This window comes from Pristiophorus japonicus, unplaced genomic scaffold (genome assembly GCF_044704955.1).
Source record: "Pristiophorus japonicus isolate sPriJap1 unplaced genomic scaffold, sPriJap1.hap1 HAP1_SCAFFOLD_35, whole genome shotgun sequence".
NCBI classification, from domain to species: Eukaryota; Metazoa; Chordata; class Chondrichthyes; family Pristiophoridae; genus Pristiophorus; species Pristiophorus japonicus.
In genome coordinates, this window is record NW_027253324.1 from 9,063,026 (window position 1) to 9,135,114 (window position 72,089).

Sequence of the window (72,089 nt, forward strand, 5' to 3'; positions counted from 1 at the left end):
AAGTACTCTGGGATGCAGTCGCATCAAGCCCTGTGGATTTATCGGCCTTCAATCCCATCAATTTCCCCAACACAATATCCCGACTAATAAGGATTTCCCTCAATTCCTCCCCCTTACTAGACCCTCCGACCCTTTTTATATCCGGAAGGTTGTTTGTGTCCTACTCAGTGAATACAGAACCAAAGTACTTGTTCAAATGGTCCGCCATTTCTTTGTTCCCCGTTATGACTTCCCCTGATTCTGACTGCAGGGGACCTACGTTTGTCTTTGAGACCTTTTTCTCTTTACATATCTATAGAAACTTTTGCAATCCGTCTTAATGTTCCCTGCAAGCTTCTTCTCATACTCCATTTTCCCTGCCCTAATCAAACCCTTTGTCCTCTCTGCTGAGTTCTACATTTCTCCCAGTCCCCGGGTTCGCTGCTATTTCTGGCCAATTTGTATGCCACTTCCTTGGCTTTAATACTATCCCTGATTTCCCTTGATAGCCACGGTTGAGCCACCTTCCTTTTTTTATTTTTACGCCAGACAGGAATGTACAATGGTTGTAGTTCATCCATGCGGTCTCTAAATGTCTGACATTGCCCATCCACAGTCAACCCCTTCAGTATCATTCGCCAATCAATCCTAGCCAATTCACACCTCATACCTTCAAAGTTACCCTTCTTTCAGTTCTGGACCATGGTCTCTGAATTAACTGTTTCATTCTCCATCCTAATGCAGAATTCCACCATATATTATGCTCACTCTTCCCCAAGGGGCCTCGCACAACGAGATTGCTAATTAAACCTCTCTCATTACACAACACCCAGTCTAAGATGGCCTCCCCCTGGTTGGCTCCTCGACATATTGGTCCAGAAAACCATCCCTTATGCCCTCCAGGAAATCCTCCTCCACCGTATTGCTTCCAGTTTGGTTAACCCAATCTATGTGCATATTAAAGTCACCCATTATATCGGCTGCACCTTTCATGCATGCACCCCTAATTTCATGTTTGATGCCCTCCCCAACATCACTTCTACTGTATGGAGGTCTGTACACAACTCCCACTAACGTTTTTTGCCCTTTGGTATTCTGCAGCTCTACCCATATAGATTCCACATCATCCAAGCTAATGTCCTTCCGAACTATTGCCTTAATTTCCTCCTTCACCAGCAATGCTACCCCACATCCTTTTACTTTTATTCTATCTTTCCTAAATGTTGAATACCCCTGGATGTTGAGTTCCCAGCCCTGATCATCCTGGAGCCACGTCTCCGTAATCCCAATCACATCATATTTGTTAACATCTATTTGCACAGTTAATTCATCCAACTTATTGCGGATACTCCTTGCATTAAGACACAAAGCCTTCAGGCTTGTTTTTTTAACACTCTTATGAGTAATTTTGACCTTAGCTCCTTTATTCAAACTCCAGAGTGATGGTACAGCATGGGAGGCTTGCTTATATATAGTGCTCCCAAGGGATGCTACGACCCCACCAGTAAGTGCCTGCCAACCCGAAAATGGCCTGTTTATTCCTACTCTCTGTTTTCTGTCCGTTAAGCAATCCTTAATCCTTGCTAGTATATAACGCCCAATCCCATGAGCCCTAAATGTATTCAATAATCTCTTGAGTCGCACCTCATCGAATTCCTTCTGTATATATAAATACACCACATCCAGTGGTTCCCCCTTATCTATCCTGCTAGTTACCTGCAAAAACACTGACAGATTTGTCAAGAACAATTTATCTTTCATAAATCCGTGTTAATTCTGCCCAATCCTGTTATTCGTTCTGAAGTGCCCTGTTACTACGTGCTAAATAATAGATTTTAGCATTTTCCCTACTATTGCTGTCCAGACTACCGGTACTGCACGGGTTCGAGACAGAGTAAATCTCACTCCATCCTGTCCCAAACACTACCATGGTTGATACAGAGTAAATCTCAGTCTACAATATCCCAAACACTCCCGGGGCAATTGCACATGGGTTAGTTACAGAGTAAAGCTCCCTCTACACTGTCGCATCAAACACTCCCAGGCCAGTTACAACACAGGTTAGATACAGAGTAAAACTCCCTCTACACCGTCCCATCAAATAGTCCCAGGGTAGGTAAAGCACGGGTCAGATACAGAGTAAAGCTCCCTCGAGACTGTCCCGTCAAACTCTCCCAGGGCAGGTACGGAACAGGTTAGGTCCAGCATAAATCTCCCTCTGAACAGTCCCCAACAAAATTCACAGGGCAGCTCCAGTACAGGTTAAATACAGAGTAATTTCTCCCACAACACTGTCCCATCAAGCACTCAAAGGGCAGGTACAACACAGATTAGATACACATTTTCCCACTGGACATTCCCATTGCAGGAACTGAACAGGTTAGAGACAGAGTAAAGTTCCTCTACATTGTCCCATAAAACTCTCCCAGGGCAGGAACAGCATGCGTTAGATACACAGTAAAGCTCCCTCCACAGTGTCCCATCAAGCACTCCCAGAGCAGGTACTGCTGTGGTTAGATGCCGAGTAAAGCTTCCTCCACACTTTCCAAACAAACACTCCAAGGGCAAGTACAGCATAATTTAGTGAAAGGGTTACCCTCTTAAACCTCACTAAATAATTGTACAGGGCCTTGGTGAGACCACACCTGGAGTGTTGTGCACATCTTTGGTCGCCTTATCGAAGGAAGGATACTTGCCTTGCTTAGATATAGAGCAAAGCTCCCTCAACATTGTCCCACCAGACATTCCATGGGCAGGTACAACACAGGCTAGATATGGAGTATATCTCCCTCTACACTGTCTCAAGCATTCTAGAGTAGATAATTCATTGGTTAGATACAGAATAAAGTTCCCTCTACACTGACCCATAAAACACTCCCAGGGCAGATACAGAATAAATCTCCCTCTACATTGTCGCATCAAACACTCCCAAGGCAACTGCAGCACGGGATAGATACAGAGTAAAGCTCCCTCTACTCTGCCGCATCAAACACTCCCAGAACAGGTACAACATTGTTTAAATATTGAGTAAATCTCCCTCTATACTGTTCCATCGGACATTGCCAGGGCAGGTACCGCATGCATTAGATACAGCATAAAACTCCCCCAACACTGTCCCACCAGGCATTCCAAGGGCATGTACAGCACTGGTTAGGTATGTAGTATTTCTCCCTCGACACTATCCAAAGCATTGCAGGGTAGATACAGCATTGGTTAGATACAGAATAATGCCTCATCTACACAGTCCCATCAAACACTCCCAGGGCAAGTACAGCACGGGATAAATGCAGAGTAATCTCTCCCTCTGCATTGTCCCAACAAATAATCCTTGGGCAGGTAGCACGTGTTCGATACAGAGTAAAGCTCTTTCTACACTATCCCAACAAACAATCCCAGCGCAGGTACAGCACAGGGTAGATCATAAAATAAGATATAAGAGCAGGAGTAGGCACTTGGCCCCTCGAGCCTGTTCCACCATTTATTAAGATCATGGCTGATCTGATCTTGGGCTCAGCTCCACTTCCCTGCCCGCTCCCCGTGACACTTTATTCCCTTATTGCTCAAAAATCTGTCGATCTCCTCCTTTAAGATATTCAATGGCCCAGCCTCCACGGCTCTCTGGGGCAGACATTCCATAGATTTACAACCCTCAAAGAAGAAATTCCATCTAATCTCAGTTTTAAATGGGCTGCCTCTTATTCTGAGACTATGACCCCTAGTTTTAGTTTTCCCTATGGTTGCAAATATCCTCTCTGCATTCACCTTGTCGAGCCCCTTCATTATCTTATATGTTTTGAGAAGATCACCTCTCATTGTTCTGAGCTCCAATGGGTATAGACCCAACCTACTCAACCTATCTTCATAAATCAACACCCTCATCTCTGGAATCAACCTAGTGAACCTTCTCTGAACAGCCTCCAAACCAATACATTCTTCCTTAAATACAGAGACCAAAACTGTATGCAGTACTCTAGGCGTGCCCTCACCAATATTCTGTACAGTTGTAGCAGGACTTAACTGCTTTTATACTTTATCCACCTTTCAATAAAGGCCAAGATTCCATTTGCTTTCCTGATTACTTGCTGTACCTGCATACTAACTTTTTGTGTTTCATGCACAAGGACCCCAAGTTGCGACTGTATTGCAGCACTTTGCAATTTTTATTCATTTAAATTATAATTTGTTTTTTATTTTTTCTGCCCCAGTGGATAACCTCACATTTTCCCACATTATAATCCATCTGCCGAATTTTTTGCCCACTCACTTAGCATGTCTGTATCCCTTTATAGATTTTTGTGTCCTCTTCACAAGTTTCTTTCCCACCCATCTTTGTATCATCAGCAAACTTTTTGAGATTGCACTCGGTCCCTTCATCCAAGTCATTAATATAGATTGAGGACTGAGCACCGACGCCTATGACAATGCTGGAGCTAGTTTGCCAATGGAAAAATGACCCCATTTATCTTGACTCAGATATAAAGTAAAGCTCCAACTGCATTGTACCATCAAACACAGCCAGGGTAGGTACAGCACGCGTTAAATAGAGTAAAGCTCCCTCTACCCAGTCGCATCAAACACTCCCAGGGTACGTAGTGCATTGGTGAGATACGAAGTAAAGCTCCTTCTACACTTTGCAAATAAACACTCCTCGGGCCGGGTACAGCTTAATTTAGATAAAGGGTAATCCTCTCAAATCTCACTCTACAAATGTGCAGGGCCTTGGTGAGACCACACTTGGAGTACTGTGCACAGTTTTGGTCTCCTTATCTAAGGAAGGATTTTCTTGCCTTGCTTAGATACCGAGTAAAGCTTCCTCAACACTCTCCACCAGACATTCCAAGGGCAGGTACAACACTGGTTAGAAACGGTGTATATCTCCCTCCTTCAAGGGAGGGGAACCAGTGAGTGTAGAACTGAACCCAGACAGAGTCAGCACCTTGAGGGGAAGGGAACCAGTGAGTGTAGAACTGAACCCAGACAGAGTCAGCACCTTCAGGGGAAGAGAGGGGAACCAGTGAGCGGAACTGAATCCAGCCAGAGTCAGCACTGAAGGGGAGGGTAACATAAGAAGATAAGAAATAGGAGCTCGAGTAGGCCACACGGCCCATCGAGCCTGCTCCGCCATTTAATAGGATCATGGTTTAATAGGACTCGGGTCCACCTCCCTGCCCACTCCCCATAACCCTTTAATCCATTATCGGTTCAGAAACTGTCAATCTCTTAAAGTTATTCAATGACCCAGCTTCCACAGCTCTCTGAGGCAGTGAATTCCACAGATTTACAATGCTCTGGGAGAAGAAAGTTTTCCTCATCTCAGTTTTAAATGGGAGGTCCCTTATTCTGAGATTATGCTCCGTAGTTTTAGTCTCCCCTATCAGTGGAAACATCCTCTCTGCATCGACCTTGTCAAGCTGCTTCAAAACCTTATACGTTTCGATAAGATCACCTCTCATTCTTCTGAATTCCAATGAGTGGAGGCCCAAGCTCCTCAAACGTTCATCATAATTCAACACCTCATCGCCGGAATCAACTTAGGAAGCTTCTCTGAACTGCCTCCAAAGCCAGTCTATCCTTTCATAAATGTGGAAACCAAAACTGCATGCAGTAGTCTATGTGTGGCCACACTAATACCCTGTATGACTGTGGCAAGACTTCCCTGCTTTTATACTCCATCCCCTTTGCTATAGAGACCAAGATTCCATTGGATTTTCTGTTCAATTGCTGTACCTACATACTAAATTTTTGTTTCGTGCACAAGTACCTCCAGGTCCCACTGTACTGTAGCAATTTGCAATTTTTCTCCATTTAAATAATAATTTTCTCTTTGATTTTTTGTTCTGCCAAAGTGCATGACCTAACACTTTCCCACATTTTACTCGATCTGCCAAATTTATGCCCACTCACTTAGCCTTCCTATGTCCTTTTTGCAGATTTTTTGTGACCTCCTCACACATTGCTTTTCCTCCCTTCTTTGTCTCATCAGTGTAGTGGGAATTTTTAGAAACTCCGCTTTATGCATTCTGGCGATGTTAAAATGGTCAAATAAAGTCTGCTGATTCTGAGTCATGTGGAAAGAAGAAGTTGGACAAAGTATGGTTGTAGTGCAAACAGATGTATGCATGTTTTTTCTCTGATAAGGAGGAACCGAATGCCCTAAACGCTGATCTCAGGGTCCCATGTACTTTATTGTGAAAGGTTTTTCTTCTTCCATTGTAACCACAATGACGCACGTGCTTGTGGGTTGTGAGATTAAATATGGAACGGCCGGGCGAGTTCGGGGGCAAGAGGCTGCGGAGCTTTTAGACTGATCTCCATATCGGCCGAGTCTCTGTATACATATAATAAACTTGGGTGTTTTCCACTTGAGCAGTTGCGTGTCTGAGTCATATTCTTTAACATAGTTTCCACCCCAACAATTTGACTACATTACACTCGGTCCTTTCTTCCAAGTCGTTAATGTAGATTGTAAATAGTTGGGGTCCCAGCACTGATCCCTGTGGCACCCGACTAGTTATCCATGCTAATATATTACCCCCAAATCCATGTTTTTTTTTATCTTGTGTGGTAACCTTTTATGTGGCACCTTGTCAATGCCTTCTGGAAGTCCAAATACACCACATCCACTGGTTCCCCTTGATCCACCCTGTTTGTTACATTGGTGGAGCCCAGATGATATTGGACAGGAGACGGTCGGTTGTCGGTGCGGGTTAGGAATTGGAGCCGTAAGTGGGCTGGTGAGCCTCATAAACACCTGCTTTAGGTCCCAGGCCACAATCACAGGCCACAGGCCCTGGGATGGCCCCGTGGTGACAGGCCCGGGTCAGCGGGGTCATTGGTCGCCATCTTGGACGGTTCATGGCGCATGTGCGGCCACCTTGTTGCAGGAACCAAGACATTTAGCAAAACATCAAATGCTGATATTTGTGTGCTGGGGTCCGGCCAAATATCAGCCAAAGTTCCCCATACACCTCTGCAGGGAATTCCACAGGTTAACAACTCTCTGAGTGAAGAGGTTTCTCCGCATCTCCTTCTTAATTGGCCTACCGCTTATCCTAAGACTATGTCCCCTGGTTCTGGACTTCCCCAACATCGGAAACAATCTATACGCATCTACCCTGTCCAGTCCCGTCAGAATCTTATACATTTCGATGAGATACCCTCTCATCGTTCTAAACTCCAGTGAATAAAGGCCCAGTTGATCCAGTTTCTCCTCATATGACAGTCCAGCTATCCCCGGAATCAGTCTGGTGAACCTTCCCTGCACTCCCTCAACAGCAATAACGTCCTTCCTCAGCTTAGAAGACCAAAAAAACACAATATTCCAGGTGAGGCCTCACTAAGACCCTGTACAACTGCAGTAAGAACTCCCTGCTCCTATACTCAAAGACCCGAGCTATGAAGGCCAACATACCATTTGCCTTCTTCACTGCCTGTTGCACCTGTCTGCCAACCTTCAATGACTGATGACCCATGACACGCAGGTCTCGTTGCACCTCCCCTTTTCCTAATCTGCCGCCATTCAGATAATATTCTGCCCCAGTTGTTTTGCCCCGAAAATGGATAACCTCACATTTATCCACGTTATTTTGCATCTGCCATGCATTTGCCTACTCACCTAACCTGTCCAAGTCACCCTACAGCCTGTTAGCGTCCTCCTCACAGCTCACACCGCCACCCAGTGTAGTTTCATCTGCAAACTTGGAGATATTACACACAAGTCCTTCATCCAAATCATTGATTTATATTGTAATGAGCTGGGGTCCCAGCACTGAGCGCTGCGGCACTCCACAAGTCACTGCCTGAAATTCTGAAAAGCACCCGTTTATCCCGACTCTCTGCTTCCGGTCTGCCAACCAGTTCTCTATTCACGGCAGTACATTACCCCCAATACCATGTGCTTTGACTTTGCACACCAATCTCTTGTGTGGGACCTTGTCAAAAGCCTTCTGAAAGTCCAAATACACCACATCCACTGGTTCTCCCTAGTCCACTCTGCTAGTTACATCCTCAAAAATTCCAGAAGATTTGTCAAGCATGATTTCCCTTTCATAAATCCATGCTGACTTGGACTGATCCTGTCACTTCTTTCCAAATGCCCTGCTGTTTCATCTTTAATAATTGATTCCAACATTTTCCCCACTGCTGATGTCAGGCTAACTGATCTATAATTACCCGTTTTCTCTCTCCCTCCTTTTTTAAAAAGTGGTGTTACATTAGCTACCCTCCAGTCCATAGGAACTGATCCCGAGTCAATAGAATATTGGAAAATGACCACGAATGCATCCACTATTTCTCGGGCCACTTCCTTAAGTACTCTGGGACGCAGACTATCAGGCCCTGCTGATTTATCAGCCTTCAATCCCATCAATTTGCCTAACACAATTTCCCGCCTAATAAGGATATCCTTCAGTTCCTCCTTCTCACTCGACCCTCGGTCCCGAAGTACATTCGGAACCTTATTAGTATCTTCCTTCGTGAAGACAGAACCGAATTATTTGTTCTTTTGGTCTGCCATTTCTTTGTTACCCATTATAAATTCACCTGAATCCGACTGCAAGGGACCTACGTTTGTCTTCACTAATCTTTTTCTCTTCACATATTTACAGAAGCTTTTATGTTCCAAGCAAGCTTCCCCTCCTAATGAAACCCTTAGTCCTCCCCTGTTGAATTCTAAATTACTCCCAGTCCTCAGGTTTGCTGCTTTTTCTGGCCAATTTTTGTGCCTCTCCTTGGTTTTAACACTATCCTTAATTTAGCCTTGTTAATCACGGTTGAGCAACGTTCTCCGTTCTATTTTTACTCCAGACAGGGATGTACAATTGCTGAAGTTCACCCGCGTGATCTTTAAATGTTTACCATTGCCTATCCAAAGTCAACTCTTTTAGTATCCTTGGCCAGTCTATTCTAGAATTGCCAAATTCACACCTCAGACTGTCAAAGTTCCCTTTCCTTAAGTTCAGGACCCTAGTTTCTGAATTAACTGTGACACTCTCCACCTTAATGAAGAATTCTACCATATTTTGTTACATTTCCCTAAGGGGCCCCGCACAACAAGATTGCTAATTAGTCGCTTCTCATTACACATCACCCAGTATAGGATGGCCAGCTCTCTTATTGGTTCCTCAACATATTGGTCGAGAAACCCATCCCAAATACGCTCCAGGAAATCCTCCTCCACCACATTACGACCATGTGGTTAACCCAAACAATATGTAGGTTAAAGTCACCCATGATAACTGCTGTACCACCACTGCACACATCCCTTATTTCTTGTTTGATGCTGTCCCCAACCTTACCACTACTAAACAGTGAGATAGACATTGCAGCAAGGGTCTGGTTATTGTGAAACAACAATTCTAGAAGAACAGTGACCCCGACATGATTTGAACAAGCAGCCCTTTGATCTAGAATCAGACGCACTACCGTTAAACCACGAGGTTTACACAGTAGTTAAGGGATGTTCGTCTATATGAAGGTTCTGCAATACAAGGGACTTTAAATTCCCCGCCCATTAAAATACAGTGAGTAAAATGGGATATGGTTTAACAGTCAGATGCAAAGTGTCATGTATTGATGCTTGGGGTCACTAGACGCCAGGGGGCGCCACTGTCGGAGGTCATCGGGCTGTACGCGCGTGTGCGCTGGCCCTGGTGTTTAAGAGCGAGTACTATATCACGTGGGCACTTTGGGAATAAGTAAAGTTGAACCAGGTTTACAGTAGAGTGAGTTTACAGTAACAAGTCTGTCGATTCATTCTATACATTGCACAAAACACAGGACAAATGATTGAAGTATGGAGTGTCCCTGAGTTAGCATTTGTTTGATTGTGCAAAAGAAGGTGAGGGGTTAATTCATGATGCTTTCCCATGAAAGCAAGACAAAAGGTTAAAAAAAAAACCACACGGTGACTGTCCGGTGAGCGTGGCTTGCGATACCTGGTGGGAATGGACGGTAATTTTAAAGCCCCTTGTATTGCAGAACCTTCATATAGACGAACATCTCCAGCTCACTGTGTAGGCCTCGTGGCGCAACGGTAGCGCGTCTGACTCCAGATCAGAAGGTTGCGTGTTCAAATTACGTCGTGGTCACTGTTCTTTTGGATATTGTTCTTCCAGAATTAATATTTCATTTGCTGTTTGAAAATAAACAGACCCTTGCTCCAAGGTCTGTCTCACTGTTTCCCCGGTGTCAGGCAGAGATACGCCTACTGCCCTCAATTATTTCATGTGACAGGACACAAAATTTCAAAATCAATCTGCAGGTGGCCACACACAGCAGAGAGAAGTCAGGATGGCCGAGTGGTCGAAGGTGCTGTGTTCAGTTCAAAATCTATCTTGAAGACAAGGGTCCAAATCCCACTTCTGGTGTTTATTATTTTTAATCATTAAGCAGAAACAAACACCAACTTTGTAAATATTGAACCATTCATGTTAATTATTTCATTTTCTCTAATCTTTAATTGATCAATGTTCAAAATGTTCACGCGGGGTTGCGATGCGGGGAGTTTTCACGTGTTAAACGAATGTGATAACCACTACACTACTGAAACACTGCCGATACTTCAGGAGCTGGTTTTACGAGAATAGAATGACGGTGCTGTATTTAGGAAGGCAGTGAGTGTGGTAGGAATTGATCTCGTGTTTCCCAGACTTTGCACATCGGAACAGGAGCTGACCATTTAGCAGCAAGTGGTTAGGATCAGGAATGCACGGCTTGAGACTTTCTGGCCTCAGGTAAGAAGGTGGTGCTCAGGAATAAGGTGAAAGGTTGAATCTTCTGCACTGACTCTCTTTAACAAACTCCAGCACCAGGTCAGACGGAAATGTTAAGCGAGCAGCTAAACTGCTGAATCCCACTTTGAAGGAGTTGGCCGTGGTGTCAAACAAATGTGTTCCGTTTAATGATAATAATTGCTAGAATTGGAATTCAAGCTGAACACACGTGTAGAGGAGACAGTGACCTGAACACAGCACCTTCGACCACCCGGCCATACTGACTATTCAGCGCTGTGTGTGGCCACCTGCAGGTTGATTTTGAACTTTTGTGTCCTGTCAAATGAAATAAATGAGGGCAGCAGGCGTATCTCTGCCTGACACCGGGGAAACAGTGAGGCAGACCTTGGAGCAAGGGTCTGGTAATTGCCAAACGTCAAAGGAAATATTAATTCTGGAAGAACAATATCCAAAAGAGCAATACCCCAACATAATTTCAACGCACAACCTGTTGATCTGGAGTCAGACACACTACCGTTACACCACGCGGCCTACACAGTGAGCTGGAGATGTTCGTCTATATGAAGGTTCTGCAATACAAGGGGCTTTAAAATCCCCGCCCATTCCCAACACGGATCAAAAGCAGCGCTCAGCTGACAGTCACCGGATGGTTTGTTCGAAAACTTTTTTCTTGCTTTCACGGGAAACCATCATTAATTAACCCCTCACCTTCTTTACACAATCAAACAAATGCTAACTCAGGGACACTCCATACTTCAATCATTTGACCTGTGCTTTGGGGAGCGGGCAGGGAAGTGGACCTGAGCCCATTATCAGATCAGCCATGATTGTATTAAATGGTGGAGCAGGCTCGATGGGCCGTATGGCCCACTCCTGCTCCTATTTCTCATGATTTTATGTTCTTATGCATGTTAACCCATTTTAGGCACTGTATTTTAGCTTTCTGGTTGAAAGTGTTCATTGCCGATGACACCACGAATCTGGGGAAACTTTTATCAAATTTATCAGCACCGATTATTCCTACCGTGCACACAAAATACAATCAGTAGTGAAGATAAAATCCCACCGTGTGTATTTTCAGATTCAACGCAGTAGCATTTCAAATAAAGTGAAAGAATTTTATACTGAAAAGATTTGCAAGTGTTACTTGTATTTGTGTCTTTAATTAAACTTTGTGGCGCCTGACTCCCGTTCATGCCACTGCTGAATAAGAAAGGAGGATTTGACATTGACCAGACTGCACTGCCCCTGATATTTGTCAGCTCAGCCTTTATATTCAGTGGTTTCTCGCCCTTTGATGGGCTGCAGTGTGGCGGATATCACGTTGGCCTCACACGCAAAAGGTCCCCGGTGGAACCGTTTTCTCTCAGACAAACTTATCTATTTATTGGTGAAATAAATAGCAATTAATGAATAAGGGAGCCCTTTTGCCAGGAGAATAAATAGCAAATAAAAACAGCAAACGCTGGAAATCTCAGCAGGTCAGGCAGCATTTGCAGGGAGACGAAACTCGCCTCTGATTGTTCATCCACAGCACGTTTAAACATAATGTTTCTGCCTTGGATTGAACCAGAGATCTTTCGCGTGTAAAGCAAACGTGATAACCACTACACTACAGAAACCTCTTGTACAACGGCCCCCACAGCGTGGTGCTGACCAGTGAGCTCCCTCTGTGCAGATCGGGAATGTGTTGGCTCTCCTGAAACAAATTCTGCCCCACATGAAAGTTTTCAATCCTTCTCCTCCCCTGCCCTTTACAGAAATGTCACGGATCACCCAGCCACCGTGTTCATTTCCACATCCTCACAGTGGGGCCACAGAGGCTCCTCCCGTCTCCCCGCGATCAGCGAACTCACCCAGTTTACAAAATTAAACCACAAACACGTGCCCGGCAAAGTGCAGGAGAAGCCAGATAGTCTGTAATCTCGGTCTATCACAGAGAGTATTGGTATTCATGGTGATTACAGCAATTATTAAGCGTTTCACAGACCTCAATTATTTTTCTGCGATGAATTGATCGAGGATTTAAACCAGGTTAGTGCGCCGGGTCTTAACCCCTCGACCACCAGGGAACAGTTACGATACATGTCGAACCAGGTTAGTGCACCGGATCTTAACCCCTCGACCACCAGGGAACAGTTACGATGCATGTCGATATATTTATATATATTTATATATGAACCAAAATGTCAATGGCTACCAACCTAGACCTCGTGGCGCCCATGGTAGTGCGTCCAACTTTGAGTGAGAGAAACGGTTCCACAGTGACACCTGTCATGTGTTCGACATGGTTACTGCTTGTACTATTACAAGGTGTGCCACCAGAGGGCACTGCAGTGGGAGACTTGTAGCTTACCTGCACAGGTGTGCCTGGCCTAGTATAAAAGGCAGGCCACCAGGTGTGATCCTCACTCTATGGTTATCAATAAAGGACTCAGGTCACTACAGTTAAAGAACGACACATTGTCTCGTGGAGTCATTATCAGAGCATTTGAAGGTATAACAAGGGAGCCAAAAGCCTCAGAAACTGGAAATACTACCAAAGCGTCGAAGTCATGCTGTAGGTGCCTGGGACAACACATTGCTCAAAGTTCTCCACACGTGAAGGCAGAGTGTTTCTTCGACAGAAAGACTGGGCATCTTGCGAAGGCATGCCGACTGAAGGGTAAACCTATTTTTAAAGCTATGAGTCCAGCGTTCAAAGCTATGAGTAGAAATCCCAAGAGACTACATAGTATGGAAGACCAACAACAGGATGAGGAGATGTTAGAGTTACACATCATCAGGAGCACTAGTTTAAAGGACAGTGATTCGGAAAGCATCAAAATCCACATAGATGTTGCTGGATTCAAGATACCAATGGAAATTGACACGGGTGCATCCGTGAGTGTCATACCGGAGTCACTGTACCGCGACAAATTACGTGATTTCCAACTGGAGAAACCCAAGATAGAGCAGCGAGGCTACTCGGGAGAGTAAATCCCTGTGGTTGGTCATATCACTGCACCGATCAGTGAAATATAAAGAATAATTTCAGAACTTGACCCGAATAGTAGTGAAAAGAGACAAGTCTGCCTTACAAAGAAGAAATTGATTAAGCTCACTGAAGCTGGATTGTAGTCAGATTTTCTGTGTGGAAGCGAGATTTTCATCAACGGATGAGGTTATCAAGAAGTATCCAAAGGTGTTCTGCGAAACGGACAGTCCGATCCATGGCTTCAAGGCGAGTGTCAGGGTACAGAAGGACGATAGATTGGTTTACTACAAGCCCCGTTCCGTACCATATGCACTCAAGGAGAAAGTTGAGCATTAACTCAAAAAACTAGAAGGTGTTAAACGTTACACTGCGGAAACATCTCCACTTTCAGCACAAGATTAACACAATTAAACCCAATGAGATCGGTAGAAAAGTTCCTCACATGCTCAGGGCAAAATAAATAATTGTCGTTCTACAAAAGATGAACAAATTTCAGCACCAGGTCAGAATGAAATGTTCAGCGAGCAGGTGGACTGCTGAATCGCACTTTTAAGGAGTTGGTGGTGACAAAGCAAATGGGTTCTGCCGAATGATTCAATATAAGAAATGTCTGCAATAGGATTCGAACACTATCTACAGTGACCAGAACACATCAGCATGACCACTCGGCCATCACAACTATTCACTGCTGTGTGTGTCCACCTGCAGGTTGATTTTGAACTTTTGTGTCCTGTCACATGAAATCAATCAGGGCAGCAGGCAGATCTCTGCCTGACACCGGGGAAAGAGTGAGACAGACCTTGGAGCAAGGGTCTGGTTATTGTCAAACAGCAAATGAAATATTAATTCTGGAAGAATAACATTGAAACGAAATGTGATCCTGACACCCAGAAACAAGTGCTAAGGCAAAAGGTTAAATGCTGCATCCCTTCCTGTAAAAAATTCCTTTCACAAACATTGCTCTGAACAAAACGTCACAAAACAAAAATGTTCCTTTCAAAGTCATTAAACTCCCGAATTTCCACGCCCCGCGACTCTCCTGAATCAGATGCCTCAAGTTTTGCCGACTCCATCCATATCCCTTTGCTCCAAGGTCTGTCTCCCTGTTTCCCCGGTGTCAGGCAGAGATCCGCCTGCTGCCCTCATTTATTTCACTCTCTAATATTCCAACAGCAGCCATGGTTGTGTGAAGGTTTGTATTCTGTTAATCGTCGCCAATTGTTGTGAAAAGTAGAACACCAGGAGGCTGAGTAATGTGAGCTAAACTTAGTGTGATCTTAGTCTTCTTTATTACAACTTCAGAGTGCCTGAACAACATGGCAGCCAACCTTTTTCCTGGCACTGCAGGTGTGGGCAGGTGACCATTAGGACTCCAACAGTCACGCCCTCTGGTGGCAAGTATGACATAGTTACATACTTCACATAATTTTTATCGTTGAGAAGTTATAATTCCAATGAATGCCTGAATCATCTGAAAGGAGCCTGCTTTGTAGGACAAGGCTACATATCAGGAAGGAGCGTAGTTAGATGACAAGGGAAGTGATACTCTGATGATAAGTATGGAGAATAAAAAGAGTAAATACTGGAAACACTGAGCAGGCCAGGCAGCATCTGTGGAGAGAGAAACAGAGTTAACGTTTCAGGTTAATGACCTTCCATCAGAAGTTGGGCAGTTGCGTTAGCTAATACTATTAAAAGTTTCAATTGTCACGAAGCAGGGGTAAGGAAAATATATAAAATGTGGCATTTGGAACAGATAGTACAGAATCCGATTAATGTTTGATCAATTTGTACACCGAGCTGAAAACTTCAACGTGTTTGAGTTCTTCGGCTAATATTCGCAAGGTTTGGTTGTAAGTACTATTAAGTATATGTTTCTTTATTGTCTGCTTAATAACTCTGGCATTTAATGTTGCGGACCCTATTCCTGCACTGCGTGTGTTCCAGCTCTGTTTGGAGCACCGATCCCTTCAATCCGTCGCTTACAGGGACAGTTGGATTCACCGTTTCTTTGTTTGGTGAAATTTAAAAGATTGAAAGCGGCGCACATCAACCTGGTCACCTACTCACTAACCGCTACACGCTGGTCCCGTGAGATGGATGCACAGTTACTGTTACAAGCTTGAACGCAGGTACAAGCAGAACTCATTCATAGAAAGTCCAAGTCCCTGAGGCACCTGATTTTTTGCACCAAACTCCTTCGCAACGAGTTGCGGTTCGTGTGGGGTGATTTGGGCACATCTTTCCCCACACGACAACACTTCAAACACAACTCAACGGATGCAAAGCGCTTTGGGGCGTCATGAGTTCCTGAAAGGTGTTGTAGAAATGCAAGTCCTTCTTTGCAAAAGTTTGATGCAATTTCAAAATACTTGGATAAACTGAGGGCTCGTCCGGGATTTGAACCCGGGACCTCTCGCAAATTTCAAGCAATAACCCCGAAGCGAGAATCATACCCCTAGACCAACGAGCCAACTGCTCAATGAACGTGGAGATAAGGTGCAACCATTATTGAAACATTTTTAGTGTGTTGCTATTCTTGATCGGAGGAGCACATGAGATGGAATCTGTGACTTTGCTTTTTCGACCTGTCTTCTGAAGCACCGCACGGTCCAACTCCGAAAGGCAATGAGCTGTTGGGACGTTAGTGTATCCAGGCTGTGGGTGGTCACCCCGAGCGCAGCAGAGGGGTTTCTGCATTAGTTCTGGGTGCGGACAGTATCTTTCCCCTTCTCTCTTCCTCTTGTCTTTAACCCTGTGCTTTGGTTTCTCTATTTATTCCCCTGTCTCGGTTTCTAGTGTTTAAAAGGGAACAAAAGATGAAATGGGTCTCACTGTGGAACAATTTCTCTCACTCAAAGTTAGACACACTACCGTGGGCAGCACGAGGTCTAGGTAGGTAGCCGTTGATATTCAGGGTTGCATATAAATATATATAAATATATCGACATGTATCGTAATAGTTCCCTGGTGGTCGAGCGGTTAAGACCTGGCGGACAAACCTGGTTTCAATCCTCGATCAATTCATCGCATAAAAATAATTGAGGTCTGTGAGACGATTAATAATTGCTGTAACCATCATGAATACCAATATTTCTGTGATAGACCGAGCTTACAGACTATCTGACTTCTCCTGTCCATTTCCGGGCATGTATTCCGGGTTTAATTTTGTAAACTGGGTGAGTTCGCTGATCGCTGATAGAAAGGTCGGAGCCTCTGTGGCCCCACTGTGAGGATGTGGAAGTGAACACTGTGGCTGGGTGATCCCTGACATTTCTGTAAAGGGCAGCGGAGGAGAAGGATTGAGAACATTCAATGCAGGACAGAAGTTGTTTTAGGTGAGCCAACACACAATGCCGATCAGCACAGACGGAGCTCACTGGTCACCTCCCCTCTGTTGGGGTTATTGTACCAGAGGTTTCTGTAGTGTCGTGGTTATCACGTTTGCTTTACACGGGGCAGGTCCCTGATTCGATCCCGAGTTTAGTCTCCTGGCAAATGCTGCCTGACCTGCTGAGATTTCCAGCATTTGCTTTTTTTCTCCTGGGATCCCTTATTCCTTAATTGCTCTTTATTTCACTTCAACAAATAGATAACTTTGACTGAGAGAAAACGGATCCACCGGGGACCTTTTGCGTGTGAGGCCAACGTGATATCCGCTGCACTGCAGCCCATCAAAACGTGAGAAACCACTGAATATAAAGGATGAGCTGGTCAACGTCAAACTCTCCTTTCTTATTCAGCAGTGGCATGAACGGGAGTCAGACGCCACAAAGTTTAATTAAAGACAAAAATACAAGTAACACTTGCAAATTTTTCAGTGTAAAATTCTTTCACTTTATTTGAAATCCGACAGCATTGAATCTGAAAATACGCACGGTGGGATTTTATCTTTACTGCTGATTTTATTTTCTGTGCACGATAGGAAAAACCGGTGCTGCTAAATTTGATAAAAGTTTCTCCAGATCCCTGAAGACTTTGAACCAGAAAGCTAAAATACAGTGAGTAAAATGGGATATGATTTTCGAGTTGAGATGCAAAGCACAGGCCAAATGATTGAAGTATGGAATGTACCTGAGTTAGCATTTGTTTGATTGTGCAAAAGTAGGTGAGGGGTTAATTAATGATGGTTTCCAGTGAAAGCAAGAGAAAAGTTTTCGAATAAACCATACGGTGACTGTCCGGTGAGCGCTGTTTGTGATACCTGGTGGGAATGGACGGGGATTTTCAAGCCCCCTGTATTGCAGAACCTTCATTTAGACAAAAATCTCCAGTTCACTGTGTAGGTCTCGTGCTGCAACGGTAGTGTGTCTGAATCTTGATCAGAAGGTTGCGTATTCAAATCACGTTAGGATCAGTGTTTTTTTTGATATTTTTCTTCCAGAATTAACATTTCATTTGCTGTTTGACAATAACCAGACCCTTGCTCCAAGGTCTGTCTCACTGTTTCCCCGGTGTCAGGCAGAGATACACCTGCTGCCCTCAATTATTTCATGTCACAGGACACAAAATTTCAAATCAATCTGCAGGTGGCCACACACAGCAGTGAGTAGCCAGGATGGCCGAGCGGTCGAAGGTGCAATGTTCAGTTCAAAATCTATCTTGAAGACAAGGGTCCAAATGCCACTTCTGGTGTTCATTATTTTTAATCTTTAAGCAGAAACAAAAACCAACTTTGTTAATATTGAACCATTAATGTCAATTATTTCATTTTTTCTAATCTTTAATTGATCAATGATCACGGCCGGTTGCGATACGGGGGTTTGGCACGTGTTAAGCGAATGTGATAACCACTACACTACGTAAACACTGCAATTAACACAATGCGAGGAACATAATCAGCGCTTTAATCTACACAGCTGGCCGATACTTCAGGAGCTGGTTTTACGAGAATAGAATGACGCTGCTATATTTAGGAAGGCTGTGAGTGTGGTAGGAATTGATCTCGTGTTTCCCAGACTTTACACATCGGAACAGGAGCTGGCCATTTAGCAGCGAGTGGTTAGGATCAGGAATGTACGGCTTGAGACTTTCTGGCCCGAGGTATGAAGGTGGTGCTCAGGAATAAGGTGAAAGGTTGAATCTTCTGCACTGACTCTCTTTAACAAACTCCAGCACCAGGTCAGACGGAAATGTTAAGCGAGCAGCTGAACAGCTGAATCCCACTTTGAAAGAGTTGGCCATGGTGTCAAACAAATGTGTTCCGTTTAATGATAATTATTGTTAGAATTGGAATTCAAGCTGAACACACGTGTCGAGGTGACAGTGACCTAAACACAGCACCTTCGACAGCCCGGCCATCCTGACTATTCAGCGCTGTGTGTGGCCACCTGCAGGTTGATTTTGAACTCTTGTGTCCTGTCACATGAAATAAATGAGGGCTGCAGGCGTATCTCTGCCTGAAACCGGGGAAACAGTGAGACAGACCTTGGAGCAATGGTCTGGTTATTGCCAAACAGCAAAGGAAATATTAATTCTGGAAGAACAATATCCAAAAGAGCAATACCCCAACATGATTTCAACACACAACCTGTTCATCTGGAGTCAGACACACTACCGTTGCACCACGAGGCCGACACAGTGAGCGGGAGATGTTCATCTGTATGAAGGTTCTGCAATACAAGGGGCTTTAAAATCCCTGCCCATTCCCACCAGGTATCAAAAGCAGCGCTCAGCTGACAGTCACCGGATGGTTTGTTCGAAAACTTTTCTCTTGCTTTCACGGGAAACCATCATTAATTAACCCCTCACCTTCTTTACACAATCAAACAAATGCTAACTCACGGACACTCCATACTTCAATCATTTGGCCTGTGCTTTGGGGAGCGGGCAGGGAAATGGACCTGAGTCCATTATCAAATCAGCCATGATTGTATTAAATGGTGGAGCAGGCTCGAGGGGCCGTATGGCCCACTCCTGCTCCTATTTCTCATGATCTTATGTTCTTATGCATGTTAACCCATTTTACTCAATGTATTTTCGCTTTCTGTTTGAAAGTGTTCATTGCCGATGACACCACGAATCTGGGGCAACTTTTATCAAATTTATCAGCACCGAGTATTCCTACCGTGCACACAAAATACAATCAGTAGTGAAGATAAAATCCCACCGTGTGTATTTTCAGATTCAACGCAGCAGCATTTCAAATAAAGTGAAAGAATTTTACACTGAAAAGATTTGCGAGTGTTACTTGTATTTGTGACTTTAATTAAACGTTGTGGCGTCTGACTCCCGTTCATGCCACTGCTGAATAAGAAAGGAGGGTTTGACATTGACCAGACTGCACTGCCCCTGATATTTGTCAGCTCAGCCTTTATATTTAGTGGTTTCTCGCCCTTTGATGGGCTGCAGTGTAGCGGATATCACGTTGGCCTCACACGCAAAAGGTCCCCGGTGGATCCATTTTCTCTCACTCAAAGTTATCGATTTATTGGTGAAATAAAGAGCAAATAATGAATAAGGGAGCCCTTTTGCCAGGAGAATTAATAGCAAATAAAAACAGCAAATGCTGGAAATCTCTGCAGGCCAGGCAGCATTTGCAGCAAGACGAAACTCGCCTCCGATTCTTCATCCACAGCAAGTTTAAATATAATGTTTCTGCCTGGGATTGAACCAGGGACTTTTCACGTGTAAAGCAAACGTGATAACCACTACACTACAGAAACCTCTTGTACAACAGCCCCCACAGCGAGGAGCTGACCAGTGAGCTCCCTCTGTGCTGATCGGGAATGTGTTGGCTCACCTGAAGCAACTTCTGTCCCACACTGAATGTTCTCAATCCTTCTCCTCCGCTGCCCTTTACAGAAATGTCATGGATCACCCAGCCACCGTGTTCACTTCCACATCCTCACAGTGGGGCCATAGAAGCTCCGACCGTCTCCCCGCGATCAGCGAACTCACCCAGTTTACAAACTTAAACCCCAAACACGTGCCCGGCCAAGTGCAGGAGAAGCCAGATAGTCTGCAAGCTCGGTCTATCATAGAAAGTATTGGTATTAATTGAAAGGATTGAAACCAGGTTAGTGCGCCGGGTCTTAACCCCTCGACCACCAGGGAACAGCTACGATACATGTCAAACCAGGTTAGTGCAACGGGTCTTAACCCCTCGACCACCAGGGAATAGTTACGATGCATGTCGATATATTTATATATATTTATATATGAACCTGAAGGTCAATGGCTACCTACCTAGACGTCGTGGCGCCCACGGTAGTGCGTCTAACTTTGAGTGAGAGAAACGGTTCCACAGTGACACCTGTCATGTGTTCTACATGGTTCCAGCTTGTACTATTACAAGGTGTGCCACCAGAGGGCACTGCAGTGGGAGACTTGTAGCTTACCTGCACAGGTGTGCCTGGCCTAGTATAAAAGGCAGGCCACCAATAAAGGTTATCAATAAAGGACTCAGGTCACTGCAGTTAAAGAACGACACATTGTCTCGTGGAGTCATTATCAGAGCATTTGAAGGTATTACAACGGAGCCCAAAGCCTCAGAAACTGGAAATTCTAACAGAGCGTCGAAGTCATGCTGTAGGTGCCTGGGACAACACATTGCTCAAAGTTGTCCACAAGTGAAGACAGAGTGTTTCTTCGACAGAAAGACTGGGCATCTTACGAAGGCATGCCGCCTGAAGGGTAAACCTGTTGTTAAAGCTATGAGTCCAGCGTTTAAAGCTCTGAGTCCAAATCCCAAGAGACTTCATAGTATGGAAGACCAACATCAGGTGAGGAGATGTTAGAGTTACACATCATCAGGAGCACGAGTTAACGGACAGTGATTCGGAAAGCATCAAAATCCACATAGATGTTGCTGGATTCAAGATACCAATGGAAATTGACACGGGTGCATCCGTGAGTGTAATACCGGAGTCACTGTACCGCAACAAATTGCGTGATTTCCAACTGGAGAAACCCAAGATAGAGCTGCCAGGCTACTCGGGAGAGTAAATTCCTGTGGTTGGTCATATCACTGTACCAATCGGTGAAATATAAAGATTAATTTCAGAACTTGCCTCGAATAGTAGTGAAAAGAGACAAGTCTGCCTTACAAGGAAGAAATTGATAAAGTTCACTGAAGCTGGATTGTAGTCAGATTTTCTGTGTGGAAGCGAGATTTTCATCAACGGATGAGGTTGTCAAGAAGTATCCAAAGGTGTTCTGCGAAACGTTCTCTCTTCCTGTTGTCTATAACCCTGTGCTTTGGTTTCTCTATTTATTCCCGTGTCTCAGTTTCTATTGTTTAAAAGGGAACAAAAGATGAAATGGGTTTCACTGTGGAACAATTTCTCTCACTCAAAGTTAGACACACTACCGTGGGCAGCACGAGGTCTAGGTAGGTAGCCGTTGAAATTCAGGTTCACATATAAATATATATAAATATATCGACATGTATCGTAACTGTTCACTGGTGGTTGAGCGGTTAAGACTCGGCGGACTAACCTGGTTTCAATTATCAATCAATTCATCGCATAAAAATAATTGAGATCTGTGAGACGATTAATAATTGCTGTAACCACCATGAATACAAATACTTTCTGTGATAGACCGAGTTTACAGACTATCTGGCTTCTCCTGCCCTTTGCCGAGCACGTATTCGGGTTTAATTTTGTAAACTGGGTGAGTTCGCTGATCACGGATAGAAAGGTAGGAGCCTCTGTGGCCCCACTGTGAGGATGTGGAAGTGAACACGGTGGCTGGATGATCCCTGACATTTCTGTAAAGGGCAGCGGAGGAGAAGGATTGAGAACTTTCAGTGTGGGACAGAAGTTGTTTCAGGTGAGCCGACACACAATGCCGATCAGCACAGAGGAAGCTCACTGGTCACCTCCCCTCTGTTGGGGTTATTGTACCAGAGGTTTCTGCAGTGTAGTGGTTATCACGTTTGCTTTACACGGGAAAAGTCTCTAGTTTAATCCCGTGTTTAGTCTCCTGTCAAATGCTGCCTGATCTGCTGAGACTTCCAGCATTTGCTATTTATTCTCCTGGTAAAAGGGCTCCCTTATTCCTTAATTGCACTTTATTTCACTTCAATAAATAGATAACTTTGACTGAGAGAAAACGGATCCACCGGGGACCTTTTGCGTGAGAGGCCAACGTGACATCCTCTGTACTGCAGCCCACCAAAGGGTGAGAAACCACCGAATATAAAGGATGAGCTGGTCATCGTCAAACCCTCCTTTCTTATTCAGCAGTGGCATGAACGGGAGTCAGACGCCACAAAGTTTAATTAAAGACACAAATACAAGTAACACTTGCAAATCTTTTCAGTGTAAAATTCTTTCACTTTATTTGAAATCCGACAGCATTGAATCTGAAAATACGCACGGAGGGATTTTATCTTCACGACTGATTTTATTTTGTGTGCATGATAAGAAAAACCGGTGCTGCTAAATTTGATAAAATTTGCCCCAGATCCCTGAAGACTTTGAACCAGAAAGCTAAAATACAGTGAGTAAAATGGGATATGGCTTTCGAGTTAAGATGTAAAGCACAGGCCAAATGATTGAAGTATGGAATGTCCCTGAGTTAGCATTTGTCTGATTGTGCAAAAGAAGGTGAGGGGTTAATTAATGATGGTTTCCCGTGAAAGCAAGAGAAAGGTTTTCGAGCAAACCATTCGGTGACTGTCCGGTGAGCGCTGTTTGTGATACCTGGTGGGAATGGGCGGGGATGTTAAAGCCCCTTGTATTGCAGAACCTTCATATAGACGAACATCTCCAGATCACTGTGTAGGTCTCATGGTGCAACGGTAGTGTGTCTGATTCCAAATTAGAAGGTTGCGTTTTCAAATCACGTTCGGGTCAGTGTTTTTTTGGATATTTTTCTTCCAGAATTAATATTTCATTTGCTGTTTGACAATAACCAGAACCTTGCTGTAATGTCTGTCTCACTGTTTCCCCGGTGTCAGGCAGAGATACGCCTGCTGCCCTTATTTATTTCATGTGACAGGACACAAATGTTCAAAATCAACCTGCAGGTGGCCACACGAAGCACTGCATAGTCAGGATGGCCGAGCGGTCTAAGGTGCTGTGTTCAAATTGCAGTTTTCTCTGCAGGTGAGGGTTCGAATCCCAATTGTGCCTTTTCTGATCTTTAAGCGGAACCCATTTGTTTTGTCATCACCAACTCCTTAAAAGTGCAATTCAGCAGTCCACGTGCTCGCTTAACATTTCCGTCTGACCTCGTGCTGAAGTTTGTTCATTCTTTTGTGGACCATCAATCAGATATTTTGCCCTGAGCATGTGAGGAACTTTTATCCCGATCTCATTGGGTTTAATTTTGGTAATCTGGTGCTGAAAGTGGAGATGTTTCCGAAGTGTAACGGTTAACACGTTCGCCTCACACGCGAAAGCACCTCGGACGGAAATATTTTCTGGAGCTTTATCATGCATGTTCAGAGAAGAGTTTGTTCTCCTGTGAAAGGTCAAGAGATCAAAGGAACGTAAGAGTTAGGAACAGGAGTCAGCTATTCGGCCCATTTTCAAGTTTTCAAGATCTTTCCGCCCGGTTTCGGACCGGGGACAATTCGTGTGTGAGGCGAATTTGATAACTACTACACTTCGGAAACACTATGATAGAATCTATAACAGGATAAAACCACAGCTCTAACCTACAAAGCTAGCCGAGAATCCAGGAACTTGTTTCAAGAGAATAGAATGAGGGTGCTATATTTAAGAAGGCTGTAAGTGTGGCCTTCGACATCGTGGAACATTTTCCACGCCTCGGGAACCTACTATCAGCAAGGGCAGACATCGAATACGAGGTTCAACACCGCCTCCAGTCTGCCAGCACAGCCTTCGATCACCTGAGGAGGAGAGTGTTTGAAGTCCAGGACCTCAAATCTGGCACCAAGCTTATGGTGTGCAGGGCGGTGGTGATAACTGCCCCGCGGTATGGATCCGAGACATGGACTATATACAGCAGACATCTCAATTCACTGGAGAAATACCACCAGGGCTGTCTCCGCAAGATCCTGCAAATCCCCTGGGAGGACAGACGCACCAACATCAGTGTTCTCGATCAGGCCAACATCCCCAGCATTGAAGCACTGTCCACACTCGACCAGCTCCGTTGGGCTTGCCACATTGTCCACATGCCCAACACGAGACTCTCTCAGCAAACGCTCCACTCAGAACTCCGATACGGTAAGCGAGCCCCAGGTGGGCAGAGGAAACGTTTCGGGCACACCCTCAAAGCCTCCCTGATAAAATGCAACATCCCCACCGGCACCTGGGAGTCCTTGTTCCTCGGGTTGAGTTGCCTGTGCTGCATGATCCGTGCCGGATCGATCATCCTCTGCCACGTGGTATGTCACAGCACGTTTGCACATTCACTGGAGGTACCCCATCGTTGTGCAGCCTTTGCACAAGTAGTGCTTGAATCGATATTGATGGGCCCGAGGATTATCTCCGCAGCACCAACACGGTGCTAATAGATGCACATCGATCCCCGATGGCGGACTCTGAGTTATCACAGGTCTTGCAGCCACGGACGTATAGATTCTGCCATGTGCAGTTCGGCCTGCTAGCGACATCATTTTATGCACAGTACTTGCCGATGAGCTTCGATGTTGAGAAGATATCTGTTTGGTGTTATCGTCCGTGGCCATGCATGCCTGGGCGATCGCGATGGCCCTGCTCTGGTCTCGGGTTTCAGCAGCCAGCAGCTTTCGAAGAATGACCTCGTGGCTGATGCCTAGCACGTAAAAGTCCCACAGCATTTGCCCCAATGCAGCTCCAAAAAATAGCAAAGTCCCGCGAGCTGTCTCAGGTCGGTGAAATAATCCGCCAGGTCCTGGTCCCCGGAGCGATGGTGCGTGTAAAAACGATATCTGGCCATGAGGATACTCTCCTTCGGCTTTAGGTAGTCCCAAACCAGTGTGCACAACGCTGAATATTCCTTCTCCTTTGGTTTTGTCGGTGTGAGCAGATGGTGAGGAGAACCGCCCTGTGCTCCGCCACGTTAGTGTCTCCTTCCAGCTCGTTGGCCACAAAGTACAGGTCGAGCTGCTCGACGAAGGCTTCCCAATCATCATCCTCTTTGGATCTCTCTAATATTCAAACAGCAGCCATGGTTGCGTGAAAATTCTAATTCTGTTACTCGTCGCCAATTGTTGTGCAGAGAAGAACTCACCGAGGCTGAGTTCTGTGAGCTAAATTTGGTGTGATCTTAGTCTTCTTTATTACAACTGCAGTGTGCCTGAACTACATGGCAGCCAACCTTTTATACTGGCCCTGTTCGTGTGGGCAGGTGACCATTAGGACTCCAACAGTCGCGCGCTATGGTGGCAAGTATTACATCGTTACTTACTTCCCATAATTGTTATCATTAAGAAGTTATAATTCCAATGAATGCCTGAATCATCCGAAAGGAGCCTGGTTTGTAGGACAAGGCTACATATCAGGAAGGAGTGTAGTTGGATGACAAGGGAAGTGATATTCTGATTATAAGTTTGGAGAATAAAAAGAGTAAATGCTGGAAACACTGAGCAGGTCAGGGAGCATCTGTGGAGAGAGAAACAGAGTAAACGTTTCAGGTTAATGACCTTCCATCAGAAGTTGGGCACTTGTGTTCGGTAATACTATTAAAAGTTTAAATTGTCACGTAGCAGGGGTAAGGAAAAGATATAAAATGTGCCATTTGGAACGGATAGTTTAGAATCCGATTAATGTTTGATCAATTTGGACACCGAGCTGGGAACTGTAACGTGTTTGAGTTCTTCGGCTAACATTCGCATGGTTTGGCTGTAAGTACTGTTGTTAAGTGTATGTTTAATTATTGTCTGCTTAATAACTTTGACATTTAATGTTGCGGACCCTATTCCTGCACTGTGCGTGTTCCAGCTCTGTTTGTAGCAGCGATCCCTTCAATCCGTCGCTTACAGGGACAGTTGGATTCACCGTTTCTTTGTTTGGTGAAATTTCAAAGATTGAAAGCGGCGCACATCAACCTGGTCACCTACTCACTAACCGCTACACACTGATCCCGTGAGATGGAAGCCCAGTAACTGTTTCAATCTTGAACGCAGGTACAAGCAAAACTCATTCACAGAAAGTCCAAGTCCCTGAGGCACCTGATTATTTGCACCGAACTCCTTCGCAAAGAGTTGCAGTTCGTGTGGGGTGATTTGAGCACATCTTTCCCCACAATACAACACTTCAACACTTCAAACATAACTCAACGGCTATAAAGCGCTTTGGGGCGTCATGAGTTCCTGAAAAGTGTTGAAGAAATGCAAGACCTTCTTTGCAAAAGTTCGATGCAATTTCAAAATTCTTGGGTAAATTGAGGGCTCGTCCAGGATTTGAATCCGGGACCTCTCGCAAATTTCAAGTATCAACCCCGAAAAAATAATCATAACCCTCGACCAACGAGCCAACTGTGCAGCAAATATGAAGATAAGGTGTAACCATTATTGGAGCATTTTTAGTGTGTTGCTCTTCTTGATTGGAGGAGCACATGAGACGGAATCAGTGACTTTGCTTTTTCGAGCTGTCCTCTGAAGCACCGCACAGTCCCTCTCCGACAGTCAATGAGTTGTTGGGACGTTAGTGTATCCAGGCTGTGGGTGGTCACCCCGAGCGTAGCAGAGGGGTTTTTGCATTCGTTCTGGGTGGGGACAGTATTTTTCCCTTCTCTCTTCCTCTTGTCTATAACCCTGTCAGTTGGTTTCTCTATTTATTCCCCTGTCTCAGTTTCTAGTGTTTAAAAGTGATCAAAAGATGAGATGGGTGTCACTGTGGAACAATTTCTCTCACTCAAAGTTAGACACACTACCGTTGCACCACGAGGTCTAGGTAGGTAGCCGTTGATATTCAGGGTCATCTATAAATATATATATGTATATCGACATGTATCGCAACTGTTCCCTGGTGGTAGAGGGGTTACGATCTGGCGCATTAACCTGGTTTCAATCCTCGATCAAATCATCGCATAGAAATAATTGAGGTCTGTGAGACGATTAATAATTCCTGTAATCACCATAAATACCAATACTGTCATGTATCTCACACTACTGTACATAACTGTACCTTACCATGCCATACATGAATGTAACCAGAGATGACCTGTAACCACAAACTTACCTTACCACCAGGGGTGCATTTGCAGGAGACACTGGATACCTTTCCCAGACAGGTATATAAGGATAGGTCTCAGGCAAGTGTGGCATTCGAGAGCTGTGTAATAAAGGTGCAGGTCCAGAGTGAACTTGACTTCAGTATGTGCCTCGTGTGAGTCTGTATTACAGGGTCAGGACCTTTCATTGGCGACGAGTTACGGGATTACAGAATCCACAGAATGGCGACCAACGGCTCAGATGTAAAATACAATGCTGGAGATAATTGGGAGGACTTTATAGAAAGGCTCCAGCAAATCTTTGTAACCAAAGACTGGTTAGGCGACAATAAGGCAGACAAGAGAAGAGCCCATCTCTTGACCAGCTGCGGCTCGAAAACATACGCTTCAATGAAGGACCTGCTGGCACACGAGAAACCAGCAAGCAAGTCGTTTGAAGAATTGATCACACTGGTAAGAGACCACCTGAAGCCAGCAAGCAGCCTACACATGCAAGCTACCTCGGACCCGTGCCAAAGCTCCCCGTACATCGAGCACAGGCTCAGGAAAACCTCGGGGGAGAGGATATGCCGGTCACTGGGCCTTCCAGCTACACTGAACAAGTGCCCGTTCTGAAACTTTCCAGTGTAATAACTTGCAACTTGAACATCCAACAGTCAGGATGGCCGAGCGGTCTAAGGCGCTGGTTCAGGTCACTGTCTCCTCTGGAGGCGTGGGTTCAAATCCCAATCCTGACATTCAGTGTTTTTAATGACAAACTCATTTGTTTGTACACCACTCTGAAGTGCTTTGGGACATCCATCGAACTTAATAAAATGACGCATTTCAATTAAAAAGAGTGATATCAAAGTTACTTCTCAAACCGGGAATCGATCCTGGGTGGCTGTAGCGAATGGAATGGTTTTGTGAAGCATTGAAATGTGCCCTCGAAATATCTCGCACTGCTCATTTAAAAACACGGTTAAAATTTGTTTCAGTGCATAAGAAGGCAGGCTCGAAGGGCCAAATGGCCGAATCCTGCTCCTGGTTTTTGTGTTCTTATACAGAGCACAGAATAAATGATTAAATGATCAACTCTCCCTCAGTTCGCATTTCTTTCATTGTGCAAAAGAAGATTATGGGTTTATTAATGATGTTTTCGTGTGAAAGCACCAAAAAAGTTTAAGGAAAATAATTCATCCAACGTGGGGTTTGAACTCACAACCCTGAGATTAACAGTCTCAAACTCTACCGACTGAGCTAGTCAGGACTGCATAAGTTGCATGTTCCTGTCACTGATCGCTGCCAGGGATCTGTTGGCTCTGCACCATGGATGTATCTCTAAATTCAAACCTCGAAACTGGTTCTCCTGATTTCCAAGCCCCTTGTATTGCAGAACCTTCATTTCGACGAACATTTCCACCGCACTGTTTAGGCCTCGTGGCGCAACGGTAGTGTGTCTGACGGTAAATCCGAAGATTGTGTGTTCCAATCAGGTCGGGGTCACTGTTCTTTCAGACATTTGTTTTCTAGAATTAATATTTCCTTTGCTGTTTGGCAATAACCAGACCTTGCTCCAAGGTCTCTCTCACTATTTCCCCGGTGTCAGGCAGAGATATGCCTGCTGCCCTCATTTATTTCACATAACAGGACACAAAAGTTCAACATCAACCTGCAGGTGGCCACACACAGCACTGAATAGTCAGGATGGCCTGACTATTATCCCGACCACAGTGAATAACCTCATATTTCCCACATTATACTCCACCTGACAAATTACTGCCCAGCCACTGAGCCTATCGATATCGCTTTGCAGATTGTTTGTGTCCTCCTCACAACTTGCTCTCCCACCGATCTTTGGATCACCTTGGCTACATTACCAACATGCAGAGCACAGAACCAATTATTGACCGACTGACTTTCCCTCAGTTAGCATTTCTTTCATTGTGCAAAAGCAGATTATCGATTCCTTAACGATGTTATACCATGAAAGCAAAATAAAAGTTAAACGAAAATAATTTGCACACTTGAAAGGAATATTTTATTTTGGTGCAGTTCCGGTCAGAGAGATGTTGTGAAAGGAACTTTTTGCAGAGAGAGGGATTGAGTATTGCAGATTGCTGCTGTACATTTCTCTCTGGGCTTGGCATTAGCAGCTGGTTTCTGTAGTGTAGCGGTCATCACATTCGCCTCACACACGAAAGGTTCCCGGTTCAAGCCCGGGTGGAAACATTATTTCTGAAACAAAAATTGGTTTTATATGTTCATTGTTCATGTGACAATTGCCTCCTTCCGTGCTGTAAATTTCTCTGATTCCATGGTGAGCAATGAACATTTAAAACCAGTCTCCTAAAATACAGAGTGTGTAAAATCAGAAAAGGAATAAAACTTCCTCAATGATTCAAGTTTCACAAATTATTAAAATTAAGTTGTTGAAGTTTCGACTGTCCCTCAGTGATCATGTTAGCATTTATTTCATTCTGCTAAATAATGCTATCGGTTAATACCAGCAAATACAAGCCGCATTTCAAACCCGGAAACAACTCATTCATTATTCACCCTTCCCAGTTCCAGTGCACAGAGGGTTATTCATCCTCAATCCCAGAAACTCAAATCCAACTTCTGACATTCCTATTTTTCTAATTACCAACTCATTTGTTTTGACACCACTCTGAAGCGCTTTGGGTCATCTGTGTAATTTAATTAAATTACTTCACTTTAATTAAAAACGGTGGTAGCAAAATTACTTCTCTAACTGGGAATCGTACCCTGTAGCTGTCGTGATCAGAATGTTTTTGTGAAGCATTTAAATATGCTCTCTAAAAATCTCGCATTCCTAATTTACAAATAGGGTTACCATTTGTTTCAGTGTGAAAGAAGGAGATTGAAAATGACAACAAAAACACCAGGCAGCGACTACATTAAGACAAATTCAAACTTTTCACAAAGTTGGTTTACGAAGTAACGGCTGAGCTAAAGTTGGCACTCACCAGTCCCATCAGAATTTTAAATGTTTCTATGAGATCGCCGCTCATTCTTCTAAATTTCAATGTATAAAGACCCAGTTGATCCAGTCTCTACTCATATGTCAGTCCGGCTTGCCCCTTATCTTTAGACTGTGTTCCCTGGTTCTGGACTTCCCCAACTTCGGGAACATTCTTCCTGCATTGAACCTGTCCCGTCCCATCCAAATTTTAAATGTTTCTATGAGATCCCCTTTCATCCTTCTAAACTCCAGTGAATACAGGCCTAGTTGATCCAGTCTCTCCTCATATGTCAGTCCTGCCATCCCGGGAATCAGTCTGGTGAACCTTCGTTGCACTCCCTCAATAGCAAGAACGTCCTTCCTCAGATTAGGAGACCAAAACTGAACACAATATTCCAGGTGGGGCCTCACCAAGGCCCTGCACAACTGCAGTCAGACCTCCCTGCTCCTATACTCAAATCCCCTCGCTATGAATGCCAACTTACCATTTGCCTTCTTCATCGCCTGCTGTACCTGCATGCCAACTTTCAATGACTGATGAACCATGACAACCAGGTCTCGTTGCACCGCCCCTTTTCCAAATCTGCCGCCATTCAGATAATATTCTGCCCTAGTGTTTTTGCCCCCAAACTGGATAACCTCACATTTATCTACATTATACTGCATCTGCCATTCATTTGCCCACTCGCCTAACCTGTCCAAGTCACCCTGCAGCCTCTTAGCGTCCCCCTCACAGCTCACACCGTCACCCAGTTTAGTGTCATCTGCCAACTTGGAGATATTACACTGTTACATGTTCATTACATGTTACAATGAACATTCTGAATCAGACACCTCAAGTAAAGTGCGTGCAATGGGCAATGATTCAACAATTAACATAAGTACGTAAGGAGCAGGAGTCGGCCATTCGGAGCCTCGAGCCTGCTCCACCATCCAATAATATCGTGGCTGTTCTGATCCTGCACCCCTGCTCTTTTTATACACCTCTCAAGTTTCTGCAGTGTCGAATTCTCGCTATCTGTCCTTAGCTTCCCTTTTTCCTTTATCTTACCCTGTGTGTCCCTTGAGGGATTTTTATCCCCTATCTGACTTTACGCACTCTGTGTTTCAGGAGACTGGTTTAAAATGTTAATTGCTCATCATGGAATCAGAGAAATTTACAGCACGGAAGGAGACCATTCGGCCCATCGTGTCCGTGCCAGCCGACAAACAGCTCCCCAGCCCAGTCCCACTTTCCAGCTCTCGGTCCGTAGCCCTGTAGGTTACGGCACTTCAGGTGCACATCCAAGTACTTTTTTAAATGTGCAGAGTGTTTCTGCATCGATCACCCTTTCAGGCAGTGAGTTCCAGTGATTTCCCCTCAAATCCCCTCTAAACCTTCGACCAATTACTTTAAATCTGTGCCCCCTGGTTGTTGACCCCTCTTCTAAGGGAAACAGGTCCTTCCTGTCCACTCTATCCAGGCCCTTCATAATTTTATACACCTCAATCCTCTCCCCTCAGCTTCTTCTGTTCCAAGGAAAACAAACGCAGCAAATCTCTGTTCAGATCTAAAATTCTCCAGTCCCGTCAACATCCTCATAAACCTACTCTGTACCCTCTCCAGTGCAATCACGTCCTTGCTGTAATGTGGTGACCAGAACTGCATGCAGTACTCTAGCTGTGGCCTAACAGTTCAAGAATAACCTCCCTGCTCTTGTATTCCAAGCCTCTGTATAATCGATCTGGACAGCAGCCTGTCCTGTCGAGAGGTGCTCGTGGGAGGGTGAGCCTTAGTGGAATCGGAGAGGAGGAAGTTCTCTGCTGATCAACATGCAGTCACCCATAATTCCTCATTCTTTAGGTGGGACTGTGTTACTGTAAGTTGGGGTGGATTAGTAAGAGAGTCCATGTCATTACTGGCTTGCAACAGAAGCCATTTACCCAACGTGGGGCTCAAACCCACAACCCTGAGATTAAGAGTTTTATATTTGACCAAGTGAGCTGGCTCGTCTTGGCAAAGCTATGGATCCTTGTTGTTTCTCAAATCTTGTGGGTGGATTAATTATTGAAATAATGCTTGAGTATCTCACATACTTTAATTATTTTTGCCAACTTGTCATCGGGAACATTCGTCCTGCATCCTCGTGAACCTTGTCTGAACGGCCTACAATGTAAGTATATCGCTCCTTAACTAAGGAGACCAAAACAGTTAGCATTTCTTTCATTGTGCAAAAGAAGATTAAATCCCGTGAAAGCAACATAAACGTTTAAGGAAAATAATTCACCCGACGTGGGGCTCGAACCCAGGACCCTGAGATTAAGAGCCTCCTGTCCTACCGACTGAGCTATCCGGGCTTCTCAACGTCACTCCTGTCAATCCCCTTCAGTTACTGGTCAATGGTGATCCCAGGCTGTTGATGGCGGGGGATTCGGCGATGGTAATGCCGGTGATAGCCGGGCCTGCTTCAGTTGCATCTTCCTGTCGCTGATTGCTGCCAGGCGCCTGTTGGTTCCGCCCCGTGGGTTAATCTCGAACTTCAAACCACGAAACAGGTTCTCCTGAATTCCAAGGTGTGTCCGGAGATCAACCATCAAAAGCTCTGTCATTAACCACAGGGGGTCCAGCAATTTTCTGATCGCAATGCGCTTTCAGTCGTTGTCCTTAAAATTGTGGATGTGTAAATTGGGGAGTTTAATGACTTTGAAAGGAACATTGTTGTTTGGTGTAGTTCCAATCAGAGAAATGTTTGTGAAAGGAACGTTATGCAGAGAGAGGGATTGAGCGCCTGTTGGCGGAAATATTTTTGAAATGAAATCTTGTGTACGATAAAATGGAACAAGAGCTGTCCGGGGTACATTGTCACATGATGCAAGCTATCTCGGACCCGGACCAAAGCTTCCCGTACACCGAGCAAAGGCTCAGGAAAAACCCGGGTAGAGGATATCCCGGTCACTGGGCCTTCCAGCAACACTGAACAAGTGCCCGGTCTGAAACTTTCCAGAGTAATAACTTGGAACGAGAGCATCCAACAGTCTCTTGGGATCCCTTGGAATTTTTGGGGATGCGCTCCCTGGTGGTGGAACATGGGAGTGCATGCTTTACAGAGACACAACATCACTCCCCCGCCAAAGTCAAAGTGAAAACTATTTACAAGATGAGGCGGTCGGGAGCATTTCTTTCCCTGGTGGACCGCCTCGGTACAAATGTCTGTTCTGGTGTTTTGGCTGTGCCCTCGCTGAGCAGGCGTGTTGTTGGCCCTGCAGGGCTGCTGGGTGAGTCTGGCCTTGCTGGGCTGTTGGGTGTGATGGGTTCCATTTCCGATCCGTGTTGGTGTCGTTGATCCTTTGGGTGTGTGTTGCCGGTTCGAAAAAGGTGGTGTCTGCTGCGGGTTGTTCAGGGCAGTGTGTGAACTGCAGCCTCGTTTGGTCCAGGTGCTTTCTGCAAATTTGTCCATTGTCTAATTTGAAGACAAACACCCGACTCCCTTCTTTCGCGATCACCGTGCGCGCGATCCACTTGGGACCATGTCCATAGTTTAGCACATACACAGGGTTATTCAGATCAATTTCCTGTGACACAGTGGCGCGACCATCATTTACATTTTGTTGCTGACGCCTGCTCTCTACCTGATCATGCAGGTTGTGGCGGACCAGCGAAAGTCTACTTTTAAGTATCCTTTTCATGCGTAGCTCAGCCGGGGGCACCCCTGTGAGCGAGTGGGGTCTCGTGCTATAGCTGAGCAGTACTCGGGACAGGCGGGTTAGGAGTGAGGCTTCTGTGACTCGTTTGAGGCTCTGTTTGATTGTTTGTACTGCCTGCTCTGCCTGCCCATTGGAGGCTGGTTTAAACGGGGTCGAGGTGATATGTTTGATCCCATTGCGGGTCATGAATTCTTTAAATTTGGCACTGGTGAAACAAGGGCCGTTGTCACTGACCAGTATATCAGGCAGGCCGTGGGTGGCAAACATGGCCCTCAGGCTTTCAATGGTGGCGGTGGCGGTGCTTCCCGACATTATTTCTCATTTAATCAATTTTGAAAAAGCATCCACCACCATCAGGAACATTTTACCAAGAAATGGGCCTGCATAGTTGACATGGATCCTCGACCCTGGCCTGGTAGGCCAGGACCACAAACTTCGTGGTGCCTCTCTGGACGCGTTGCTCAACTGAGCACATACACTGCATTGCCGTACACAGGACTCTAAGTCAGAGTCGATACTGGGCCAGCACATGTGGTATCTCGCTATCGCTTTCATCATTACTATACCCGGGTGTGTGCTGTGGAGATCCGAGATGAACGTCTCCCTGCCCTTTTTTCGTAGCACTACGCGGTTACCCCACAACAGGCAGTCTGCCTGACTGGACAGCTCGTCCTTTCGCCGCTGGAACGGCTTGATTGGCTCTTGTATTTCAACGGGAATGCTGGCCCAGCTCCCATGCAATACACAGTTTGTTATTAGGGACAGCAGAGGAACTTGGCTGGTCCAAGTCCTAATCTGCCGGCCGTGACAGGTGATTTATCATTTTCAAATGCTTCCATGACCATCAACAAGTCAGCCGTCTGCGCCACCATCAACAAGTTTGCAGGTTGCGCCATTTCCACCCCAGTTGTGGGCAATGGTAGCCGACAGAGCATACGCACAGTTCTCAGTGCTTGTCCTGTGGCGGATGGTCTAGTTATACGCTGAGAACTTGAGTGCCCACCTTTGTATGCGGGCTGAGGCATTAGTATTATCCCCTTGTTTTCAGCGAACAGGCATGTGAGGGGCATGTGATCGGTTCCCAGCTCAAATTTGAGGCCAAACAGGAACTGATGAAGTTTCTTTACCCCGAAAACACACGCTAATGCCTCTTTCTCAATCATGCTGTAGGCCCTCTCGGCCTTAGACAAGCTCCTGGAAGCATAGGCTACAGGTTGCAACTTCCCTACAATGTTAGCTTGTTGTAATACACACCCGACTCCGTACGACGACGCGTCACATGCTAACACAAGTCTTTTACACGGGTTATACAATACAAGCAGCTTGTTGGAGCATAAAAGGTTGCTGGCTTTGTCAAAAGCAATTACTTGTATTTTTTCCCAATACCCAGTTCTCACCTTTGTGCAATAACACATGTCGGGGCTCTAAAAGGTGCTTAACTCCTGTAGGAAGTTACCAAAATAGTTGGGGAGTCCCAGGAATGACCGCAGCTCCGTGACGTTCTGTGGCCTGGGCGCGTTCATGATTGCCTCTGTCTTGGCGTCTGTGGGCCGAATGCCACCGCCGTGATCTTTCTCCCGAAAATCTCCACTTCTGTTGCCATGAAGACGCATTTCGACCTCTTCAGCCGCAGCCCTACGCGATCTAGTCGCTGGAGGATCTCCTCCAGGTTTTGTATGTGTTCGACGGTGTCCAGACACATAACCAATATGTCCTCCTGAAAGACCACCGTGTGTGGTACCGACATGAGTAGGTTCTCCATGTTTCTCTGGAAGATCGCTGCAGACGACCGAATTCCAAACGGGCATCTGTTGTCGCTGAACAGTCCCTTTTGCATGTTGATGCAGGTGAGGCCCTTCAAAGACTCCTCCAGGTCCTGCGTCATGTAGGCCGAAGTCAGCTCAAGCTTGATGAACGCCTTGCCTCCTGCCAGCGCGCCAAATTGGTCGTCTGTCTTAGGTAGCGGGTATTGGTCCTGTAGCGAGAAACGATTAATAGTTACTTTATAATCGCCGCAAACCCTGACCGTGCCTTCACTTTTGAGTACTGGAACAATCGGGCTGGCCCATTCACTGAATTCCACTGGGGAGATGATGTCCTCGCGTTTCCGCCTGTCCAGCTCGATTTCCACTCTCTCCTCATCATATGAGGTACCGCTCGCGCCTTGTGGTGAATGGGTCGTGCCTCTGGGACCAAGTGGATCCGCACCTTCGCACCGGAAAAGTTTCCAATGCCTGGCTCAGAAAGGGAAGGAAATTTGTTATGAACCTGGGTACATAATGCCTCATCGACATGTGATAGCGTTCGGATGGTATCCCAGTTCCAGTGGATTTTGCCCAGGCAGCTTCTTCCACGCAGTGTGGGGCCATCGCCCGGGACAATCCAGAGTGGCAGTTCCTGCACCGTGCCCTCGTAGGTGACCTTGACCATGGCGCTGCCCAGGACAGTGATAAGCTCTTTGGTGTACACTCTCAGTTTTGTGTGGATGGGGCTTCGGGCTGGTCTGAATGCGTTGTTGCACCACAGTCTCTCAAACATCTTTTTACTCAAGATGGACTGGTTAGCGCCAGTGACCAGTTCCATGGTTACGGGTAAGCCATTCAATTTTACATTTAGCATTATAGGTGGACATTTCGTCGAAAATGTGTGCACCCCGTGTACTTCAGTATCTGCCTCCTCTCTCTAAGGCTCGAAATTGCTTTGATCCAACATGGACCGATCTTCCTCTGCCACATGGTGGTTAGCAGGTTTTGCAGAGCTTTCAGCTCATTCGCAAGCTCGTTGGAGATGCCCCATTGTTCCACAGTTCTTGCAAACATACCGTTTGAAGCGGCATGAATAGGCTGAATGGAAGCATGCACATCACCAACAAGGTGTGAATAGCCTTGCACTCATCCTTTGTTGGAGACTCTGAGTCATCTGGGTCACCTGAGGCCTGCTCGCATTTGCAGATTCGTTGGTTCTGCCCTGTACATTTCTGCTCACAAACACAGTTCCGGTTAATTTATGAACATTGCTAGCACTTGTGTGCTGAGAGATTTGTGTGGTGTTATCACTAGTGGACATAAATACCTCTGTTATCGCAATGGCCTTACTGACGGTCGGTGTCTCTACAGCCAAAAGTTTTCGTAGGATGGTCTCGTGGCCAATGCCCAGTACAAAAAAGTCTCTGAGCATTTGCTCCAGGTAGCCATCAAACTCACATTATCCTGCAAGTCGCCTTAGCTCGGCGATGTAGCTCGCCACTTCCTGATCTTCAGTTCACTGGCACGTATTAAACCGATACCTCGCCACAGCACGCTCTCCCTCGGGTTAAGATGTTCCCGAACCAGTGTACACAGCTCCTCATACGACTTATCTGTGGGTTTCCCCAGAGCCAGAAGAGGACCACTCTCCTTTTTTGCAGCACTTCCTTCTCCGTCCAGCTCGTTGGCTACAAAGTACTGGTCTAGCCGTTCGACATAGAATTCCCAGCCCTCACCGTCCGAGAACTTCTCCAGGATGCCCACAGTTTGCTGCATCTTTGTGTTGGATTCGTACCCTCGACGCCAGTTATTTGTTCCTAACACAGATGAGGCTGCACACAGGGACGTTAAAGTAACAGTGACCTCAGTCTTTAATAAGACACTCCAGAGTGAGAAACTGGCCTTAGGGGCCGGCTTAAATGCAGTGCTCCCAAGGGGTGTTGGGATCCCTTGCGACTTCAGGGGATGAGCTCCCTGATGGTGGAACATGGGAGTGCATGCTTTGCAGATACACAACTCATTCGTTGCCTCAACTTTGATTTCTGCCAACATCCCTTGTGTTTAACCTTCGCCGCAACTCCGCCACAATCTCTCACCGCTCCTCCACCACGATCTCTCACAGTTCGTCCACCACGATGTCTCGTCACTCCTCCGCCACGATCTCTCACCGTTCCACCACCACGATCTCTCGCCGTTCCTCCACCACGACCTCTCACCGTTCCTCCACCATGATCTCTCACCGCTCCTCCACCACGACCTCTCACCGTTCCTCCACACTGATCTTCCCACTCCTCCGCTGTACCTGGGTCCCGCCGATGTTCCTGCCTGCTCACGCACAAAACAGCGACCTGTGTTTTGATGACGTGCAGTACAGCAGGACTCCAGCTGTCCTGGTTAACCCTTGCCACTGGACCAAGACCTCGCTCTGTCAAGCCCGTGCGGTGGCTGGTGTCCAACGGTCACACCACGTTAAAAGAATCCACCCACAGGCATCTTCCACCCTTTGATTGGAGTTCAGAACTGGAACATCGGGTCCTTCATTGAAACACCTGTGAACACATGTGGAAGTAAGCCTTCCTCGTTCGAGGACCCGCCAATGATGATGATGATGATGATGTGTGGGACCTTACCAAATGCCTGCTGGAAACCATCAGTTAAATCTAGTAAGACCCGTCCCTTTATTCAGTTTTCACTGACCTTGCCTTAGGAAGGCTATATTGGCGTTGGAGGGAGCACTGTTTCGGTTTCCCAGAATGATACATGGATTCCAAGGTTTAAATTAAGATATGAGATTACACCCACTGGAAATTAGAGGGTCGAGCATTGATTTGATCAAAATTTTCAAAGATAATAAGGGAAGAGATAGAGTAGATAGAGAGAAATGATTCCCGCTGGTTGGGGAGTCCCAGGCTAGGGGCCATAGTCTAAACATTAGAGACAGACGTTTCAGGAGTGATATTCGGAAACATTCCATAACACACATGGTGGGAGAGGTTTGGAACTCCCTTCTGCAAAGGGCAGTTCGTGCTGGGTCAGTTGTGCATTTTACATCGCATTTTGATCAAAGATACTAAGGAAGATTGTCCAAAGGTGGGTATATGGAGTTTGCTCACAGATCAGCCATGATCTCATTGAATGGCGGAACCGGCTCGAGGGGCTGAATGGCCTCCTCCTGTTCCTGTGTAACAGGCTTGAGCGGCTGAATGGCCTCCTCCTGTTCCTGTGTAACAGGCTCGAGGGCCTGAATGGACCTCCTCCTGTTCCTGTGTAACAGGCTCGAGAGGCTGCATGGGCCTCCACCTGTTCCTGTGTAACAGGCACGAGCGGCTGAATAGCCTCCTCCTGTTCCTGTGTAACAGGCTCGAGGGGCTAAATGGGCCTCCTCCTGTTCCTGTGTATCAGGCTCGAGGGGCTGAATGGGACTCCTCCTGTTCCTGTGCAACAGGCTCGAGGGGCTGAATGGGCCTCCTCCTGTACCTGTGTGTAAGGTCTGGGAAACAAAGGGAGGTGATATGAGAAAACTTAAACTAAATGGTATTATGTTAAAAGAGACGCAGAAGGATTGAGTGATTTACACACAAAAATCTTTGAAGCTGGGTAGATAACTTACTCAGTTGTTTAAAATGAATACAGGGCCCTTGGCTTTATATGAAGTGAAATAGAGGACACCAGCGAGGAAGTTGTACCATATCTTTTCAAACCCCGTTTAGGCGTCAGTTGGAGAACTGTTTACAGTTCTGAGCACCACAATTTAGGAAGGATATCAAGGCATTGGAGAGAACGTAAGAAATATATAAGAAACATTTTCTATTGGTGTTGAAGACACAAACACAGGCATTCATCGAGAATCAACCTGCAGGTGACCGCACACAGATTAAAGAGCCAGAGAGACCGACAGAATCGGGAAACACCGGCACAAAGACAAGAGATATTGACAAGGACTGAAAGCATTTTGCGATCAGAAAATTGACGTCCCAGCTGTGACACGGCTTTTGATGATTGATCTCCGTACAAGCCTTGAAATTCAGGAGAACCGGTTTCGTGGTTTGAAGCTCGAGATAAAGCTCGATATAAAGCCACGGGGCGATACCAACAGGCGCCTGGCAGCAATCAGCGACAGGAAGATGCACCTTAAGCAGGCCTGGTATAGCTGTTCTGTTTCCTTCGGGCACCAGTCAGGTATTTGCACCTCGGTAAAGTTTAAAATAACTGAAGCTACTGCATAATTTCGGTTGGTACCAATACTAATCCGTTCCCGAGTCACTTGGTGGTGGTAAGACACCTTTCTATTATTGTTCTCACTGGCGGGGTCGTGGGCAGGGGTTTCTTAATTGGTGCTATAGGTTCGGTGGTGCTAATTGGGAGTGAGGATTGTGGGACCACACACCCGTGTAGGCTGGAATCCCACCCCATCCCTTTCCCCTCATCTTGCCATCTACCCAGGGGAATCTTTCCTTTACAAGTCAAACATACACGTTTTCCCTCCGTGACACTGACCCACGCAGCAACGACCCGTATCCGGGGGCATGGAATGGAGGCCTCCCCAGAGGTAAACACTTCCTGGCTGGAGTAGCGGGTGAAATGAGACCCCATCCACCCTGGCCTCCTTCCCTCGTGGGCGTACACGGCGAGCTCTTCCACACCCGGTGTGCCACCCCCTGCAGTCACGATCGGTGCTCTCTCTCCTGAGCACCATAAATGGGGGATTCTTCCACATCTCCTCGGCTGTCGCTGCTCATCCTTATCAGGGCGAGCAGGAACAGGACCCTGTTCATGTTGTTATCGATCTTGTAGTGCCTCTTTTACTGCCGACAAGGTGGGGTCTTTTCCTTTCCCCAACGCATATGTCACTATTTAGTCACCGGCTGTCGGCTGAAACTCTTAACTTCTATATTCATATAAACATCCTTATCCTGTTCTACTCGTTTCACACCTTCCATACGTGTGGTTTCTTTTCGTTCGTAGTGCCCTGAAATCATTACACGCACAATCTACACTATGCTAGATTCTTACTAAACTTACCTTAACACATATCGTATTATTTATGTACATCTGCCACCCATCTCCAGGTGGCCAGGTTAATTCCTGTCCTTCTCTTTTCTTCCCTGGCCTCTGTGTTTCCAGCGGGGCCGGTAGTAGGTCGGACTGTACCGCAGGACCTGGAGTGTCCTGACCGGAGGTGGGTCTGAGTCCCACACTATTGGGGGAATGTCCCCTCCGGTGATACAGCACACCGCTCCTTTGGGGCTGGCTGCCTGGTTCATTTTGTCCCCTGGGGGTTCTGCCTGGTTGAGGGCCGTGGGCTGGGGACCCCCAATTAATCGCTGGTCCACCACTATCTCTTCTGGGGCTCCCTCGTCGCCCGAGGCTACCGGCTGGGTGTCCCTGCTCGCAGGCTGGTCCCTGATCTTAGGTACCCTTTCACGGCAGGTCCCTCTCCCGGGGCTGAACCACTTAAATTGGGGCGCTGGTGACCAAGGTGTCTTAGGCCGTGGTGTGCGGAGAGTCCTTCTCAGGGTTTTGACCCCTGGGGGTGCGTCCAAGTCCCAAATGATTGGGGGGATAGCTCCTCCAGTAACTCAGTCCATCGCCCCTCTGCGTACAGTCTGTGGGTCTGCCACGTCCCCTGTGGGATTTCCACAGTCGGGGGCTGCTGGCTGAGGGTCCCTGCCTTTAACACGGTTCCCTGTTCCTGGTGGTCCCTTACGTTTAGCTGCTGTCCCGGGGTTGTAAAGTTTGCACTGGTTTATGTGGAACCACTTTGTACGGCGAGGCATTTTCACGGCACAGACCATGGGGCTTGCCTTGTTGACAATGTGGTACGGCCCCATGTACAGTGCCTCATAAACCCCTACTCGAGCGTAGTTCCTAACCATAACCTGGTCCCCTATCTCCCATTCATGGTGTTTGCGGGGCTCCAGCAGCAGTCAGTTGCTCCGATGCTGTTTTCTCATATTGTCAGCAGCCTGCCAGTGAATCTGTTTAATGTGTTCAAACAGGTTCCTGACAAAGCTGTCCCAGCTCGCTTCCCTAAGCTGACCTTCTGTGAGTACCGGGGCTAATACATGGGTGGGGGTTCACCTGGTTCTGCCGGTCATGAACTCATACGGGGAGTACCCCGTGATCTTTGACTGGCTGGCCCGGATCCCGATGAGGATCAGTGGTCGGACCTCTACCCACCTCTTGGGTGAGTCCCCTGTCTCTTTTCGCAGCCTTTCTTGATGTTGCGGTTTAAACGCTCCACAGGCCCGGATGACTGCGGGTTGTGGGCGACATGCCATTTCCCTTTGATGCTGAGCACCTTAAGGATCTCCTGCATCACCTGCCCGTTGAAGTGGCTCCCCTGGTCGGACTCCACATACTGGGGTAGTCCCCATTGGGAGAACACCTCCCTGACCAGGATCCTGGCTGTTCCCAGGGCAGTGGCTGTTCGGCATGGGAAGGCTTCCACCCATTTGGTGAATACATCCACCAACACTAGACAGTACTTGTAAACTCCCTGGGCAGTGGGTAGGGGCCCGATGTAATCGACCTGGATCGACTGCCAGGATCCCTCTACCCTCCTGATATGTCCCATAGACACCTTCCTTTTCTGGGGGTCAGGGTTGTTGGCAGCGCACACCAGACAGCTGGCACAGAACTCGCGGACGTCTTCCCTGAGTCCCGGCCAGCACCCTGCCTGTACCACCCATTGCCAAGTGGTCTCAGGTCCAGGGTGTCCTGCTCCTGGACCCTCGTGGGCCAGCTGGAGGAATTCTCTCCACTGTTGTTGGGGTACTACCCATTGCTCCCACCTGAACAGCATGCCTTCTGTACGGGCCGTCTACCCTTTCCCCTTTTCCTAGCTTGTTCAGAACAGTTTTAGGGACGGGGTCATGGATCTGAACTGTTTTTAGGTCCGGGGACAATGCTACCCCTGCCCTCCCTGTCATCCCAATCCTGCCCGTGACTGCTGCGATGGGGCCTGGGTTGTACGGATCCCAGAACTTGCCCGTGCGAGCACCTTGCTTGGCCAACTTGTCAGCCTGCTGGTTTCCCTTGCTCCAGGGTTCAGTTTTGGAATGTGCCTTCACTTTATGTATATAGACCTTCCCTTTCTCCCCCACGGCTGTCATGATCTTTTCCAGTCGGGGCTTAATTGCCAGGGGTCTCCCGTCTGCAGATGTGTATCCGCGACACGACCAGATAGCCAAGTACTCTATACACGAATTGCATGTGAACATACTGTCCGAGAAAATCGTGTGTCGGGTGGGGAATTCTTCGGGGTGTGTGACTACATACACTACCGCTGACAGTTCAATGTGCTGGAGACTCATAGTACTGGGGAGTTTAATCACCAGGGCAATGCCTGCCTCGGGGTCATAAACTCTGCAGCCTGTGAGTCGTTCACCTGCAAATCCGTTCTTGAACCGTCCACAAAGATCTCTCGACTTGTGTGATGTAACCCAGCCCGAAAACCTATGCTAATTTCCCATACCCCTTCTATGGAACACTGGTGGGCGGTCCCTGGATAGATCATGTTGGCTGCGAATCTTGGCTCGCAGAGACTCTTACCCCTTAAGTCCATCTGGGAGAGGAGTAGGGTCCAGCGAGCAATGCGGGCACTGCTCTCTGTCCCGTCCTTGATCCTCCCGTCCAGGAGCATTTGGATTAGCGTATGGTAGGTAAGGAGTGTGATAGGGGATCCCCTGTGAAGATCAGTGATCTTTTCACAGCCCAGTGAGTGGTTAGGAGATGCCTCTCAAAGTTGGACTATCCCTTCTCCACATCCGTGAGTATCCTGGAGGAGTAGACCACTGGCCTCAGCCGGCCGTGCAGCTCTTGAAGCAGTACTGCACTCAGGCTGTCCCCACTGGCTGCTACCTCCAGGAAAACTCTTTACCCCCAAAAATAGCCCCGAGAGCTGGCACGGTCTGCAGGTCTTTATTGAGTTGGATAAATGCTGCCTCGCAACCTTCGTCCCATTCCCACTCCACTCCCTTGTGTAGGAGTTGGAGCAGAGGGGCTGCTGTGGCTGCATGATCCTCAATGAGATCTCTGCTGTACCCGGTTTGCCCGAGGAAAGATCTTGCTTCTGTCACTGTGTTGGGGGCTGGTAACTTCTGCACTGCTTCCCTTCTACCTTTGTCAATGGCCCTTTCCCCAGCGCGCACAGCCAGTCCCAGGAATTTTACTTCCTTCAGGCCGATCTGTGTTTTTGCAGGATTCACTTTAAATCCTTCTTCTTTCAACAGCTCCAGCAGTTCAGCCAGCAGTGGACCATGCTCCTCCCCCGCATCGGTGAATAGGAGCAGGTCGTCCACATACTTTACCAGCTGCTGGGGTCTGCTGAAGCTCTTTAAACAGTTGGCCATACATTGATGGAAAATACTGGGGCTGTTGTTGAAGCCCTGAGGGAGACAGTTCCAAGTGTATTGCTGTCCTTTAAAGGTAAAAGCAAACTTGTACTGATCTTCTCTTCTTAAAGGTATGGACCAAACCCGTTGGAAATATCCAGCACCGTGAAGGTGGTCGCAGAGGCTGGGATACGTCCAATGAGGTCGGCGACAGCAGCAACAGTGGGTGCACAGGCGGGGATGTTACGCTTGAGTACTCGATAGTCCACCGTGGCTCTACAGGTGTTGTCCTGTTTCTTAACCGGCCACAACGGAGAGTTCACATGGGTAGCTATTGGTCTCAATACCCCTGTTTCACTAAAGAACCCAAGGCTGTTTCCATGTCTGCCTCCGCCTCCCTGGGGAAGTTATACTGTTTCTACGGTCGGGTCATGGGGTCACCATCTATGCTAACCTCGACCCCGTTTATCCTCCCACAGTCATGTTTGTGAGTGTCAAAAGCTGCAAGGTTTGCCCTCACATACTCTTTTTACTCCATTGGAGTGTTACCGACCAGTGATTCAAGGTTATAACACTCCTTGGCTTCATGGTACACACCGTCCCTTTTCCCCATTTTTCTGGGATAACCATCACATCACTCTGCTTTCCCATACATACTGACCCCGAAAGACAGTGGTTTCTTAAATCCACGAGGATCCCATGGTCTCGAATGAAGTCAGCCCCCAGGATCCCTCTCCCTTCCTGTTCCCACTTCATCAGGACACAAGTCCATTTGGTGTGGAGTGTTCCGAAACGAATAGAGAACGGAACGGAGAAAGAGCCAACCTTCTCGGTGCCTGTGAAACCCACCGAGCTCGAGGGGACCCCGCTAGACAGAGGTGAGGCGGCGAGGTTATTTACATAGACAAGGGTGCTTGATGCACCGGTATCCAGCAGGTCAGTCCCTTTCACCTTTTCCACCTCCATCTGAACGGTCGGTCTCCCCCATGCATCGTACTCGAGGGAACACAGGTGGACAGGCTGTGTCTTTTCTAGTCACTGTTTTGGCTGGGATGGGGCAGATGGGATTTCGGTACCGGTGGCAGTGGCTACCCTCCCAGAGCCATCCAGCATTGTTCGCAGCGCAGTCAGAAATGTATCAAACGGGTGGGGAGGGGCTGGCTTCTCAGTCTTGGTCTTTTGGGCAGGGGCAGGAGAACTCTTCCCTGCGCTACTCTTCCATGGGTCTGGAGAAGGGACTCCCGTCATTACAGCCCATGGCTTCTCGAATATCTTCCTGGACAGCAGCACATGTCCTCTGCCACCTTTTGCTCTCGGCAGAGAGGAACCTGTACAGCTTGCTGTCCAGTGAGAGGAGGTGCATTTTTGCTATCTCGGCATCATCACACGCGTTAATATCCCCTGTCTGTTCCACTTCCATAAAGTGGACCGAGGTGTCCCCCTTTGGGGTGAGCTTTCCCAGGTGACTTATCATAGCCCTAAGGTGTTGGGTCGTGTGGGGAACCACAAACTGACTTTCCAGGGGCCCCAGACCCCCAGCACCGGTGGGCGGGCCAAACGTTTGTTGCCGGACCGGGCACATTGGCCTTGGTTCTGGCCCTTCCTGTTCTGGCTTGCCTGCCCCTCCTCCCTGCTGCCAAGCCAAGCTCAAACTCGGTGCCACAGGTGGCGGTGGTCCAATATCCCTGTCCGCCCCACAACTCGTTCACCCCTCCTGCTGCCGAACCCGTATAGTCACCGGCACCACAGGTGGTGGTTGAACAGTTTCCTCCTTCTCTTCCAGGTTTACCCGGGCCGTACCCGGGTTTATTAGGAATACCATGCCTTTTGCCTTGGACAGAGCAAGGGTTAAACTTTTGATTTGTTGCTGGCAGGGATCGTGGTCTCATGACTCAATAGTGCTGGCTACTTTATAAGCTGCTGTACGTCTCTTAACTTCTCCTCCAACTCTTTTACTTGAAGGGTGAGGCGAGTGTTTTCCTCCCACAGTACCTTTCATTATTCTTAGCCTCGGTAACCTGACACTGTAAATAGTTCTGGCTGTTTTTGAACGTTTCCATTCGCTGTGTCTTTCCATGTTTTAGCTTACGGAGTTCCCCCCACACCTTTCTTCTGCCATAGCCCTGTCATGTGATGTTTCTGCACATTCACATCGTTCCGCCTGCAGTGACTCGATGTTCTTATCTAGGAGTTGGACCTGTCGCTGCAGGCAGGCCAACCAAATTGCCTTTTCTACTGATTCCTTATGGTCCTTGCTGGGTGTCCAGGGCCGCAGCGTATCCTGGATGCTCAGCGCGGAACAGACCAAGCACCCATTAAACAAGAACATAAGAATTAGGAACAGGAGTAGGCCATCTAGCCCCTCGAGCCTGGTCCGCCATTCAACAAGATCATGGCTGATCTGGCCGTGGACTCAGCTCCAGTTATCCGCCCGCTCCCCATAACCCTTAATTCCCTTATTGGTTAAAAATCTATCTATCTGTGACTTGAATACATTCAATGAGCTAGCCTCAACTGCTTCCTTGCGCAGAGAATTCCATAGATTCACAAGCCTCTGGGAGAAGAAATTCCTTCTCAACTCGCTTTTAATTGGCTGTGCCCCCTAGTTCTAGTCTCCCCGACCAGTGGAAACAATCTCTCTGCCTCTATCTTGTCTATCCATTTCATGATTTTAAATGTTTCTATAAGATCACCCCTCATCCTTCTGAACTCCAACGAGAAAAGACCCAGTCTATTCAATCTATCATCATAAGGTAACCCCCTCATCTCCGGAATCAGCCGAGTGAATCGTCTCTGTACCCCCTCCAAAGTTAGTATATCCTTCCTGTAGTAAGGTGAACAAAACTGCGAGCAGTACTCCAAGTGCAGCCTTACCAATACCCTATACAGTTGCAGCAGGACCTCCCTGCTTTTGTACTTCATCCCTCTCGCAATGAAGGCCAACATTCCATTCGCCTTCCTGATTACCTGCTGCACCTGCAAACGAACTTTTTGGGACTCATGAACAAGGACCCCCAGGTCCCTCTGCACCGCAGCATGTTGTAATTTCTCCCCATTCAAATAATATTCCCTTATACTGTTTTTTTCCCAAGGTGGATGATCTCACATTTTCCGACATTGTATTCCAACTGCCAAACCTTAGCCCATTCGCTCAACCTATCTAAATCTCTTTGCAGCCTCTCTGTGTCCTCTACACAACCCGCTTTCTTCCCAGTAATCTTTGTGTCATCTGCAAATTTTGTTGCACTACACTCTGTCCCCTCCTCCAGGTCATCTATGTATATTGTGCACAGTTGTGGTCCCAGCACCGATCCCTGTGGCACATCACTAACCACCGATTTCCAACCCGAAAAGGATCCATTTATCCCGATTCTCTCCTTTCTGTTAGCCAGCCAATTCTCTATCCATGCTAATACATTTCCTCTGACTCCACGTACCTTTATCTTCTGCAGTAACCTTTGTGTGGCACCTTATCGAATGCCTTTTGGAAATCTAAATACACCACATCCATCGGTACACCTCTATCCACCATGCTCATTATATCCTCAAAGAATTCCAGTAAATTAGTTAAACATGATTTCCCCTTCATGCATCCATGCTGCGCCTGCTTGATTGCACTCTTCCTATCTAGATGTCCCGCTATTTCTTCCTTAATGATAGTTTCAAGCATTGATGAGGGACATTCCCTTTCTTATACACATCGGAGGAAATCCTTTCTGTCATCTTGGTTCTTTCCTCCAAAACAGCAATCTCTGCATCACATCCTTTACACCAAATTCCTGCCGCGGTCGCCATTCTCTAGGGGGTGGTGTGTGGGATCAGGTTCACCTCTGACCTTCTGAGCGGATTGAATCACTCGCACTTCCTGGGTTCTAGACTTTAGATTTATTTGGCGATGTGACAAAGAACAAGAGACAACTAGTTTTGGTGCAAAGAACTAATTTTAACAAGGGTAAGAATGTACAATGTCAAGCTTGTAATTACTAGAATAAAAAAACACTTTACCAAACATTCATGGGGTTACAGAATAATAATACACCTCCCACATCCCAATGCCTAACTCTGACTAGGTCAAACTCTCGGGCAAACAGGGATTATGCTCACCAATCCTCTTATTGTCAGTTGGCGGTGGTTCGCAATTTTGGGGTTCACTGGACTCTGTAAGTTCTGCTTGCCATACCCTGAATGTTGTGAAAGACTTCTTTGCTGTGTAGTCTTCAGTTGGGTGGTGTCCGCTGATGCAGTAGGGCGCGTATTGGATTTATGGGTGAGTACCCACTTTCTTCTGTCAGCAATTGGTTTTAAAGTTCTTTTGGGTAATGTTTCACCTGTTGGTATCGAAGAACAGATTGTAGAGGGGAAACTTTCGAATCTTTGGTTTCTTCTTGAGGACTGTTTATCTTAGAATTTGACGGTCGCGGAGTTTTCGATGTTACCACGTTGGCTGTGGTCAGTTGCTGCCGCGATGATGATGTCGGAATTTACTGGGAACTGCTTTTTCTGCTGTGATAATGTTCGTTCTTCTCCTTCGGTAGCAGGGCAGTGTGGTCCAGGAGTGTCGTCGAGGCTGAAGATGTTGGAGCTCAGAAGACCTGCATAGGAGGCTGTGTAGCAAGCTCTCTGGAAGGCTTATTACAAACTGCTGCAGTGGTCTCTCTTCTTTTTCCCTCGTTCCCCTTCTCCTTCTTTCGTTAAAAAACAGGGCCCCAGTTATAATTTGGGAGCCGTTCTAATCTGCGCGCCAAATGAGCCCCGATTCTTAGATTTTAATTTTGGCGGGCTTGATATCTCTTTGTTATATTTTGGTGGGCCCATTAATGGTAACCTGTCTCGGATGTGTCGATCTTTTGAATTTGTTTCTTGATCGGGAAAATTTGATTTTTGGTATTTGCAATGTCAGCCTCGGCCTGGATTTTCCATGCAGGCTGGATGGGCCATTGTCATTATGTATACGCTGCTCTGAGTGATGGCTGGCTATCTCTGGGTTGATTGTTGCTATGTTAATGTCTCCCGGGGAGATGGGTTTTCGAGTTTACACAATTCCGCAGACAATTTGTTCAGCTTCAATATTCCAGACAGCTTCAATACCCAAACTGCTTTCTTTGAACGATCCTTTAGTTCTCAGCCCTTACCACACGGACCCAATCTGCCTTGTAAAATCCCAAATTCGATTAAAACTCGTATTTCCTTCCAGTTCAGATCCCAAACTTTCTGGTTGATAGTTCCAAATTAAATTTCCTTTCCAATGAGTCCAAACACAGGGGAGGTTGTCCCACGAATTTTTGCCATCCGACTCCTGCACCTATTTTCTATGTTTCTATGTTTCGATGTTTCAAAAACTTTGGCATGATTGGTACGATGGTGTAATGGTGAGCACTCTGGACTCAGTGATCTGAGTTCAAATTGTGGTGGAACCTCAATTCTTGAAGTCCCAGCTGCTGAAAATTTGGGACAAACAAGTGAAAAACACCTGCTGCTGGTGGGCAGTTTTGTTGCCTTTGTCAGTGTTGCTTGGGCTAGTTGTGAAATCATGTGTTCAACCATCAGTTACCTGTTACAAATCAGCGGAGGAGAAACCAGTTTTTTATCTAATGCTGCCTTTACCTGCACAATGTGTGCTGAGATTATCTGTGTAATATGCATTCCGCAGGATGAATAAAAGCAACGCTTTTGAAATGCAGGCACTGCATGTTTTGTACTCGAAAAAATGTGCATTTTCTTTTCATGCCAAGCATTTTACATTAATGCATTGCAATGCCAATGCACTTTTTACCTGGCAAGACTGAAGTACAAGCTGTGATGAACAGTGTGAAACAGAAACAGCTACTTGAGAACCCATAGCCTCGACGGCACCTGTGTGAATTGCTCTGCATCGATAATTAGCAGAGCGTAAAGAGGGAAACTGACGCGATGGAAGAGAAAAGGCCGAGCCAAATTGTAATGTTGCAGATGGTTTTGTTGTTTTTGAGAAATGTTTCAAAGATTTTGTCATGGTTGTTGCCATGGTGTAATGGTGAGCACTCTGGACTCTAAATTTAATGATCTGAGTTCAAATCTCAGTCGAACCTGAATGTTTGTTGTCCCAGCTGCTGAAAATTTGGGAAAAACAAGTGAAAGACACCTGGTGCTGGTGGGCAGTTTTGTTGCCTTTGTCATTGATGCTTGATCTACAAGTCTAGTTTTCAAATCGTGTGTTCAACCGTCAGTTATCTGCTACAAATCAGTGGAGGACAAATCACTTTGTAGTCGAATGCTGCCTTTGTCTGCACAATGTGTGCTGAGATTATCTGTGCAATATGCATTCCGCAGGATCAATAAAAGCAATGCTGTTTTAAATGCAGGCACTGCTGAGAAACAAAGAAACGCAGAAAATACTTGCAGGGGTCGGCCATTCGACCCTTCGAGCCTGCACCGTCACTCAATAAGATCATGGCTGATCATTGACCTCAGTACCCATTTCCTGCTTTGTCTCCATACCCCTTGATCCCTTTAGCCGTAAGGGCCACGTCTAACTCCCGCTTGAATATATCCAACGAACTGTCATCAAAAACTCTCTGCAGTAGTGAATTGCACAGGTTAACAACTCTCTGAGTGAAGAAGGTTCTCCTCATCTTGATCCTAAATGGCTTAAACTGTGTTCCATGGTTCTGGACTTCCCCAACATTGGGAACTTTCTTCCTGCATGTAACCTGTCCAGTCCCATCAGAATTTTATATGTTTCGATGAGATCCCATCACATCTTTCTAAACGCCAGTGAATAAAGGCACAGTCGATCCAGTCTCTCCTCATATGTCGGTCCTGCCATCCTGGGAATCAGTCTGGTGAACCTTCGCACTCGACAAAACGTTTTCTTTTCATGCCAAGCATTTTACATTAATGCATTGCAATGCCAATGCATTTTTTACCTGGCAAGACTGAAGTACATGCTGTGATGAACAGTGTGAAACAGAAACAGCTACTTGAGAAACCATAGCCTCGACAGCATCTGTGTGAATTGCTCTGCGCCGATAATTAGCAGAATGTAAAGAAGGGAAACTGATGCGAGACATGAGAAAAGGCCGAGCCAAAGTGTAATGGTGGCGATGATTTTGTTGTTTTTGAGAATTTTTTCAAAGATTTTGGTGTGGTTGGTTCCATGGTGTAATGGTGAGCACTCTGGACTTTAAATCCAACAATCTGAGTTCAAATCTCAGTGGAACCTCAATTCTTGTTGTCCCAGCTGCTGAAAATTTGGGACAAACAAGTGAAAGACACCTGGTGCTGGTGGGCAATTTTGTTGCCTTTATCATTGATGCTTGATCGACAAGTCTCGTTGTCAAATCGTGTGTTCTGTTGGAGCACAGTCCCGCATTGCTGAACTCTTTGCTTCAGCACGCAGTCTGAAGTTTGGATTAAAAAACAGGAAGATTGAAGTTTGGATGGAAAAGAGACTGTTCGACAATGTGTTGCCTTTAGCCAGTGAGATGAGTAACTGGTCATTGTCTGGATGTTAAATATTTGAGTACCTTGTTACGGTGGGAATAATGGAAATTCAGGACTAAACGATTTGATGATGTCTGTATGTTCTGTATTTGAGTTTAAACTTGTTACTATATAATGAGATCTGTAGGTTAAACAAGCAATATTAAGTCTGTCTGTTAAACGATTCAGAAAGCAGTTCGTCTGGATTGTCTAAATGCAAAGAATAAGAGTTCAAAGGCTTTTTCAGCATAAGGATGAGACTTTTATGGACTGTAGAGACACAGACATCAGAGACACTGGACATTTGGAAGGTGTGTGTCTCAAGCAGCCACGGAAATCGAAGCAAGCTGCCTTTGTGAAGTGCTCTTAGTAACTTTCATACTTGGTTTGTTTAGTATGAATGTTTAAATAAAAGACTCGATCCTGCCTTTACTACAACGGAGTGTGTGCGGGTAATTCGACGTTAAAAGCAACGAAGCGAAAAGAGCAAGACAGCCGTTTACAACATTTTGGTGACCCCGACGTGATTTTCAAAAGTTCGTTAGCTCATTCGAAGTCCCTGACATGAAGCAGAAAGTTGGCTGAGTTGTTGGAAGAAGTGTTTCCCACACATCAGTTCGAGGGGTGAGCATTCTCTTAATTGTCGTGATTAAAGGGATCTTCAGTTAGTAATGGGAGGCTCAGGGGATATTCCAGTTGAAGTCCGGTCATTTCTTAATGAGTGGATTGAGTCGAAAGGGGGAACTTATTGGATAAGACAGGAAACAATGACAGGAGGATGGAGAGAGACACGGCAGTCCTTCGTGAAGAGTGTCCAGTTAAAAAAGATTAAAGTGTTTGGGTTAAAAAGTGATAAAAAGAGAAAAGCATTAGTGTTGCAGTGTCTCATGCTGGGGATTCAATCGTTAGGAGAAGAGACTGAGGCTCGAGATAGGGAAGGCTCAGAACTCAGAGAGCAGCGAACAGCAGTGAGTAAAGAAGTAGAGAATTGGTGATTTCAGGCACTCGGGTCAGCCAGGACTGTTCTGACACTGGATCAGCATCTTGCTGATGAACAGAAGTTTAATCAAGATCAAGAGAAAGGAATATCTAAGCTGCAGCAGATGGTGGTATTAGGTTGGCCAGCGGAGACAGCAATTGATAAAGCCGGGTGGTATTCGGAGGATTCCCCGGGTCTGTGAGCTGAAAAGGGTATTAAGGGACAGGGAGAATGCCCACCGTTCCCATCCACAGCTCCTTTGTCTTCTCTGACTTCGGAGCCTCGAACTCGTGTGGTTCGCGTGGCAACGTTAGGTACGGAGGCGGAGCAGTTAGATGCCTCTTCGGTTACTCAGACGCTTAACACCCCACAACATTACAAACGACCTTCCGGTAGTGTGGAGAGTGGGGGAAGCACGCTCGAGCGGACAAGGCGAGAGCAGGATCATGATTCCTCTGCTCCCAATGGAGCTCGTGAAGGGAGCACGACCTTAAGTGGTTTTGGGGATACCTGGTATGAGCGAGGAGGGGTAAAGTTACAGGAAATGAGAGATATCCTTAGTGAAGTGGGACCTGCACCCCTTCAGGATCTTAATAAGTTTGCCCAGTGGTGGTGTAATATTCTGGGATGATGGCAGTCTGGGAACATATCAGAGAAAACAAGGGTTCACATGGTTCTGTGAGCTTTAGGGAAGCACCGGGGAAAGGTAGTAGGTTTTGAATCAACTTCCAGGTCTCATGCTTGGTAGAATAATAGCTGCAAACTTTGTTACTCACTCAGGGCCACAGTTAGTAAAGCGGCTTGCATTATTACCAGGGGAAGGACCCAGGGAAGCTGGGGAATATATATTCCAGTTGTGTAAAAGTTTGGGAAGTAATTGGATTGATATCAGTCATTATGGGGATGGTACACATAGAGAGATCATTTTGACTCTCCTATCCCCGTCAGTAGTTCTGGAAGTAGATGCCTGGGGTGGGGACGAACGTTTTGATAAATGATTGGCAAGGGTAGAAAGCTTGAATCAGGGAGCTGCAGGAATTTGAGTCATGGAAGTGAGACAGGGGTTACAGCGATGGAAGGCAGAAGGGCCTGAGTGGATGAATCCCGCGAGGAGTCACATAAAAGGAGCAAGACCAGGTGGTGGCCGTCAGTTGATAGAGGACAGGGATAGACTGGCTAAAGAATTAGAAAAGTTAAAAGACAAGTTGGAGAATCAGGAAAGAGAAGCTGGAGACACAGACAGGAATGATACCTCGGTTTAGTTGCTGAGGTCGGGGGTAGATTCCGCAGGTGAGGGATGATCCCTATAGGGATGCCGCGCCTCAACCACACATGTCGTTCCTTGAGGACACTTACTTCAGGATAGGGGTGGCCATAACCTTATCGAGGCTTGTGTGGAAGGGCAGCGGGAAATGGACACAGGGTCAGCCGGACAAATGAAGGTGCTCCTGGAGGAAGGGGATTCCCCTCTTCAGAGTCAGTTCCCCAACACCCCAGATACACGAGGAACAGTTACTGAACAGTCAGAGATGAAAGCAGTGGGAGAAGCTTTTTCAGAAACATTTAAAGTGTCTGCAGGAATGGGCTGTCTCAGAACTGATGAGATGTTCAGTGAAAAGCTCAAATGTGGGAGTTACAAACATGATCTTAAAGGATGTGAAATAGAAGTTCGATTGTTGCAAATGTCGAGAGAGTAAATGACAGCAGTTCCGAAGGTTGAACTGAGAGAAGGACTGGGTCTCTCGACTGACTATTCAGCATTTCCGTCATCCTTTACTCGATGTTGTTATACTTCTCCCACAAAGCAGAGGAAATTGTTAAAACCTTTGCAGAGGGTAACAGACTTAGTCGAAGACACCGATTGTGAGTTTACATTTCTGAATGTAAACAGCATGGAATTCAGTTGGAAACATCAAAAATTGAAAATTGACTTTTAAGTAAAAATGGATATGGTGATCACAGACCAACGGACTTTAAAATGGCATCCTGAGAATCTGAATCTACAAGAACCCTACTTTGACCCGAAGCGTGCTGCTATTTGGAAGAAGGAAATACGGAAATGGAATACAACATTTCAACAGCTACAGAGTTTGAATCAAGAAATCGTTGTGGACATTAACCATCACACTGCGGAAATCGAGAAGGTTCACACAACCTTGGACCAGATTGGACATGTAAGCTGGTGGGAGTCATTGTTGGGATGGAGCCCGACGGCAACAGGCGTGATGAACACAATGATACACCCTGTCCTTATGCTGGTGCTGGTTCAGCTGGTCGTGCTGGTCATTTTGATTTACTGTGGATGTCGTGTTGGAAAACAAGGACAACAACTGGACAATGCTGTTGAACGAGCTCGAGCCACCATGCAAATGTATGTTACCCAGATAAGACCTGCAGAGAGGCGAGGAGAAGAAGTGGGGGAATGTGGGAGCACAGTCCCGCATTGCTGAACTCTTTGCTTCAGCACGCAGTCTGAAGTTTGAATTAAAAAACAGGAAATTGAAGTTTGCATCGAAAGAGACTGTAGCACAATGTGGTGCCTTCAGCCATTGAAATGAGTAACTGGTCATTGTCTGGATGTTAAATATTTGATTGTACCTTTGTTACTATTTAATGACATCTGTAGGTTAAACAAGCAATATTAAGTCTATGTCTTAAACAATTCACAAAGCCATTAGCCGTGATTATCTAAATGTAAAGAAATAAGAGTATAAAGATGAGACTCACACACGCAGACACCAGAGACACTGGACATTCGGAAGGTGTGTGTCTCAAGCAGCAACGGAAATCGAAGCAAGCTGCCTTTGTGAAGTGTTCTCAGTAACTTTTATACTTGGTTTGTTTGGTATGAATGTTTAAATAAAAGACCCGATCCTGCCTTTACTACAACGGAGTGCGTGCGGGTAATTCGAGGTTAAAAGCAACGAAGCAAAAAGAGCAAGACAGCCGTTTACAACATTTTGTAACAGGTAACTGACGGTTGAGCACTCGATTTGATAACTAGACTTGGAGATCAAGCATCAATGACAAAGGCAACAAAACTGCCCACCAGCACCAGGTGTCTTTCACTTGTTTGTCCCAAATTTTCAGCAGCTGGGACAACAAGGAATCAGGTTCCACCGAGATTTGAACTCAGATCCCAGAGTGCTCAGCATTACACTATGGAACCAACCATGGTAAAATATTTCAAACAATTCTCAAAAACAACAAAATCATCTCCAACAGTACACTTTGGCTCGGCCTTTTCTCATCCACACCATTAGTTTCCTCTCTTTGCTGTCTGCTAATTATCGATGCAGAACAATTCACACAGATGCCATCGAGGCTATGGTTTTCCAAGTAGCTGTTTCTGTTTCACACTGTTCATCACAGCTTGGACTTCAGTCTTGCCAGGTAAAAAAGTGCGTTGGCATTGCAATGTATTCATGTAAAATGCTTGGCATGGAAATAAAATGCAAAGTTTTGTCGAAATAGCGAGTAGGTGACGAGGTTTGGGGTTGATGTGCGTCGCTTTCAATCTTTGAAATTTCACCAAGCAAAGAAACGGTGAATTGAACTGTCCACAGTCAGGGGCTGAAAAGGAATTAATACCTAATACCGACTTCAGGACAATCAGAATACTTCGTCACAGACAAGGCACCGGAAGGCTGGAAGGTAGATCACACCGATTGTGGGAGAGCTGGTTGGTGGTGACATGGAAGTGTCTGCAGTGTGCGGGACCAGACTGCTTCCACACATTCACAATGAATGTCCCACCCTTTAATTGGGAAAAGTACAACTGAGAGTGGACAAGTTCCATCCCGGTCAGAGCAATCTGAAGCTTTAACTGACTGACACCCTGGTTTGGGATGTCTTGCAGTGTGTAATTGCGTCAGTCTCTGTGGCGCAATGGGTTAGCGCGTTCGGCTATTAACCGAAAGGTTGGTGGTTCGAGCCCACCCAGGAACGAAGCATTTAACTGTTTTTCCCCGTGGATTCGGTGCTGCACGATTCCAGGTTGTCATTGTGCGTTTTGGCTGCGCGAATATATTCCACAAACATCTGCCAGCTGTGCTGTTATCCAGTGAGATCCCACTGCAATACTTTTATGAGCATTGTGGTACATTGTTTTTTGTTAATATTGAACCACTAATATGAATAAATACATTTCTTCAAATATTTAATTGAACATGTTTTCAAAATGTTTCCGCGCAGTTTTGAACAGGGACATTTCGCGTGTGAGGTGAATCTAATAACCACTACATTACGGAAACACTACAGCAATGTTTGGAACATAACCAGAGCTTTAACCTGCACAGCTGGCCTATATTTCAGGACCTGGTTTTATGAGAATAGAGCGATGGTGCTATATTTAGGAAGGCTGTGAGTGTGGCAGGAATTGATCTAGTGTTTCCCAGACTTTACACACAGGAACAGGAGGTGGCCATTTAGCAGCGAGTGGTTAGGATCTGGAATGCACTGCTTGAAAGGGTGGTGGAGGCAGACTCAATCTTATCTTTCAAACGGGAGCTGGATCAGTGTCTGAAGGAAAAACAATTGAAGGGCTACGGGGAAAGAGCGGGGGAGTGGGACTCGCTGAGAGCCGGCACGGGCTCGACGGGCCGAATGGCCTTCCGTGCTGTAACCATTCCATGATTCTATAGTTAGTGGCACATTTCATAGTGTGGGTGGAAGCAGAACATTTCAAAGGGACATGGATTGAGTCGGCAAAACTAGACGCATCTGATTCAGGAGATTCGGGGTCGCGGAAATTCGGAAGTATAATGACTTTGAAAGGAATATTTTTGTTTTGTGCAGTTACGGTCAGAGAAATGTTTGTGAAAGGAATTTTTTGAACGGAGGAATGCAGCATTTAATCTTCTGCCTTAACACTTCTTCCTGGGTGTCGGGGTCACATTTCTTTTCGAGGTTATTCTTCTCAAAAAGGAGTTAGATGTAGTCCTTCAGACAAGGGGGTCAAGGGCTATGGCGAGAAAGCAGGACTGGGGTATTGAAGTTGATTGTTAAGCCATGAACTCATTGAATGGCGGAGCAGGCTCAAAGGGCCGAATGGCCTTCCCCTGCACCTATTTTCTATGTTTTCTTTGTTTCTTGAATTTATATTTCCTTTGGTGTTTCACAATAACCAGACCTTTGCTCTAAAGTCTTTCTCACTGTTTGCCCAGTCTCCTGTTGATGTACCAGCAATGAACATTTTGAACCAGACACCAAAAACACACTGTGCAAAATGGGACATGCTTTAACAGTTAACGTGGGGCTCGAACCCCAAATTCGAGCTTAAGATTCTCATGCTCGACCGATTGATCTCACGGGGCTTCTACCAAATAGACGTTTTTGTCGTTGATTGCAGGCAAGCGCCTGTTGGCTCCGCCCCGGATGTTTAAACTTGCTGTCAAGGAACTGCTAGGATCTTCTTGAATGGTGCACCAGGCTCGAGGGGCCGAATGTCCTACTCCGGCCCCTATTCCTTACATGTTTATGACCTTATGACCTTTCACAGGAGAACAAACTCACCCCTGAGCATGCATGAGGAGATAGCTCCAGAAAATATTCCCACCCGGTGAGCTTTCGCGTGTGAGGCGAACGTGTTAACCGCTACACTGCGGAAACCTCTCCACTTTCAGCACCCGGTCAGACGGAAATGTTAAGCGAGCAGGTTAACTGCTGAATCCCACTTTGAAGGAGTTGATCATGGTGTCAAACAATGTGTTTCACTTAATGATTAAAAATAAGAAATGTCAGATTTAAACACAGACCTCGAGAGAAGACTGCAACCTGAACACAGCACCTGAGACCGCTCGGCCATCCTGACTATTTAATGCTGTATGTGGCCATCTGCATGTTGATTTTGAACTTTTGTATCCTGTCACATGAAATAAATGAGGGCAGCAGGCGTATCTCTGTCTGACACCGGGGAAACAGTGAAACAAACCTTGGAGCAAGGGTCTGGTTATTGCCAAACAGCAAATAATATATTAATTCTGGAAGAACAATATCTAAAAGTACAGTAACCCTGATGTGATTTAAACACGCTACCTTCGGAACTGAAATCAGTCACGCTACCATTGCGCCACGAGGTCTACGTCATAAGACTCAGATGTTAGTCTATATGAAGGTGTCACAATACAAGGAGCTTTAAAATCTCCGCCCATTCCCACCTGGTGTCAGAAGAAGCGCTCACCTCCCAGTCACTGTATGTTTTTTTCTTAAACTTTTGTGTGCTTTCATGGGACAGCATCATTAATTAACCCATCACCTTCTTTTGCACAATGAAAGTAATGCTAACTGAGGGACAGTCGATACTTCAATCATTTGTCCTGTGCTTTGGGGAGCGGGCAGGGAAGTGGACCTGAGTCCATGCTCACATCGACGATGATCGTATTAAATGTCGGAGCAGGCTCGAGTGCGTATGGCCGACTCCTGCTCCTATTTCTTATGTTCTTATGTTCTTCTGCATATTAACCCATTTTACACACTGTATTTTAGGATCTGGTTCAAAATCTTCATTGCCGATGACATCAGGAATCTGGGGCAACGTTTGTCAAATTTAACAGCACCGGTGATTCCGACCATGCACAGAAAATAGAATCAGTAGTGAAGATAAAAGCCCATGGTGCCCATTTTCAGATTCAATGCAGTAGGATTTCAAATAAATTTTAAGAATTTTACAGTGAAAAGATTTGGAAGTGTTATTGCATTTGTGTCTTTAATTAAACTTTGTGGCGTCTGACTCCCGTTCATGCCTCTGCTGAATAAGAAAGGAGGGTTTGAAGTTGACCAGACTGCACTGCCCCTGATATTTGTGAGCTCATCCTTTATATTCAGTGGTTTCTCGCCCTTTGATGGGCTGCAGTGTAGCGGATATCACGTTGGCGTCACAAGCGAAATGTACCCGGTGAATCCGTTTTCTCTCACTGAAAGTTATCTATTTATTGAAGTGAAATAAAGAGCACTTCAGGAATAAGGGATCACTTTTGCCAGGAGAATAAATAGCAAATAAAAACAGAAAATGCTGGAAATCTCAGCAGGTCAGTCAGCATTTGCCAGAAGACGAAACTCGCCTCTGATTGTTCCTCGATAGCAAGTTTAAATATAATGCTGCTTCCCGGGATCGAACCTCATACCTTTAATGTGTAATGCAAACGTGATAAGCACACGTGATAACCACTACACGACAGAAACCTCTGGCACAGCTGGCACAACCGAGGGGAGCTGACCAGTGAGCTCCCTCTGTGCTGATCGGGAATGTGTTGGCTCACCTTAAACAACTTCTGTCCCACACTGAAAGTTCGCAATCCTTCTCCTCCACTGCCCTTTACAGAAATGTCACGGATCACCCAGCCACCGTGTTCACTTCCACATCCTCACAGTGGGGTCACAGAGGCTCCTACCGTCTGCCCGCGATCAGCAAACTCGCCCAGTTTACAAAATTAAACCCAGAACACGTGCCCGGCAAAGGGCAGGAGAAGCCAGATCGTCTGTCAGCTCGGTCTATCACAGAAAGTATTGGTATTCATGGTGATTACAGCAATTATTAATCGTCTCACAGAACTCAATTATTTTTACGCAATGAATTGATCGACAATTGAAACAGGTTAGTGCGCCGGATATTAACCCCTCGACCACCAGGGAACAGTTATGATACATGTAGATATATTTATATATATTCTTATTTGAACCTGAATATCAACGGCTAGCTACCTAGACCTCATGGTGCAACGGTAGTGCGTCTAACTTTGAGTGAGAGAAATTGTTCAACAGTGACACCCATTTCATCTTTTGTTCCCTTTTAAACACTAGAAACTGAGACAGGGGGAATAAATAGAGAAATAAAAGCCCAGGGATATAGACAAGAGGAAGAGAGAAGGGGAAAGATACTGCCCCCACCCAGAACTAATGCAGAAACCCCTCTGCTGCGCACGGGTTGGCCACCCACAGCCTAGATACACTAACGGGAGAACACCAGCGGCAGGTCGGGGCCATAAAAGGAACAGCGAGCGGCCCTGGGAGCAGCTTGGAGGTCCCGGGTCACTCCTCCAGGGAGCAGCGCGAGCTGGTGCAGGAGGTTGGCGGCAGCGAAGAGTGACGTCATTAAGCTCCAGGTCGGTGATTGGAGCGTGGGCAGGTACAGCAGGAGCATCGAGATCGGGGCGAAGGAGCGGTGAGAGACTGTGGAGGGATGTGATCAGGGCCCAGGGGAGGCATGAGTTCGGGGCCAGTGGCCCAGGGTTAGCACGGGCCAGCCCACACTGCAATATGTGTGTTCACTGGGTCCGTGCAGCAGAACTGGTCTCCAGTCGACCTGCTTAACCCTTGCCACTGGACCAAGACCTCGCTCTGTCAAGCCCGTGTGATGGCTGGGGTGCAACGGCCACCACACGTTAAACAAATCCACGCACAGATATCTTCCACCCTTCGGGATGTAGTTCGGGTCCTTCATTGAAACACCTGTGAACTCATCCATTTTCGGCGTGGAAGCAAGTCATCCTCGTTTCGAGGGACCGCCTATGATGATGATTATGATGGATACATTAACGTCCCAACAGCTCATTGACTGCAGGAGTGGGACCGTGCGGCACATCAGAAAACATGTCGAAAAGGCAAAGTCACTGATTCCGTCTCATGTGCTCCTCCGATCAAAAATAACAACACACACTAAAAATGCTTCAATGATGGTGACACTTTATCTCCGTGCAGCCTCTACAGTCTAAAGACATCACAACGGTAATGCGAATACATTCTTCCCATCAAAGTTCTATTTGTGCTACTTTGTTGTGGCAACTCTTGATTGCAGTCACCAAGATATCCCTTGAGATATAGGGTAAAACTCATTCTTTTCCTTTGGCAATGCTTTTAAGAATCTGAGAAGATTTGACTGGAGGTTTATTAACAGATAGCACTTCGTAAGGCCTTTATCTCCATATTTGCTAAGCAGTTGGCTCGTTGGGCTAGTTGTATGATTCTCACTTTGGGGTTATTACTTGAAATTTGCGAGAGATCCCGGGCGAGCCCTTTTTTTGCCGTGAATTTTGAATTTGCATCGAACTTTTGCAAAGAAGCACTTGCATTTCTGCAGCGTCTGTCAGGAACTCATAACGCCCCAAAGCGCTTTACAGCCGTTGAGTTACCTTTGAAATGTTGTCACTTGAGTAAAGATGTGCCCGAATCACCCCACACGCACCTCAACTCTTTGTGAAGGAGTTCATAGAATCATAGAAGTTTACAGCACGGAAGGAGGCCAATTCGGCCCATCGTTTCCACGCCGGCCAACAAGAGGCTATCCAGCCTAATCCCACTTTCCAGCTCAAGGTCAGAACCTGCAGGTTACAGCACTTCAGGTCACATCCAAGCACTTGTTAAATGTGGTGAGTGTTTCTGCCTCGACCACCCTTTCAGGCAGTGAGGTCCAGACCCCCACAACCCTCTGCGTGCAGAAATAAATAGGTGCAGGCGAAGGCCATTCGGCCCTTCTAGCCGCACCACCACGGAGAATGAAACAGTTAATTAAGAGACCGTGGTCCAGAACTTAAAGAAGGGTAACTTTGAAGGTGTGAGGCATGAATTGGCTAGGATAGATTGGCGAATGATACTTAAGGGGTTGACAGTGGATGAGCAATGGCAGACATTTACAGACCGCATGGATGAACTGCAACAATTGTACATCCCTTTCTGGTGTAAAAATAAAAAAGGGAAGGTTGCTCAACCGTGGCTATCAACGGAAACCAGGGATAGTTTAAAGCCAAGGAAGTGGCATACAAATTGGCCAGAAATAGCAGCGAACCCGGGGACTGGGAAACATTTGGAACTTAGCAAAGGAGGACAAAGGGTTTGATTAGGTCAGGAAAAATAGAGTACGAGAGGAAGCTTGCAGGGAACATTAAAATGGACTGCAAAATCTTCTATAGATATGTAAAGAAAAAAAGGTTAGTAAAGACACACGTAGGTCCCCTGCAGTCAGAATCAGGGGAAGTCATAACTGGGAACAAAGAAATGGCAGACCAATTGAACAAGTACTTTGGTTCGGTATTCACTAAGGAGGACACAAACAATCTTCCGGATATAAAAGGGGTCAGAGGTTCTCGTAAGAAGGAGGAACTGAGGGAAATCCTTATTAGTCGGGAAATTGTGTTGGGGAAACTGATGGGATTGAAGGCCGATATATCCCCAGGCCTGATGGTCTGCATCCCAGAGTACTTAAGGAGGTGGCCTTGGAAATAGCGGATGCATTGACAGTCATTTTCCAACACTCCATAGATTCTGGATCAGTTCCTATGGAATGGAGGAAAACCAATGTAACCCCACTTTTTAAAAAAGGAGGGAGAGAGAAAGCAGGATCCTCGTTATCTTCAAAACCCTCCTGCTTGTTTAGGCTGTTCGGGACATTTTTGATAAACACTGTCCATTTTGGAAATCTTTTCAAACTGCATTGAAACTTTTTCATAATTGAAAATTCGAATCCATGTAGAGTGTTTTTTACTTATTCCAATTTTTTTTTCTCTTCTAATTGAACCAATATCTTTTTCACAGCAAACATCAACTAGTATTTAGTAAGTTATGTCTTTTTCCATTTAGTCCGTTACATCTTTTTTTCCTTTCTTCAAATTAGGTTTTGTATTTTACACGGAGGGTTCGTAACTCCATAAAGTTGTTAATTTAAAATCATTTGTTTATTTTCAAAGTGGCGTCTTTATCTTTTTCTTTTTCTCCATAACTGGAATGGAGTCCAGCTTTGAGAGTTTGAGTGCTGCCTTTCGTTATCTCAAAATGCTCCAGTTTCAATATCGTTACTAAAGCTTGCTGTTTTTTAACATTTTCCAAAAGTTCCTTTTACACCTTCGCAGATAGCTCGCCACTTGCCCAGGATTTTGACCTGATCAGATTTAATTTAATCTTTTTCTTTTTTTTTTAATCCACCTCAGTATTTCCTGTGCCTTCTCTGAATATCTCAAAATCCCAATTCAAACTTTGTAATTTCAATCTTTATTTAAAACTTTTTTTTTTTAGAAGCTCTTTTTTTTTAAAGCATTCTTTATCTCATTCCGAGACTAAATTTATGTCTTTCAACCCAATCAATCATTGCATGTTTTCTTTCGGCAAGTAAGTGAGCATGTCAAATAAATATTTTGCTCAACAAACCTATTCTTTATTTGTTTAATTTCCTAGCTCCGTAACTTATCATCCGAATAAATCCACACCTGCGTTTCTAACTTAAATGTCTTAAATCTTCCCACATACAGGACAACATTACAAAGGGTTAAAAAAAGAGTTTCACTCTGTTTCTTAAATAAACAGACACTTGCATTCCTCTTCGAACCAGGCTTTCGGAACATGAAAACATAAAAAAATTAATTCTGCAGTCAAAAATCACACAGACACTTCTCACTCAACGATCAGACATTTACAACAATCTCTCTTCTTGTTTTGGCCGGCTCTATTTTTGGATCCATGACCTTTCAGGGAATTCGTAGTTTTATCTAAATAATTCCTCACATAACTAATTCCTGAGGATTCCACCCTGCTTTAATCATTTTTTCAATTAGCTTCTTTTGTTTTTCCGCCAGGTGGCGGTTAAGCGACTCTTCTGGTCCCCACTCGAGTTTACTTGTTTTCATGGCCATTCCTGGGTAGGACTAGTACCGTTAGGAATCTACTCTCAGAGGTCCGCTTTCTTTCTAGCGCGACTTGTCGTAAACTGTCACTTGGCTACTGTCAGGTCACAAGTTCTGCTGTTGCACAAACTTATACAATTCCTAAAAACGCGTTTAAGCAATTCCCGCAGTGCTCTACGTATCCTTAACGACTACATACCACCGCTCAGCCCGTTGGTCCGACCCTGTTCACAGGTTTGGATTCCGTTAGCCGCTGTACACCGCTTGGTTCTACCCCGGGGTATTTAAAATTACACTACTGGGTCCGGAAGATGTCTCTCGGTATCACGATCCCACGGTCACAGTGTGTTCCCTACGCCTACTTGGTTCCTGGCCGTCACGTGGGACAAAAGTCCTCTTAATTCAGGCTCAGGCGAGGCGTTTGAGATATTAGACCGTCTCCTCATGTCGATCAACCAGCTTCCACCTTCCGCAAACTTTATACTTAAAAATTGTTTTTTATACTCACCCAGGTTTTTTCCAAGGGCGTCCAGCGACTCCGGGAAATCCTGCCGACTACGCCATTGTTAGCGTTAGTGTTTTCTCAGAAGAATCACTCAACACTCAGAGTCGGTTCCAATGCTGATGCAGCTTTTATAACGCTCAGCGGGGAGGAAACACTCAGGACCGTATCCAGGTTTCTCTCCACAGAACAAAGGGTTACATGCACCTTTATATGTTTCACAACAGTTACAAAACAGTTTACTACAGCTACACAGCCCATCACGGCTGGACACAAGCCAATCACAACGATTATAGATTACATATAGGTTATTTTAACCCAATAGAATTCCCCTAGTATCCAGGGAACCATATTTTCGGTTATTGTCAGCTTGGGCTGATCGATGACTTTATAGGTTCTCTCCCTAGTTCTTTCATCTGGGAGAAATAATTGGTTTATAACCTTGTTTACAGGAGATGGTTTCCCTCTTATCTTTCTTCCTGGGGAATTAATTGGTTTATGACCTTGTTCACAGGAGATGGTTTCCTTCTTATCTCTGTCTTCCCGCATCCCAGGCATTCCTACAGTGAGCCTCACAGGGTTATTGCTCGGTCATTGAACGTTCAACAGTTCACAGCTTGACTTCCTGATTTCCCATCATGCCTGGGCAGCCATTTTATGTGTGTGTCCATTTTAAGCTTATGTGAGTTTTGATACATCTAGCAGGTGCCTAATGCCTAGTATTCTGCTATATTCTAAAGGTGCCTACAACACCACTCTCCGAGTTCCATCCTCAAAAAAATCAAGAAGATTTGTCAAGCATGATTTCCCTTTCCTATTTCATCCATAATAATTGATTCCAGCATTTTCCCCACTACTGATGTCAGGCTAACCGGTCGATAATTACCCGTTTTCTCTCTTCCTTCTTTTTAAAAAAGTGGTGTTATATTAGCTACCCTCCAGTCCATAGGAACTGTTCCAGAGTCGATCGACTGTTAGAAAATGATCACCAATGCATCCACTATTTCGAGGGATACTTCCTTAACTACTCTGGGATGCACACTATCTGGCCCTGGGATTTATCAGCCTTCAATCCCAACAATTTCCTGAACACAATTTCCTAACTAATAAAGATTTCCTTCAGTTCCTCCTTCTCGCTGGACCCTCGGTCCCTGAGTAGATTAGGAAGGTTATTTGTGTCTTCCTTCGTGAAGACAGAACCAAAGTATCTGTTTAACTGGTCCGCCATTTCTTTGTTCTCCATTATAAATTCACCTGATTCTGACTGCAATGACCGACGTTTGTCTTCACTAATGTTTTTCTCTTCACATATCTATAGAAGCTTTCACAATCAGTTTTTATGTTCCCAGCAAGCTTCCTCTCAGACTCTATTTTCCCACTCCTTATTAAACCCTTTGTCCTCCTCTACTGAATTCTAAATTTCTTCCAGTCCTCAGTTTTGCTGCTTTTTCTGGCAAATTTATAGGCCTCTTCCTTGCATTTAACACTATCCCTAATTTCCCTTATTAGCCACGGTTGAGCCACCTTCCCCGTTTTATTTTTTCTCCAGACAGGGTTGTACAATTGTTGAAGTTCATCCATGTGATCTTTAAATGTTTGCCATTGCCTATCCAACGTCAACCTTTTAAGTCTCATTTGCCAGTCTATTCTAGCCAATTCACATCTCATGCAATCGAAGTTACCTTTCCTTAAGTTCAGGTCCCGAGTCTCTGAATTAAATGTTTCAATCTCCATCTTAATAAAGAATTCTACCATATTATGGTCACTCTTCTCCAAGGGGCCTCGCACAACAATATTGCTAATTAGTCCTTTTTCATTACACATCACCGAGTCTAGGATAGCCAGCCCTCAAGTTGGTTCCTCGACATATTGGTCTAGAAAACCATCCCTTACACACTCCAGGAAATCCTCCTCCGCCGTATTTCTACCAGTTTGGTTAGTCTAATCTATATGCAGATTAAAGTCGCCCATGATAACTGCTGTATCGTTAATGCACGCAGCCATAATTTCTTGTTTGATACTGTCCCCAAACTCACTACTACTGTTTGGTGGTCTGTGCACAACTCCCACTCGTGTTTTCTGCCCTTTGGTATTCTGCAGCTCTATCCATCCAGAGTCCACACCATCCAAGTTAATGTCCATCCTTAATATTGCGTTAATTTCCTCTTTAACCAGCATCGTTCCCCGACCTCCTTTTCCTTTCTGTCTATTCTTCTTGAATGTTGAATACCTCAGGATGTTGAGTTCCCAGCCTTGGTCACCCTGGAGCCATGTCTCTGGAATCCCAATTATAACATATTCGTGAATTGCTGCCTCTGAGTGAATTCATCCACCTTATTACGTAATAATCCTCGCATTGAGGCACAGAGACTTCAGGCTTATCTTTTTAATACACTTTGTCCCTTTCGAATTTTGCTGTAATGTGGCACTTTTTGATTTTTGCCTTGTGTTTCTCTGCCCTCCACTTTTACTTTTCTTCTTTCTATCTTTTGCTTCTGCCCCCATTTTACTTCTTTCTATCTCACTGCATAGGTTCCCATCCCCCTGCCATCTTAGTTTAACCCCTCCCCAACAGCACTTGCAAACATTCCCTCAGAAATTGGTTCCGGTCCTGACCATGTGCAGTCCGTCCGATTTGTACTGGTCCCACCTCCCCCAGAACCGGTTCCAATGTCCCAGGAATTTGAATCCCACCCTCCTGCACTACTCATCAAACCATATATTCATCTGTGCTAACCTGCATTTCCTATTCTGACTAGCTCGTGGCACTGGTAGCAATTCTGAGATTATTACGTTTTAATTTAATTCCTAGCTCCCTCAATTCAGCTTGTAGGACCTCATCCCGTTTTTCCCTATATCGTTGGTACCTATATACGCCATGAATGCTGGCTATTCACCCTCCCCCTCCAGAATGCGCTGCAGCCACTCCGCGACATTCTTGACCTTTGCACCAGGGAGGCAACATACCATTCTGGAGTCTCGATTGCAGCCGCAGAAACATTAATCTATTCCCCTTACAATAGAATCCCCTATCACTGTAGCTCTCCCACTCTTTTTACTGCCCTCCTGTGCAGCAGAGCCACCCCTGGTGCCATGGACTTGGCTGCTGCTGCCTTCCCTGATAAGTCATCTCCCTCAACAGGACCCAAGGTGGTGTGTCTGTTTTGCAGGGGATGACTGCAGGGTACTCCTGCACTGTCTTCCTTCCACTGCTCTTCCTGATGTTTACCCATTCCCTCTCTGCCTGAGTAACCTTTACCTACGGTGTGTTCAACTCACTAACCGTGCTATTCACGACATCCTCAGCATTGCGGATGCTCCAGAGTGAATCCGTGCGCAGCTCCAGTGCCGCAATGTGGCCTGTCAGGAGCTGAAGATGGATCCACTTGCTGCACATGTAGTCATCAGGGACACTGGAAGCATCCCTGACTTCCCACATAGCATAGAAGGAGCATAACATGTGTCCGAGCTCTCCTGCTATGACTTAACCATTAGATTTACTTAATTTGGCAACAATTCCAAAGTTTCCTTGCTGCTAAGAAAAAGAAGAAATCCAAGAAACAGAAAACAACTCACTAATCAACCAGCCAATCACTTACCCTCTTGGCTGTGACGACACCCTTTGATTACTTGTGACTTCTTTCTTACTTTTGACCCTGCACCAGCTGTAGCTCGCTACTCGCTGCTCCTCCAGCCGCTGCTCCTCCGACTGCCGCCGATCCCCGGATCCCGCTGGGCCTTTAAAGGCCGCTGCTCACACCTCCTCCGGTCACTGCTCCTCCCACTTTTGGAAAAAACTAATTCAGTCAGGCAGAGTCTGCATAGATTTGTGAAAGGGAAGTCATGTTTGACAAATTTGCTGGAATTCTTAGAGGATGCAATGAACACGGTGGATAAAGGGGAACCAGTGGATGTGGTGTATTTGGACTTCCAGAAGGCATTTTGACAAGGTGCCACATAAAAGATCACTGCACAAGATAAAAGTTCCCGGGGTTGGGGGTAATATATTAGCATGGAGAGAGGATTGGCTAACGAACAGAAAACAGAGAGTCGGAATGAATGGTTCATTCTCTGGTTGGCAATCAGTAACTAATGGGGTGCTGCAGGGATCATTGCTGGGACCCCAACTATTTACAATCAAGATTAATGACTTGGATGAAAGGACCGAGTGTAATGTAGCCAAGTTTGCTGATGATACAAAGATGGGAGGAAAAGCAATGTGTGAGGAGGACACAAAAAATCTGCAAAAAGACATAGCCAGGCTAAGTGAGTAGGGAAAATTAGTCAGATGGTGTGTAATGTTGGAAAGTGCAAGGTTATGCATTTTGGCAGAAAAAATCAAAGAACAAGTTATTCGTTAAAAGGAGAAAAATTGCACAGTGCTGCAGTACAGAGGGTGCTGCGCGTACTTGTGCATGAAACACAAAAGATTAGTATGCAGGGACAGCAAGTGAACAGGAAGGCCAAAAGAATCTTGGCATTATTGCAAAGGGGATGGAGTATAAAACAAAGAAGTCTTGCTGCAGTTATACAGGGTATTGGTGAAGCCAGACCTGGAACACTGCGTGCAGTTTTGGTTTCCATATTCAAGAAAGGACATAGATGATTTGGAGGCAGTTTAGAGAAGGTTCACTCAATTGATTCCGGAGATGAGGGGGCTAACTTATGAGAAAAGGTTGAGTAGGTTGTGCCTCTACTCATTGGAATTCAGAAGATTGAGAGGTGATCTTATGGAAACGTGTAAGATTATGAGGGGGCTTGACAAGGTGGATGCAGAGAGGATGTTTCTGCATACTAACCTTTTGTGTTTCATGTACAAGGACACCCAGGTCCCTCTGCACCGCAGCATTTTGTAATCTCTCCTCATTTAAATAATTATTTGCTTTTTTATTATTGCTACCACAGTGGATAACCTCATCTTTCCCACATTATACTCCATCTGACAAATTTCTGCCCACCCACTGAGCCTATCAATAACGCTTTGCAGATTGTTTGCGTCCTCCTCACAACTTGCTTTCCCACCTATCTTTGTATCATCAGCAAACTTGGCGACATTACAAACATGCAGAGCACAGAACAAATTATTGACGTAGTGACTTTCCCTCAGTTAGTATTTCTTTCATTGTGCAAAAGAAAATTATCGAATCATTAATTATGTTATCCCATGAAAGCAAAATAAAAGTTTAACGAAAATAATTGGCACTTTTGAAAGGAACATTTTTGTTTTGTGCCGTTTCGCTCAGAGAAATGTTTGTGAAAGGAATTTTTTCAGAAAAAGGGATTCACCATTTCAGCTTGTCGCTGAACACTTCTCTCTGGGCACTGCAGTAGGCAGTAGTTTCCGGAGTGTAGCGGTTATCATGTTCGCCTCACACGCGAAAGGTCCCCGGTTCAAACCCGGGCGGAAACATTATTTTTGAAACAAAAACTGGTTTTAAATGTTCATTGCTCATGCAACAATGGCCTCCTTCTGTGCTGTAAACTTCTCTGATTCCATGAAGAACATTTAAAACCAGTCTCCTAAAATACAGAGTGTGTAAAATCTGAAAGGGAATAAAACTTCCTCAATGATTAAAGTTTCACAAATTATTAAAATGTAGTTGTTGAAGTATCGACTGTCCCTCAGTGATCATGTGAGCATTTCTTTCATTCTGCTCAACAATGCTATCGGTTAATACCAGCAGATCTAAGCCGCATTTCAAACCCGGAAACAACCCATTCATTATTTACCCTTCCCAGTTCCAGTGCACAGAGGGTTATTTATTCTCCATCCCAGAAACTCAAGTCCAACTTCTGACATTCCTTAGTTCTAATTACTAACTCATTTATTTGACACCACTCTGAAGTGCTTTGGGTCATCTGTGTAAGTTAGTTAAATTACTTCACTTTAATTAAAAACGGTGATAGCAAAATGATTTCCCTAACTGCGAATCGAACCAGGGAAGCTGAAGGGATCGAAATGGTTTTGTGAAGCATTTAAAAATGCACTGTAAAAATCTCACACTGCTAATTTAAAAACACGGTTACGATTTGTTTCAGTGTGAAAGAAGGGGATTGCAATGACAACAAAAACACCAGGCAGTGACTGCATTAAGACCAATTTAAACTTTTCACAAAGTTGGTATCACGAAGTAACAGCTGAACTAAAGTTGGCACTGACCAATGGGTAAAAACATCTCATTATAACCGATGATCTCACAAATATCAGGAGCAGTGTAGTCTGGTCAATGTTAAACCCCTCCTTCCTTATTCAACAGAGACATGAATGGCAGACAGACGCCACAAAGTGTAATTAAAGAGCGAAGTACAAGTCACATTTAATTTCCAAATCATTTCACCATAAAATTCCTTCACTTTATTTCAAATCTTACTGCGTTGATTCTGAAAATGAGCACCATGTGATTTTACCTTCAATACTGATTCTATTATCTGTGCACGGTCGGAATTACCGCTGCAGTTTTGAGCCCAATTTGACAAAAGTTGCCCAGATTCCTGGTGTCGTCAGCAATGAATATTTTGAACCAGACTCCTAAAATAGTGTTTTTTTATATGAGTTCGCAGGATCTGGGTGTCACTGGCAAGGCCAGAATTTATTGCCCAACCTTAATTGCCCTTGAGAAGCTAGTGGTTGTTGTCTATCTGTAAAGCATGCAGTCCCATGTTCCGCCAGCAGGGAGCTCATCTCTTGAAGTCCCAAGGGATCTCAGCATCCCTTTGGAGCACTGTATATAAGCCGGCCCCCAAGACCTGTTCCTCACTCTAGAGTGTCTTATTAAATACTGAGGTCACTGTTACTTTAACCTCCCTGTGTGCAGTCTCATCTGTGTTAGGAACACAATAACTGGCGACGTGAATACGAATCCAACGCAAAGATGCAGCAAACTGTGGGCATCCTGGAGAAGTTCTCGGAGGTAGCAAGCTCGGAGGAAGCTTATGTCGAACGGCTAGACCAGTACTTTGTAGCCAACGAGCTGGATGGAGAAGGAAGCGCTGCAAAAAGGAGAGCGGTCCTCCTCACAATCTGTGGGGCACCGACCTACAGC

The 72,089-nt window shown here is 45.7% G+C and overlaps 8 non-coding genes across 8 annotated transcripts; 4 read left to right on the top strand and 4 right to left on the bottom strand.

Moving 5' to 3' along the window:
• The first annotated feature begins 9,995 nt into the window (after positions 1-9,995).
• trnaw-cca (transfer RNA tryptophan (anticodon CCA)) lies at positions 9,996-10,067 on the top strand. Its single transcript has one exon. It is a non-coding gene; the product is annotated as a tRNA-Trp (tRNA).
• Positions 10,068-12,261: 2,194 nt separating this feature from the next.
• trnav-uac (transfer RNA valine (anticodon UAC)) lies at positions 12,262-12,334 on the bottom strand. Its single transcript has one exon. It is a non-coding gene; the product is annotated as a tRNA-Val (tRNA).
• Positions 12,335-16,074: 3,740 nt separating this feature from the next.
• trnap-cgg (transfer RNA proline (anticodon CGG)) lies at positions 16,075-16,162 on the bottom strand. Its single transcript is given in 2 exon segments — positions 16,075-16,110; positions 16,127-16,162. It is a non-coding gene; the product is annotated as a tRNA-Pro (tRNA).
• A 4,119-nt stretch (positions 16,163-20,281) lies between these two features.
• Positions 20,282-20,354, bottom strand: trnav-uac (transfer RNA valine (anticodon UAC)). The gene has a single exon. It is a non-coding gene; the product is annotated as a tRNA-Val (tRNA).
• An 8,585-nt stretch (positions 20,355-28,939) lies between these two features.
• Positions 28,940-29,014, bottom strand: trnan-guu (transfer RNA asparagine (anticodon GUU)). The gene has a single exon. It is a non-coding gene; the product is annotated as a tRNA-Asn (tRNA).
• An 889-nt stretch (positions 29,015-29,903) lies between these two features.
• On the top strand, positions 29,904-29,976 carry trnav-cac (transfer RNA valine (anticodon CAC)). Its single transcript has one exon. It is a non-coding gene; the product is annotated as a tRNA-Val (tRNA).
• A 26,833-nt stretch (positions 29,977-56,809) lies between these two features.
• trnan-auu (transfer RNA asparagine (anticodon AUU)) lies at positions 56,810-56,883 on the top strand. Its single transcript has one exon. It is a non-coding gene; the product is annotated as a tRNA-Asn (tRNA).
• Positions 56,884-70,383: 13,500 nt separating this feature from the next.
• trnav-cac (transfer RNA valine (anticodon CAC)) lies at positions 70,384-70,456 on the top strand. The gene has a single exon. It is a non-coding gene; the product is annotated as a tRNA-Val (tRNA).
• Positions 70,457-72,089: the final 1,633 nt, after the last annotated feature.